The sequence below is a fragment of the Anser anser genome (genome assembly GCF_964211835.1).
Source record: "Anser anser genome assembly, contig: HAP1_SCAFFOLD_51, whole genome shotgun sequence".
Classification (NCBI taxonomy): domain Eukaryota; kingdom Metazoa; phylum Chordata; class Aves; order Anseriformes; family Anatidae; genus Anser; species Anser anser.
In genome coordinates, this window is record NW_028154169.1 from 965,470 (window position 1) to 1,035,308 (window position 69,839).

The 69,839-nt window shown below is 52.1% G+C and overlaps 5 protein-coding genes and 1 pseudogene across 6 annotated transcripts; 4 read left to right on the forward strand and 2 right to left on the reverse strand.

Annotated features, from left to right (window-relative positions):
- The first annotated feature begins 5,712 nt into the window (after window positions 1-5,712).
- LOC310890438 (olfactory receptor 14A16-like) lies at window positions 5,713-6,856 on the forward strand. The gene has a single exon (XM_083852796.1). It carries the CDS (start codon window positions 5,792-5,794, stop codon window positions 6,776-6,778), a length of 987 nt encoding a protein of 328 aa, XP_083708922.1. The 5' UTR covers window positions 5,713-5,791; the 3' UTR covers window positions 6,779-6,856.
- A 4,928-nt stretch (window positions 6,857-11,784) lies between these two features.
- On the reverse strand, window positions 11,785-12,847 carry LOC310890460 (olfactory receptor 14C36-like; the record flags this gene model as incomplete). Its single annotated transcript, XM_083852816.1, has 1 exon — window positions 11,785-12,847. The coding sequence occupies exon 1, from the start codon at window positions 12,697-12,699 to the stop codon at window positions 11,785-11,787; it is 915 nt and encodes a 304-aa protein (XP_083708942.1). The 5' UTR covers window positions 12,700-12,847.
- Window positions 12,848-20,654: 7,807 nt separating this feature from the next.
- LOC310890443 (olfactory receptor 14C36-like) lies at window positions 20,655-23,649 on the forward strand. The gene has a single exon (XM_083852801.1). It carries the CDS (start codon window positions 21,275-21,277, stop codon window positions 22,205-22,207), a length of 933 nt encoding a protein of 310 aa, XP_083708927.1. The 5' UTR covers window positions 20,655-21,274; the 3' UTR covers window positions 22,208-23,649.
- Window positions 23,650-29,621: 5,972 nt separating this feature from the next.
- LOC310890444 (olfactory receptor 14C36-like) lies at window positions 29,622-56,568 on the reverse strand (annotated as a pseudogene). The gene is made up of 2 exons: window positions 54,904-56,568; window positions 29,622-31,421 (listed from the first exon to the last, which is right to left on the reverse strand). The product of its transcript is annotated as an olfactory receptor 14C36-like (transcript).
- LOC310890445 (olfactory receptor 14C36-like) lies at window positions 34,714-35,757 on the forward strand (the record flags this gene model as incomplete). The annotated part of the gene is made up of 1 exon (XM_083852802.1): window positions 34,714-35,757. Exon 1 carries the CDS (start codon window positions 34,831-34,833, stop codon window positions 35,755-35,757), a length of 927 nt encoding a protein of 308 aa, XP_083708928.1. The 5' UTR covers window positions 34,714-34,830.
- Window positions 56,569-66,135: 9,567 nt separating the features above from the next.
- Window positions 66,136-68,319, forward strand: LOC310890448 (olfactory receptor 14C36-like). Its single transcript, XM_083852804.1, has one exon. The coding sequence runs from the start codon at window positions 67,294-67,296 to the stop codon at window positions 68,218-68,220; it is 927 nt and encodes a 308-aa protein (XP_083708930.1). The 5' UTR covers window positions 66,136-67,293; the 3' UTR covers window positions 68,221-68,319.
- The last annotated feature ends 1,520 nt before the right edge of the window (window positions 68,320-69,839 follow it).

Here is a 69,839-nt window from a genome sequence, read left to right on the forward strand (position 1 = left end):
TCCCAAATGGCTTCTGTAGATCCAGGGTTACATTTCCCAGGCCCTCACACGTGTTTCAGTTTTGGAAGTGCAGGGATGGGAGAAGGAAAGCAATGTAGGGATGGAACTGAGCTTGGCAAGGGATGCAAAGAATAACAGGAAGGGATTCTATAGATACATTGCTCAGAAAAGAAAGGCCAAGGACAGCGTACCCCTCTGATGGATGAGAAGGGTGAACTGGTAATGACAGATATGGAGAAGGATGAAGTACTCAGCAAGTTTTTTGCCTTCCCAAGTCTTTCATTTCCCTGAACCCATAGATGGAGGCTGGGGGGCAAAGTCCCACCAGCTGTAAGTAAAAAGCAGGTTTGAGACCTCCTGATGAAACTAAACGTGTACAAGTCTATGGGGCATAAAGACATGCATCCCAGGGTCCTGAGGGAACTGGCTGATGTAGTTGCCAAGCCTCTCTCCATCATATTTGAAGAGCCCTGGCTATGGTGTGTAGTCCCTAGTGACTGGAAAAAGGAAAACGACACTCCCATTTTTATAAAGGGTAGAAAGGAGGACCTGGGGAGCTACAGACCTGTGAGCCTCACCTTCGTGCCTGTCAAGATCATGGAAAAGATCCTCCTGGGATCAATGTCAAGGCACATGCAAGACAAAGAGGTGATTAGAGAGAGCGAGCATGGCTTCACCAAAGGGTAAATTGTGCCGGCCCAAACTGATGGCTTTCTACAATGAAGTGACCACATCAGACAACAAGGGAAGACTGACCGATGTCATCCACTTGAACTTCTGTTTTACTTTGACATGGCCCCACATGACATCCTGGTCTCCAAATTGGAGAGATATCCTTTTGATAGGTGGACCATTGAGAGGATAAGGAGTTCGCTTGAAGATCACACCCAGAGAGCAGTGGTCAATGGCTCTATGTCCAAGTGGAGGCCAGTGATGAGTGGTGTACCTCAGGGCTCTGTCCTGGGACTGGTGCTGTTTAATATCTTTATCAATGACATAGACAGTGGGATCAAATGCACCCTCAGGAAGACTGCAGATGACACCAAGCTAAGTGGTGTAGTTGATACAACAGAGGAAGGGATGCCATCCAAAGGGTCCTGGACAAGTTTGAAATTTGGGCCCCTGTGAACCTAAGGAGGTCCAACAAGTCCAAGTGCAAGGTGCTGCACCTGTGCTGGGGAAATCCCAGACAGGAGGATAGGCTGGGAGAAGAACTCATTGAGAGCAGCCCTGCAGAGAAGGACTTGGGGGTTCTGCTGGACAAAAATCTCAACATGAACCAGCACTGCGAGCTTGTAGGCCAGAAGGCCAATTGCATCCTGGGTTGCATCAAAAGAGGAGTGGCCAGCAGGTGGAGGCAGGTGACTGTCCTCCTCTGCTCTGCCTTTGTGAGGCTCCACTTGGAGTCCTGTGTCCAGGTCTGGAGCCCCCAGCACAAGAAGGATGTGGATCTGTTAAAACGGGTCCAGAGGAAGGCCAAGAAGATGATCAAGGGGCTGGAGCGCGTCCCCTATGAAGAAAGGCTGAGAGAGATGGGACTGTTCAGCCTGGAGAAGAGAAAGCCCCTGGGTAACCTCTTTGTGGCCTTTCAGTACTTAAAGGGGGCTTCTAAAAAAGATAGAGAGTGACTCTTTGTTCAGTCAGATAATGACAGGACAAGGGAGAATGGTTTTAAGCTAAAAGAGGTGAGATTTAAATTAGAGGTTAGGAGAAAATTCTTCACTTAAAGGGAGGTGAGGCACCGGAACATGTTGCCAAGAGACCTTAGAGATTCCCCATCCCTGGAGTTGATCAAGAGCAGGTTAGATGAGGCCCTGGGCAACCTGATCTCATGGGGGGCATCCCTGCTTATGGCCGGGGGGTTGGAACTAGATGACCTTTAAGGTCCTTTCCTACATGAGCCATTCTATGATTCTATGGTCTCACAATATTTACCTCAAGCATGACTCCCATCCCATCAGCCTTCCTGTGGTCTGTCACCTGACCAGAACAGAAGTTGTCTCGCCATCATCTTCAATGTCATGTGCATGTTTCTGCCCTTTACGGTCCCTCTCTGTGCCACATTCCTCCTGCTGCTCCATCAGCTCCAGAGACAGAAGTGGCCTCCCAGCCTCCTTCACAGCCATGTGCCTCCTGCAGGCCCAGCAGATCCTGAGGCACACCTGACCTCATCAGAGCATTCCCAGCCAGCTCGTCCATGTGGCCTTTGATCAGATCACATACCTGTCACCTCACGTGCCTCTTCCAATGCCATGTGACTGCTCCAGGACCTCACAATCCCTTGCCTGCTCCAAGGGGACAAACAGCTGAAGTTAGGGGTAGGAGTGGGGTTGAAGATCAGATGTGCTGTGTGCATGGTGGAGGTCTGGGGAGTGGATAATGAGGTTAATGTTTAGGAATTAGAGGTCACCCTCCGGGGTTAAGGGAATGGCAAGGGCTTCAAGGGAGGGATTGGTGTTCTGCTCAAGGTGCCTGCTCAAGGTTTAGGATAGGTTTTGAGGCTTGTAGTTTTGGTTTGGTTAGAGGGCTAGGTTTAAGGCTGGCATTTTAATCCTTGGTTAGGCTTAATCATCCTTCTGTTTACCCTTCTTGTAGAAGATGCCTTTCACATCTGCCTTTTCGAAATCCTGAGGAACATCTCTCAGTTATCTGGCCTTTCCAAGATCTTTGAGAGAGGTCTTATGGTGACATCTGCAGCTCCACCAGCACCTCTCTCACCATTTCCGCACCACCTCTAAGCAACCTGAGGACTGACTGGGAAGATGATGATGGTGTGGGAAAGGGCTTGGTTAAAATATCTGAGGAGGAAGACCAAAAGTTCTCTCTACAAGAGAAACTTTGAAGCATGCTTATGAGTATGTCCTGTTCCTGACTGGAAAGACTAATGTTATGATTGCTGCAAACACAATGCTGTACCAAAAGCCTAAAGGGAATAAGATACTGATTTCTTTTTTTGACTCGATGATTGTATTAGTAGCTTCTGTTATGCGCTGTTATGCACTTCACAGGGAGAGTGATGATGGTGTCACAGAAAAGTGACGCTCATGAGGACAGAAGAGCAGGTGGGTAAGGCCTTGGGCAACAACACAGGACATATACACATGAATACTGCATGAGAAGGAAGAGGAAGATTGGATCCAAAATGTAGATTATGAAAGCAAAGACCATGAGTATCACTGTGCCACTGCAGGAGAGCTCCAGCAACGGGGCAAAACCACAGAAGAGGTTCATGACACTGGGGCCACAGCACTGTAGCTGGGAGGAGAAGAAATAATTACTATACGTGAGAGAAATTCCTCTGATTCAGGTACAGCCGCCTTCTGGAGTCAGACCTTCCACTTCTCGAGCCTTGCAGAGAACAGGGATGGCATACAGCCCAGGACTGACCGTAGGATATGGCCCCCAGCAAGAAGCACTCCGGTCATGCAGAAGGTGCAGCTGATAGTGCTCCCACCTCTGTGAGCAAAGGGGGTGTTTTCCCCAGTCAGGAAGCTGGCCAGCATCTGGCGCAGTGTGGTGGAGCTGTACAAGGTGTGCAAGCGGGACAAATCCCCAAGGAAGAAGCCCACGGGCATCTGCAGGTGTTTGTTTGCAGCCACCATCACAATGATGAGGGTGTTCCACATCCCAGTCACCGTGCTGGTCATGTGAAAGGGAAGGAAGGGATTTGTCTATGGGTAGAGGACCTTCCAGATGGACAGCTGGGGAAACTCAGAGAATGGTGTCTTAGTGTCCCATTCCCTTCATGGAAACCATTTTAGAGCATCCTTGGTCCACCCCCCCCCCCCCCCCCCCCTTCCCATTTTGTTAGGACACCAATGAGCAAGATGTTTCTTTCTCAGTTCCTAAAAGAAATGGAGAAGGGTATTCAGTGGGGTGAAATGATCCCAAGCAGTCATGGCTGAGGTGTCCTGCTAGACAGTGGGAACACAATAGGGGTTAAGGGTGGGCATCATTTCTTCTCATGTTTGATAACCAAACTTTAATAGCACAAATCACTCTTCTAAAATCAGTCTCTCCCACATTAAGCGAGGATTAGTTGGTGACGAATTCAGTCTGCTTCAAACACCACACCCAGGAGAAACCCTGGTGCCTTCAGGAGCTGTCAGCCCTGAGGCCTTGGGGACACCTCAAGGGAGCCCAGTGGCACAGAGCAAGTGATGCCATGGTCGGGTGCTGTGCTGCTGAGCTGGGCCAGGCTTCAGGGCCCAAGGGGAGCTCCTGGCAAGTGGGCAGCACTGCAGAGAAACAGTTCTGCCCAGGAGCAGCTCCTCTGCACAGCACATCAGGGCTGGGGGCTCTGACCGCAGGTGGCATGGGGAGAGGAGAGAAGGAGAGAGGACTTGGAGGCAGTGAGGAGTGCAACAAGAGAGGGCAGTGTGTGGCAGGACAGATCTGCAGACTGTTGACACCGTGAGTCTCTGGCAGCAGGGCAGTGCAGATGGGATTGCCAATGGGGTCTTTTACAGATGTCTCAACCGATGGCTGATAGCATCTGTCAGGATGTGTCTCTCTGTTTCTCCAGCAAAGTGTATAAGATATGTTAGAGAATGGCATTTATACAAGGGCATTTCCAGAGGAAGACTGAGGCTTGGTTTACCTGAAGAGGAAGGCTTTTTTTGGATTCTGTGCTTTCAGACTCTAGCAGTGGAGGGGAATCTCAGTGAGTCTGAGTACACAGCTTGTAGGATGGGGTCTGTGAGTATGGACAGGGAGGAGAGGTGGGGACAGAGAACCAGCTCCCAGCAGAGACATGGGCAGGCAGCAGGGACACGGACAAGCGGTGGGAGGGATCTGCTGCCACAAATGCTGTGCGAGGGAGGGCTCAGCACCTCCCTGCCATCCCCTGCAGGGCAGGTGCCTTCCCTCTTCTCCCACCAGCACAGCCTCTGCCCTCAAGCCCCCGGTGTCCCCAGCAGGAGCTGCCTCCTCTGCAGGCAGAGCAGCAGCAGAGGAGGGTCTGCTGAGTGTCCATCTGTCCCTCCCTGGCCTTGCCTCCCCTGGCAGCAGCACGCTGCCATTCCTGCTGGCTTCTCCAGCTGGCCGTGCTGCTGCTGTTCTTGTTTCCAGGCTGGCTGGGGATGGGGGTTTCACATACACATGGAGTGAGTCCTCAGTGTGCTTGGATGGAAGTGGGGTAGGGGGACAGGGCGAGCGGTCTGGAGATGTGCACTTTGAGACCAGATTCTTCTGCTCCCAGCGGTGTCCTGATTCTTTTCGGGTAAACCTCTTAGTGCAATTGACCTGCAGCTCAAATTGACACCAGCACAGGGCAGCTGAGACCCATATTGATGGACAGATTGGCTGTGCACTCTAAAGGGCATTCAGCGTTAAAAGGACCATCCCTTTGCCTCTGAGAATCATCAAGGTTTCACTTGGAATGCACCAGAAATGCCCAGGATTTATGCCTTTAAAAATTCCTCAGGAGAGTGATAGGCAGAAGACAAATATTACAGAAATTAATCCCCACAGTCCTGCTCTGCTGTTGGGTGAAGTGTGAGCAACACTATGGAAAAGCTCTTTATTATCAGGTGATTGAATCGGAGATTACCCCATGTTCTTCTTTACCTCTAGCTGTAGTGCAGGACTGACTCTTCCGTTGCTCATAGCAAAGTCCACTCGTCCCAGGGACACCCTCAGGCACTGTCAAGCAGAAGCATTAAAGGGACCTGCCAAGTCTCTGCTTGAAACGGGAGAATCATTTTGGGGGGTTAAGAGAGAAATGGAAGAGAGAAGTCTATTTTTAATTCTTTAGCAGATCGGTTTTTCTCAGATAAGTCGTCTGTAACTTATGAATGTTTTTTCATCCTTTGGCAGAACCCGTGCCCAAAAATTGCAAATGCCGAACAGCAGCTCTGTGAGCGTGTTCTTCCTGCTGGGATTTGCAGACACACGGGAGCTGCAGCTCTTGCACTTCGGGCTCTTCCTAGGCATCTACCTGGCTGCCCTCCTGGGCAACGGCCTCATCCTCACCGCCGTAGCCTGCGACCACCGCCTCCACACCCCCATGTACTTCTTCCTCCTCAACCTCGCCCTCCTCGACCTTGGATCCATCTCCACCACTCTCCCCAAAGCCATGGCCAATTCCCTGTGGGACACAAGGGCCATCACTTATGAAGGGTGTGCTGCCCAGGTCTTTCTGTTTGTTTCCTTGTCTGGAGCAGAGTTTTCTCTTCTTACAGTCATGGCCTACGACCGCTACGTTGCCATCTGCAAGCCTCTGCACTACGGGAGCCTCCTGGGCAGAAGAGCTTGTGCCAAGATGGCAGCAGCTGCCTGGGGCAGTGGGGTTCTTGATGCTGTCCTGCACACTGCCAATACATTTTCCCTGCCCCTCTGCCAAGGCAATGCTCTGGATCAGTTCTTCTGTGAAATCCCCCAGATTCTCAAGCTCTCCTGCTCAGATTCCTACCTCAGGGAAGTTGGGGCTCTTGTGTTTAGTATTTCTTTAGTGTTTTCTTGTTTTGTTTTCATTGTGGTGTCCTACATGCAGATCTTCAGGGTGGTCCTGAGGATGCCCTCTGAGCAGGGCCGGCACAAAGCCTTTGCAACTTGTCTCCCTCACCTGACCGTGGTCTCCCTTTTTGTCAGCACTGGTATGTTTGCCTACCTGAAGCCACCCTCCATCTCCTCCCTGTCCCTGGACCTGGTGGTGGCAGTTCTCTACTCGGTGGTGCCTCCAGCAGTTAACCCCCTCATCTACAGCATGAGGAACCAGGAGCTCAAGGATGCAGTGAAGAAGCTGTTTTTATTTTTGCTTCTTAAGCATGAATATTGATAACATTATTGTGATTCATATCATATTGTTTTTATCGTCATCATTATCATAATGAATTTATTAATAATAACCCTATCAAGACTACCAGGCTATTTGAGAAACTGACGTGACAATTTTTCCTATTATTTTTCTTTATTATTTTCATAAACTTTGATACTGATTTAAATAGTATTATTCTTTACTGGTATACTTCCTGTTCATTAATATACTTACTTTGACTAAATCTTCTAATCTACTTGTAGAATTAGGCTTCCAGTGTAGATATCAACATTAAAGAAGCCATCAGAAATTCACTGGTCTCAGCTGCCATCTCTTCCCATCTCCTCTGGTGCTGGGGGAGCAGCCCCAGTACGCAGGAGGGTCTTAAAGCTAGGAGCCCAGCTGCCACATGAAGGAGCAACCCTGGTGGCCTTTGGGGTTACCCCTCACTGCTGGCTGGTCTCTACCTCTCTTCTGTGTGGGACAGTGGGCTGGACTTGGAGCTGCCTTCTTGATTGCCTATGTAAACAATAACTGGCCTTTGACTTATCTGTCTGGCAGTGTCCCACTGGTGCTGGGGCTGATGGCAAATGGCATCCTGGAGCGGAATCTGGAGCTGCTCTGTGCCAGGCCTCTTGTGCTGGCCTGGGAAACAAGGCTGGCCATGCGGGCACACACACTCTGTGCTGGGGATCTCCCAGACAAGAGATCAGGGCTCCTGCAGCTTCACGGAACTCCATTTCCTGAGCCGTGGCTGGCCCCAGCCCAGGGTCAGCTGGGGAGGCCCAGAGCCACCTTTGTCCCAGCAGCTGCGGTGCCTTGCGAGGGGCTGGGGCGGTGGTGGCTGTGCCCACAGCCCTGCAGTAGCCTGCGGTGGGCACTGCCCTGGGGCCAGTCCAGCCTGGAGAGGGCAGGGAGATGGGGAGAGGTGGGCAGGGGCTGGGCTGGGCTGGGCAGTGCCCGGCAGAGGGCAACAGCAGCATCAGGGAGCGGTGGGAGCATGCAGGGGAGGGCTCCCAGCAGGGCTTGGTGCTGCAGGGCCAGGGCTGCGTGAAGGGAGCCCAGAGCTGCAGGGGCAGGGGAGAGGAGGCCTGGTCTCCTGCAGGTCCTTTCTGATAGCGGCAAATCCAGGGAAGTACCTCAAATACAACAGGGTCTCTGGTGGTTTTCCCTGATTGCTTATGGTCAGAGAGCAAAACTCTGCCACAATACCCAGTCATTTCATTAGTACTTAACTAATAAAGCAACTACTCATCATTTCAAATGATTCAATCCCTTCCATAAAATGTCACACAATGTAGTTTCTACCATGAAGAAGTATGAACTTTCAGGATGTATGTTCATTGCAGGAGAAGAAATACTGATCTTCACCTGTACTTGCATTGTCATCACTATTCTATCATGGTGTGCTCCCTCATCTTCCAGGCACAAAACCCATCTTGATTACACAGAACATGCTGAATCTCCCTTTTCCAGCTGCCTGTCTGGACCTATGCACTTCCCATGGTTCTCCTGGTTTGCCCTCCCCTTACTCTTTGATCATTCAGACCACTCTCACCGACCCAGTTGCTGCTTTGAGCTTCAGGTAGAAGCAGCCCAGCTTGCCCATCTATCAGCAGTCTGTCTAATTGTTTCCTTAGCAAGAACCTCATTATTTATTATTGAATTCATATGATGTGGATTAATACTTACACTATAATTTTGTAAGTGGAAACCTGTTGGTTTCCCTTCTGCTTAGGGTTTCAGGTCTCTAGTTAGGGTATGGGAAAGCTTCGTGGTTTAGGGTTGCATTTAGGTCTGCCAATAAGTCTAGGATTAAATATAGCATTTAAATGCTAGTGTTAAGGGCAGGGATTAGGGTGAGCAAGAGAGTAAAGGTAAGGGAAAGGGGCTATGGGCTGAGTTTTCCTTCAAGGGATACTTTGAGTTCTGCATTACAGTAGTGGATTCCTATCAGGGTGTTGGACTAATGTTTATGTTGAGGGATTAATGTTACTGTTGAAAATAGTGTAAAGGCCATACATAACTTTTTAAAGTCAGTGTTACAGCAGCATCAACATCACATGAACCCTCTTACCTCTACAAATGTAAGCTTCCAAGCTCCTCTTCCCTTCCTCTTCCCTACCCCAAATCTCACATCTCTCCTGGCCAGGCTACTCCTGACCTCCCCATAGCAGTCATCTAACTGGCATCAGCTTTCTGATGGCTTTCGTTATATCAGAGTACCTGTCTCACCTCTGTTGGCTACTCTATTCCATAGTATTAGAGTATATACTCTGTTGGCTATTCTATTCTTTTACTATGAAAGCCTCCCACAGGAATTGTTAGGGCAGATAATTGGAGGCCATGATTACAGACAGGCAAAGGTACTGTGCTGAGAAAATCTCGTTTTGTTTTGGCGAAGCAGAAGGTCCAAGGCCTGATCCCAGCCACTGGAGGAGAGATCCTGCACCCCCATGTCTCACTCAGAGATCTTCCTGGGGTCTGTGGAGTAGGGGGCGATGCCCACAATACCATGTGAAGGACAATGGTATGACACCTCCCAGCATTTGCACAGGTTGAAAGGAGAATACATGGTCCCAGTGCCATGAGTATAACATATCTCCTCATAAGCCATGGCTGTGGGGACATAGATGTTGGTGCTGCTGAAGCCTTCCATTCTTGTCAGAGCCCTCTGCCTTCTCCTCTGCAGGCTTTCCTATACTGTCCCACACTTCTCTGAAGGCTGCAGACAGCCACTTCTCTTCCCCACCTTGCTCTCACTCTGGTATTCCCATGATTTCACTGAAGCCTCTCCACTCTCGCCAGCTGTTCCTTCAAACACAAGGGCATGGGCTGATCCAAACTCCCTCTGGGTGACCTCTGGACCCACAGCACCAGTTCCAGTGCCTCACCTCGAAATCTAGAATTTCATCTGAATTTCTAATCTAAATGTACCCTCTCTAAGTTTAAAACTATTCCCTTTGTCCTATCACTGCACACCCTGAGAAAAAGTCTCTCCCCAGCTTTCCTGTTGGCCCCCTTTAAGTAGCGGATGGACGCTATAAGGTCTCTTCAGAGCCTTCTCCAGGCTGAACAACCCCAACTCCCTCAGCCTGTTTTAATAGGAGAGGTGCTCCAGCCCCTTGATCATCCTTGTAGTCCTTGTCTGGACTCGCTCTTACAGCTTCATGTCATTCTTATATTGGGAGCCCCAGAGCTAAATGCAGTACTCCAGGTGGGGACTCAGGAGAGCAGAGAAGAGGGGGAGAATCACCTCATCCATTCTCCACCCAGCCTGTATCTGTGCTTGGGATTGCCCTGACCCAGGTGCAGGACCAGATGGTGGTTGGACCAGATCTTGAAGGTCTTTCCCAACCTTAATGATTCTCTGATTCCGTGACCTTGCGCTTGCCCATGTTGAACTTCATGAGATTCCTACAAGCAACCTCTCAAGTCTGTCTGGGTCCTTACCTCCAAGAAGGAACATAACAAACTGTATACAGGCCTTGTTCGTGTAAGGGTCTTACTGGGAATGTAGGCAGAGGGGGATCTCACAATCAGCATGCCAACCAGGTGTCTGCTTGTACTGGGTCTGTTTGGGATGGAGTTAACTTTCCCTGCAGTGGCCCACATTGTGTTGTGCTCTGCGCAAGGTGAAGTTGGTCAAGGACTCAACCTAGTTGGCATCAGCCACAAATGAGCTGAAAATGTGCTCCACGCCGTCATAAAGGGAGATAGTAAACAGGATCAAGAGTGTTGGCCCAAGTGCCCATCACTAAGGGATGCTGCTGGTAACTGGCTGCCAAGAGGACTTTCTACCATTAATGTCCAGCCACCTTCCCCTCCCCATCATCATCCCCTTCTTTGGTCCAAATATCACCAGTCTGGCTAAAGGAAGACTCCAGGAGACCATTTAAAGACTTTGATAATGTCCAGGTTCACCACATTCCTTTCTTTCCCCTCCCCAACTGCTTCAGCAATCCCTTGGTTTTCCTCCATGTACCTGAAGATGGCTGTGGCAAGACTTTCCCCATTATGTCCGCTAGGGCAGAGGTGACAATTGCAATTATCCTCACCTTTTTTTTTATTTTTTTATTTTTTGTCATTCCTTAAGATGCGTTTGATGCCTGCCTTTTCTAAGTCCCCAAAAATCTTGCTGATCCAAACGCCTGATGGACCAGTCCAGAAAGGCAGGGTAGTGTGACATAGCAGAGAGGGGCATCTGCAATGAACCTGTGCAAGGGGGGTGACAGGAATCTCACCAGGACAGTGGTTTTTTTTGTTTTTTTTTGGTTTTTTTGTTTTTTTCTGGAGCCACAGAGGGCAATGCCAGGCTCTGTGAGGTGTCCACATCTCAGCTGGCCTCCTGTGCTCCTCAGACACACGGGACTGTTGAGAGACATGAGTCCCTGCCTTGCACACACAGAGGCAGTGCACTGAAGTGCCTGCAGTGTCCCTCTGGCTCCTGCAGCCACTGCCAGAGGCTGGGAGACACCTCAGACCTGCAGTGCCTCACCCTGCTCTGCCCTCCTCTGAGACACCCCAGGGCATGAGAAAGGGGCACAGGGATCTTGGTTCAAGGAAGCACATCCCAGAGCTGCCTTCAGGTGGCTTCCCAGGGGATGTTACTTGGCCTCGTGACACTGTCTGCTGTCTGGACTTCATGAGACTTGTAGGAATAGATGATGGCCTTTGTGCTCGTGTTCATCTCTCCATGTGCATATGATGTTGCTGCTGGCACCAGCAGCAAAGGGTTTCTCTTCCCATGTCTCCCCTGCACACACAGGGGGCTCTGCTCTTCTCCTGTAACATCCCATCTCCCATGGAGCATTTCCCAGGTAAGCACGTCTGCGCTGGCCTGGACAGCCGCTGTGGAACCCCTTCCCCATGCAACCCACTTTCTACACAGCCTCAAGCTGCTGGCACTACCCTGCAGAGTATTTAAAATGACCACAAAACCAAAAGAATAACTCTTGTGTCTGTAATGTGTTCCATTATCAGTCATATGCAGAAGATGACGGGCAATTTCTTGATTTTGAAAAACATCAAGGCATCAGTTTCCTTAAAGCATCCTTCAGCTCCTGATTCCTCATGCTGTAGATGAGGGGGTTCACTGCTGGAGGCACCACCGAGTAGAGAACTGCCACCACCAGGTCCAGGGATGGTGAAGAGATGGAGGGGGGCTTCAAGTGGGCAAACACGACAGTGCTGAGAAACAGGGAGACCACGACCAGGTGAGGGAGGCATGTGGAAAAGGCTTTGTGCCGGCCCTGCACTGAAGGCATCCTCAGAACCACCCTGAAAATCTGCACATAGGACAGCACAATGAAAACAAAACATCCAAAGCCTAAATAAACACTAAACACAAGTGCCCCAACTTCCCTGAGGTAGGAATCTGAGCAGGAGAGCTTGAGGATGTGGGGGATTTCACAGAAGAACTGGTCCACAGCATTGCCTTGGCAGAGGGGCAGGGAAAATGTATTGGCCGTATGCAGGACAGCAGTGAGAAAGCCACTGCCCCAGGCAGATGCTGCCATCTTGGCACAAGCTCTGCTGCCCAGGAGGCTCCCGTAGTGCAGGGGCTTGCAGATGGCAATGTAGCGGTCGTAGGCCATGACGGTGAGAAAAGAGTATTCTGCTCCAAACAAGAAGACAAAAAAGAAGACCTGGGCAGCACATCCTTGATAGGAGATGGCCCTTGTGTCCCACAGGGAATTGGCCATGGGTTTGGGGAGAGTGGTGGAGATGCATCCCAGGTCAATGAGGGCAAGGTTGAGGAGGAAGATGTACATGGGGATGTGGAGGCGGTGGTCGCAGGCTACAGCGGTGAGGATGAGGCCGTTGCCTAGGAGGGCAGCCAGGTAGATGCCCAGGAAGAGTCCAAAGTGCAGGAGCTGCAGTTCCCGCGTGTCTGCAAATCCCAGGAGGAGGAACTCGCTCACAGAGCTGCTGTTGGACATTTCATAAAATTCATCAGGGAGACTGACCAATGAGAAAAAATATAGAATGTTAGGAGAAAATTCTCTGAGCAAAACTCAGTTAAGTCCCTATTACAGCCTTTACATTTCCTTTTTTCCAAGAGGATATTTTTGCACATCCCTGGCTGGAGCCACTGGAGCTTTGCACTGGCTAATTTCCTTCACACAGCAGCTGCCCCTGCCCAGCAGCTCCTGATGGGTCAACTCTGTTCCACAGCAGTGGTACACGGAGGGTCCACCAGGGCCATGGGCTCCCTTTGTGGAGTGAGGGGTGTTTGGTTGTGTGATTCCATGTGTGTCTTCCATGTTCACCACCCTGAGAGATGAAATGAGTACGTGGACCACTTGTGTCTGGCAGGAGAGAACAGGGAGTTTTATTTAAACATTCTGCTTTAACCTCCTTGCACAGCACTCCCTGTCAGAATCAGACACCACCAGCTGCCATGCTGGGCAAGGGAGAGAAGCAGGCATGTGCAGGCAGGGCGGACCCAAGCCAGTGCAGAGGCTGAGCTGTCGGTGAGGTAGAGCATGTCCTTACACCCCTGTGCCACCTGCCCTGCAGAGACAGCAGAGGGTAAAGAGCTCTGGAGGATGTCTTCTGCCACAGAGGAAGGTGGCAGGAGTGGGTGCAGCAAATGTGTCTCCTTACACAGAGTTTAAGGATTCAGACACCCCATCCCATTTGGAAGATGTTGGCAATGTTAATTGGCAATTATCCTCTGCAGGAGCTCTGGCTGCACAAGATGTAGCTCCTGCCCTGGACAATACGGCCTTAAAGGAAGAGGAGAGGGAGATTCTCCATGCCATGACAGAAGTTGTGCTGGGTAGGAGAGGAGACCAGCAGCTGCTGCAAGGAAGGCGCCTGCAGTGCAGGAATGGAAGGGAGGGATCAACTCCCTCTCACTGCCTGCCCATGTCCCTGCTGCCTGCAGCTGTCCCTGCCAACAGCTGCTTCTCTGTCCCCACCTCTCCTCCTGTCCATGCTCACAGACCCCATCCCAGCCGCTGTGTGCCCAGCTCTGCCCTGCAGATAAATCCCGGGGACAGGGACAGGTATAGAGACCTCTCCCTGTCTACCGGTCCTGAAGAACAGCTCAGAAGAAGCCTGGTGCGGTCTATAAGAAGAGAGAAGGGAAGGGATATTCTCAGGTTCATAACTAATTTGTTTACTTCTCAGTTCAGTGCAATAGGAAGCTCAGTCACCTGTGCAAATTCCGCCACTCTGTTAACATAGAACCTGCCCAAAAATCAGAGCAGGAAAATGCAGGCAGAGACTGCAGAAAGTGCCTTCTCTTTGCAGGCAGCCCCTGCCATGCCCTTTCTCTGTCAAAACTTTCTGGGCAATGCCCCAGGAGTGCTGTGGGGCTGTGAGCAGCCTGCCCCAGGCAGCAGGCTCTGGGCAGCAGCAGGACCCTGCCCTGCCCTGCTGTGCCATGCCGTGCCATGTCGGGGGGGCTCCTTCCAGCCGCAGCTTCTCCCCGCAGCCCCTGGGCAGCTCCCCGGGCAGGCTGAGTGCTGAGCCTGGCAGGCGGCAGAGGCCCTGCCCCGCCACACAGACCCTGGGGCACAGCAGGGACCCTGCTCTGCACCACAGCCCTGGGCACCCCTGCAGGTGCCCTGCAGCACCTTCTCCTCCACACTGCACAAGCCATGAGAGACATCCTGGCAGGTCGTGGCCAGGCAGAGACATCTTGGATCCAGGAGCCCTTTCCAGGAACCTCCCCTGCACTGTCCTTCAGCCGGAGACTTACCATGTGCAGAGCTGTGAAGATTTCTCCTGCACTGAGCTCTCCTCTGCCCGCACCCTCCACGCTGCCCGAAATCCCTTTCTGCCTGGGTCTGCTGTGGTCAGAGCCCCCAGCCCTACTGTGCTTTGCAGAGGAGCTGCTCCTGGGCAGAGCTGTCTCTCTGCACCAGGGCCCTCTTGCCAGGAGCTCTCTCTGTCCCACGAGCCCAGCCTAGCTCAGCAGCAGAGGCCCAGCCCAAGGCATTGTAATCACCCCTCCGGTGGCTTTGGTGATGAGCCCAAAAAATCTCAGGCACTGAGAGACAATTGAAGACATCTCTCAAGAAGTCCAAGTGTGATGCAAGTTTCCTGCAGTGTCCCCCCCAAGGGCCAGCACTGACACAGCCTCCCTTGGAGCTTGTTAGAGCAGAACACTGGAGGAAGTGAGGACAAGTAGACCAAGGCAGTGCGAACGTGACACTGATGTGTAGGAAAACTGGATGTTTTTCACCAAGCACAAGGGCCAGGCCTTGACCCCCCTGACCCTGGGAAGCGAGATCCTTTCCCTTCACACCTTGCTCAGGGCTCTTCCTGGGGCAGTAGGAGATGGGGATGTGCATTGCCAAATGCAAGAGAATGGTACGACCCCTGCCTGGTTCATGGGTGGTGGCAAGGAGGTAATGAAGCCCTGGTGCTTTAACGATAAGCTGTCTCTTCATAGGCCTCAGTGGCAGAGACAACAGCCAGAGCCATGGACACAAAGCCCTCGGTCCTGTTATGACTTTGAGCCTTGCTATAGCCCTTGCTCCTCTCCAAACCAGGATATCCTAGGGATCGAGTGCACCCTCAGTAAGTTTGCAGACGACACCAAGTTAGGACTGAATGTTGATCTACTCAAGGGTAGGAGGACTCTGCAGAGGGACCCAGATAGGCTGCACCCATGGGCTCAGGCCAACTGTATGAAGTTCAGCAAAGCTAAGTGCAAGGTCCTGCACTTGGGGCACAACAGCCCCATGCAATGCTGGGGGAAGGATGTCTGGACAGCTGCCCATGGGAAAAGGAACTTGGGATATTGGTGGATAGTCTGCTGAATATGAGCCAGCAGTGTGCTCAGGTAGCCAAGAAGGCCAACAGCATCCTGGCTTGTACCAGGAATACTGTGGTCAGCAGGAGTAGGGAAGTGATTGTCTCTCTGTACTCAGCCCTGGTGAGGGCACACCTTGAGTACTGCATTCAAGCGCATGGGCCCCCAGCACAAGAAGGACATGGATCTATTAGAACGAGTCCAGAGGAGGGCCATGAGGATGATCAATGGGCTGGAGCATCTGTCCTATGAAGACAGGCTGAGGGAGTTGGGGTTGTTCAGCCTGGAGATGAGCAGGCTCTGGGGAGAGCTTACAGTGGCCTTCTACTACGCTTTCCTGGGCACTCCCCAGGAAAGCTGGGGAGGGACTCTTCATCAAAGAGTGTAGTGATAGGACTAGGGGTAATGGTTTTAAACTGAAAGAAGGTAGATTGAAATTAGACCTTAGGAAGAAGTTCTCTACTCAGAGGGTGATTAGGCACTGGAACGGGCTGCCCAGAGAAGTTGTGGATGCCCCAGCCCTTAATGCATTCAAGGCCAGGTTGCATGGGGCTTTCAGCGACCTGGTCTAGTTGAAGGTGTCTCTGCGCATGTCAGGGGACTTGGAATTATGTGATCTTTAAGGTCCTTTCATACCCAAACTATTATGTGATTCTGTAAATATGAAGCACAGCACCATACCAGCTACTAGGAAGAAAAAATTACTCTATTGCAGCCAAAACTAGGACAATATCCACCCCTCATTCCATACCATGTTTGTCATGCTCAGGTCTGACACTTTCCAATTAATCACCATCACCTTTTCTGTCTTTTGATAAGCACACAAAAATATCCTAAGTCTATTGGTGTATATAGTAATAATAATAATAATAGTAATAATAATAATAATAATAATAATAATAACAACAACAACAACAATAAAATCTTATTCCGTTTCTCTTTCACCTCCCCCTTCTCCTCCAGGCTAATTACAATAGCTCTTCAAAGCTTTGAATATCCTTGGGTTGGTCAAACCGGCATGCTCCTATTTTTACATCTCCTGAATGTGTTTCAGGTTTTGTATAAGTTTAAAACAACTACTTAAACATGCCCTCCAGGGATCTGCCCCAAGGCAGGAGAGTTAGGAGTGGCAGGGAGTGTGGGAGGATATGGGCAGGCACCTAGAGCAGTGGGCACCTCTAGTGCTTTGGAACTTCACCCCAGAGCAAGTGCAGAATCCTGAAAATCTGGTTAAATGCTTGACAAAGGTGTGTCATCACCCTGGCAATTCCAAAGAGACACAAATCACTGCAATGTGCTGGGCCTTGACCTATGCTTAACAAGCCACAATCAACTCCTCCCCAGTCCCTATGACTTTTCCTGCAGGCACACACCAGTCCCTCTGACAGGCCCAGGAGCCACTACCACCCTTGTGAAGGGCCCAGCAGCCACTCCAAACCCTGCAACAGGCCCTGCAGCTGCTCCAGCTCCTGAGATGGGCCTAAATTTAAACCGACCCCTGTGACAGAACCTATAGCCACTCCAAAAGCTGAGATAGGCCCTGCAGCCACTCCAACTCCTCTGAAAGGCCCTGCAACCAGAGCAACTCCTGTGTTGGGCCCTGCAGCCACTCCAGTCCCTATCATGGGCCCCATGGCTGGGCCAGAGAACCAACCTGTGTCAGTATCGGTTGCCTCTACATGCAAGAGAAAACAATGGGTCTGAAAGTCAGTTTTTCTTTAGAAATGAAAGAAACTTCTACCCGGACAAGAAAGGAGGAAGAAGATGAGGCAGGTTTCTCCAAAGCTGGGCCATCATGGAAGCAGGAGGACAAAGAAGAAGAGATCTTATAAACATCAGAAACCAAGTGATCCCTTTCCCAGTGTAAGCTATGAGATATGGGAAATTATTTCAGCCACCATCTTGGTGAGTATGTTGTCAGCTGGCTGCTCCATTGCTGGGAGAACAGTGCCAATAGCCTGGAATTAGAGGACAGGGAAGCCAAGCAGCCGGAATCACCCTCTACTGAAGGAGTAATTGGCAAAGCCATTGGAAAAGGACACAAGGAACTTAATCCTGTCATGCCTGAAGGAAAGGTATCCCTTCAAGAAAGATCTTGTATGTCAACCAGGAAAGTGGACCAACATGCAGAGGGGTGTCCGGTACCTGAGGGAATTAGCCATGCTGAAGGCGATTAGTAGAAACTTAGACAACAAACAGCTATCCAAAGATCTAGATGAAGTCAAATACACATGACCCATATGGCAGAAGTTTGTACAGAGCACACCATCATCATATGCCAACTCATTGGCAGAAATGAGCTAGAAAGACCAAGAGGAACCCACAGTGGATGAATTGGCTAGGCTACTATGGCATTACAAAGAAAGTCTCTCTTCTTCCCTATGGGCCTGCATCTCATTCAGAGAGAAACTTTCTCACGAGATGCAAGAACTACAAGAGAATACATCTTCCTCCACACCTGCACGAACCAATACCTCAACTATCAGGTGTAAGCATCTCTCTGCTCAAGTTGATATAGTGGGGGCATACTATGTGCCACCCTGTGGTTTGAACTGTGTGACCATGGAAAGGCCATGTGAAAATGGGATGCAAAAATCTACCTCGACCCTAGAGGCATGGATACATGAAACGCAAGGAAAAACATTGGCATAAAGGAGTTCTGAGAAAATTGCTGCTCCAGTTTCTAGTGGGCAGTCCTCCAAACAGAGTAATGAATACTATGAGCAGGACTAGAGGGGCCCAGCCTCCATCCAGGGGGAGGAAGGGGACAATCGGGTGTCTTGGACTTTGAGGATTATTGGCCTGGCACATCAAACCCAAGAGTTAACTGTATTGGAGTCTGAAGTGAGTCTCACTGGGAAGGAGTGGCAAAAGCAACCCATTGAGACTGACCTGGAGGATCTGTGCAACCTTGACATAGACTGCTTCAGGAGAGGGTACTTCAGAGATCCACAAGGATATTGGTGGGCTTTTGGCATAGCTGCCTTGGAGACGGAGGACAGGGAACAGTTGTCTACCTGGCCCACTCTTTCACAGGACCCTTCTGCTGTGGAGGTGCTGATGGCCAATGAACAGCAGGTGCCAATCGCTACCGCAACAGTGCACCTGAGGCAATATTGCATTAACAGAGACTCCCTGATTCCCATGCATGAGCTGGTTCATTGACTGGAGAGCCAAGGAATGATCAGCAACACTTGCTCAACCTTTAATAGTCCCATATGGATAGCGCAAAATTCTGATGGTGAGTGAAAAATAACGGTGGACTTCTGTGGCCTGAATGAAGTCACAACACCGCTGAGCGCTGCTGTGCCGGGCATGCTAGAACTTCATTCAGTACGAACTGGAGTCAAAGGCAGCCAAGTGTTATGCCACAATTAATATTGCTAATGCATTTTTCTACATCCCTTTGGCAGCAATGTGAAGGCCACACTTTGCTTTCACATGGAGGGCCGTCCTGTCCACCTGGAATTGACTGCCACAGGGCTGGATGCACAGCCCTACCATTTGCCGTGGGTTGATCCAGACTGCTCTAGAATAGGGGGAAGCTCCTGAACACCTGCAATACCTTGATGACATCACTACTTGGGGTAGCACAGCAGAAGAAGTATTTGAGAAAGGGAAGCAAATGTTCCAGATCCTTCTGAAAGCTTGTATTGTCCTAAACCAAAGTAAGCTCAAGGGACCTGCACAGGAGATCCTAATGCAGGCTGTCCAGATTCAGGGGGACCCCTGCTTGGGGAAAGGTTGGGCATGGGTCAGTGTGTGATGAGCAATTGCATTGTGCATCACTTGCTTTATACATATAATAATAATAAAAATAAAATTTATTATTTATTATTAGTATTGTTACTGTTATTACTATCTCTTCATTTTCTGTCCTTTTAAACTATCGTTATTTCAACCCATTGTCTTTTGGGACGTGGGTGTGAGCTAAAATCTATGTGGTGCTGAGGTGCCTAACAGGTTAAAGCACAACATGTTTGACAACCACAGTCCAACAGCACAAATCACATTTTAAAAAATAAGTCTCTGACATCTACAGAGAGAAGCAGTCGGTGATGACTTGAGTCTGCTTGAAACACCACACCCCAGGAGAGACTTAAGGAGCTGTCAGCTCTGAGGCCTTGGGGACACCTCGAGGGAGTCTAATGGCACAGAGCAAGTGATCAGCAGTTGGACTCGATGATCCTTATGGGTCCCTTCCAACTGAGGATATTCTATAATTCTATGATGCCAGTGTCGGGTGCTGTGCTGCTGAGATGGCCGGGCTCCTGGGCCCAAGGGGAACTCCTGGCAAGAGGGCCCTGGTGCAGAGAGACAGCTCTGCCCAGGAGCAGCTCCTCTGCACAGCGCAGCAGGGCTGGGGGCTCTGACCGCAGGTGGCACGGGGAGAGGAGAGAAGGAGAGAGAGCTTGGAGGCAGTGAGGAGTGCAAAAAGAGAGGGCAGTGTGTGGCAGGACAGATCTGCAGACTCTAGACACTGTGAGTCTCTGGCAGCAGGGCAACGCAGGTGCAGTTGCCAAAGGGCTCTTCTACAGCTGGCACATCTGATGGCTGACAGCATCTGTCAGGATAGGTCTCTCTGTTTATGCTGTGCTTTAGAGAATGGCATTTATGAGGGGGCATTTGAAGAGGAAGATCGAGGCTTGATTTATCTGAAGGGTAAGGATTTTTCTGCAGTCTGTGCTTTCAGATTCCTGCAGTGGAGGGGAGGCAGGTTTCATGGTAATGTGTTGTCAGGATTGTACAGGAAACTGAGACTCCTGGAGCATTGCACTGAGAAATCAATATGTCAGTGATGAAATTTGTAAAGTACCTTCCCAAACCTCATCTCACAGACTGCACCAACATCATATTGTGGTCCTCTCAGGTTTGATCCAAGCTGATCTTTAGGAGCTACAAATCCCCTGTCTTTGGGAGGTGTCTGCAGGCCAAAGAAGAGCAAAAAGCATTTGCAGTGAGCATAAGCTGTGTTCTCTGCAGGCAGAGCTGCAGCAGAGGAGGGTCTGCTGAGTGTCCGTCTGTCCCTCCCTGGCCTTGCCTCCCCTGACAGCAGCACACTGGCATTCTTCTTGTCTTCTCCAGCTGGCCATGCTGCTGCTATTCTTGTTTCCAGGCTGGCTGGGGATGGGGGTTTCACATGCAAATGGAGTGAGCCCTCGGTGTGCTTGGGTGGAAGTGGGATACGGGGACAGGGTGAGGGGTCTGGAGATGGGCACTTTGAGCCCTGATTCAGCAGTGTCCTGGTTCTTTTCAGGTGAACATGTAGTTATCCTGCAGCTCATACACATGCTAGCAGAAGAGACCAGCCTTTTTTGACAGACTGGCTGTCCCCTCTGAAGGGCACTCTGCACTAAAGGGACAGTCCCTTTGTATCTCAGGGTCCACAAGGTTTCACGTGGAGTGCAGAAGGAATGAAAATATACAAAGATGAATTTCTCACAGCCCTGCTCTGCAGTTGGGTGAATTCGGAACAGCAATGCGGATAATCACAACATATCAGGAGTGAATTTAATCAAGGATTCCCACATGTTCCCCTTTCCTTATTGTTCTAGATGAGGACTGACTACTACATTGACCACCGCAAAGTCCCCTTCTTCCAGGGACACCCTCAGTCAGTGTCTTATAACTCATGAAAGGGACCTGACCAATGTCTGCTTGTGAGGCCGAAAATGAGTTAGTTATAATCAGATAAATCTGTACTACCTTTTACGCCTTGAGCAGGACCCCATGCCCAGAACCAGGAAATGCCCAACAGCAGCTCTGTGAGTGAGTTCCTCTTGCTGGCATTTGCAGACGCGCGCGAGCTGCAGCTCCTGCACTTCGGGCTCTTCCTAGGCATCTACCTGGCTGCCCTCCTGGGCAACGGCCTCATCCTCACCGCCATAGCCTGCGACCACCGTCTCCACACCCCCATGTACTTCTTCCTGCTCAACCTTGCCCTCCTCGACCTTGGATCCATCTCCACCACTCTCCCCAAAGCCATGGCCAATTCCCTGTGGGACACAAGGGCCATCTCCTATCAAGGATGTGCTGCACAAGTCTTATTTTCTGTCTTCTTGGTTGGAGCAGAATACTCTTTTCTCACAGTCATGGCCTACGACCGCTACATTGCCATCTGCAAGCCCCTGCACTACGGGAGCCTCCTGAGCAGCAGAGCTTGTGCCAAGATGGCAGCAGCTGCCTGGGCCAGTGGCTTTCTCACTGCTGTCCTGCACACAGCCAATACATTTTCAGTGCCCCTCTGCCAAGGCAATGCTGTGGACCAATTCTTCTGTGAAATCCCCCAGATCCTCAAGCTCTCCTGCTCAGATGCCTACCTCAGGGAAGTTGGGGCACTCGTGTGTAGCATTTCTTTAGTCCTTGGTTGTTTTGTTTTCATTGTGCTGTCCTATGTGCAGATCTTCAGGGCAGTGCTGACGATGCCCTCTGAGAAAGGCCGGCACAAAGCCTTTTCCACGTGCCTCCCTCACCTGGCCGTCGTCTCCATCTTTGTCAGCACTATCACGTTTGCCTCCCTGAAGCACCCTTCAAACTCACTCCCACCCCTGGACCTGGTGGTGTCATTTCTGTACTCGGTGGTGCCTCCAGCAGTGAACCCCCTCATCTACAGCATGAGGAACCAGGAACTGAAGGATGTTATAAACAAACAATTAACGTGTTTCTTAAAGCATCAGTAAAGTTCTCGTCAATTTATCCATTCTGCTAGCATATCCAAAAAGAGTTCAGGGAATCTTTCATTATTAATATTCTTTACTATTATTTTAGCAAATATGTGATATTTTGAGTTAAATGTTAATCTTAGCAACCTGCCTGTTCATTATTTTATTTACTATTGGGTCATCTAATCTACCTATAGAACTAGGCTTCCTCTGTAGGTATAGACAATAAAAAATCCATGAGAACCTCAATGGTATCAGCTGCCATCTCTTCCCATCTCCTCTGGAGCTTGGAGAGCAGCCCCATGCACGACAGGCTCGGGGCCAAGAGCCCAGCTGCAACATGGGCGGGCAGCCCCGGTGGCCCTCGGGGCTGCCCCTCACTGCCTGCTGGGCTCTGCCTCTCTGCTGCCTTCGGGTCAGGGCTGCTGCATCCCTGAAGCCATGGCCATGGCCAGCAGCAGGACAAGACCTTTTCACTGCTGCTCTCTTTTGGCTTCTACATTGTTCTCTTGTGCTTCTTGTATTTGGGTTATCCCTGAGGTCTCGTGTACCTTGCTGACAGTCCTGTTGTCTCTGCAGTGGCATCCCTGTGGCTGCAGGCAGCAGCAGGCACTGTGCAGCCCTGTGTCACAGCTGGCCTCCCTGATACCACGGCAGTAACAAAAGGGGCTGCTCAGGGCAAACCTAGAACCCTGGATGCCTTTTCCAAAGCTGCTGCCAAGTATAGAGCCAAGGGGTTGCTCCCTGCTCTTCTGTTTTCTGGGATTCTTCATGAAGTGTAGGACACAGAATGAAAGTCCCAGGGTGGTGTGTGAGTAGCCAAGGACTGGACCAAGAGCTCTCTTTATGGCCTCACCTGTCTAATCTGACAACTGGTGTTGGACTCCTCTTCATGGGACTACGCACCCTGCAGTGGGGCGGATTGATGATGCCAGCCTGGAGGGGAATCTGGAGCTGCCAGGAGACATCAGGGAAACCCTAGGACAACGTGCTCATTAGGTAGTGATTAAAACCTCATAAAATTAGTGATCATCCAAAGAAGATTAGCAAAGGAAAAGGCGAATCAGAGGACTCTGTGGGCTAAGGAGGGCTCTGCAATGCCAGGGGAGGTGGTGAAGAGCCAGCAACTGAAGGCACATAAGACTGCACTGTAATTGAGGAGACCCTCTTCGAAGCCTCGTGGGCCAGGTCTGGTGCAGCACTTGTCCAGCACCCTGAGCAGCACGGGCAGTGGGGAGTCCCCACAGTGTCCCAGGGCACCACAGCCCCCTGGCTCTGCACAGCAGCACTGCCAGCTCAGGGCCCTGCAGGGAGCACGGGGAGGGAAGCAGCAATGGCCAGCCAGGCCAGCACAGACACACTGCCCTGGGCAAGGCTCTCTGGGAGCAGGGATGGCCCTGGGAAAGAGCAGGGCAGCATTTCTGGGCCTGCACAGATGGGTAAAGGAGAAGAGAAAGCTCTTTGTGCAGGCACCTGCTCCAGGCAGGCTGCTCTGTGCCTGGGCCAGGCCTCTTGTGCTGGCCTGGGGAGTGGGGCTGGCCCTGCGGGGCACAGGCACTCTGTTCTGGGGATCTCCCAGGCAAGAGACCAGGGCTCCTGCGGCTTCACAGACCTCCATTTCTTTGCACCATAGCCAGCCTCCTCCTTGCTCACCCCAGACAGCAACATGCATTGGCTGCCTCCTTCCTCCTCCTCTAGAGGGCAGAGGGGACAGAACAGCATAAATAAGTAAAACCCACAAATTGAGAGAAAGACACATAAGGAAGGGAAAGGAAAAGAAAAAAGAAAGAAATCAAAATCAAACGCTAAACATGATGAACATTTTGTAACTCATCAGTTCCCACCAGCAGACCGTTGGGCAGGCAGTCTCTGAGAAACTGCCACCTTGTCTTGGAAAGATGACCCCAATATGTATTGCTGAGCACTATGTTATGTGCCATGGAATGTCCATTTGGTCAGGCTGGGTCAGCTGTCACAGCAGGTTCCCCTCCCAGCCTTTTGCCCACCCACAGCCGTGGGTGACCAACACTGCTCTGGTCATATATCAAAAACACAGCACCACAGGGGCTGATCTGCAGAGAGTAACTCTGTCCCATCCAGAGACAATAGAGGGCCCCACGCTGGACAAGAAGGATCCTTCTGAGATCTGGAAGGAGCCAGGAAGTCTTCATAAGGACCAGGACAATTGAGGAAGCCCAAAGGCCCTTCTGAAGGGTCACTGAGTGCCACCTGAGAGGCAGTGCTCTGCACTGGGGAGGGGAAGGAGAAAGACTTGAGTGGAGGCTGTGAGAAACGAGGAAATTCAGGGCTTTAGCAGATCCTTAAAGTACTGCCTGAGTCCCCAGATGGAAACCAGTGTATGTATGTGGGTGGAGGAGGAGGAATTGGTGAGTCATGGGACTGGGGAAGAGCTGAAGGACCCTGCGTGAAGCTGGGCTGATGGGGAACTGTCCACGTTGCATGTGTGCCTCAGCCTGGGACAAGGGGCCTGCCCGTGGTGCGGGATAGTTGGGCTGTGCTCGGCCATGCCCCAGGAGCTGACCTTGCTCTCTTCCTCCCCACCACTCCCCACACGGGGCAGGCCCTCAGGAAACACCCTTGAGCCTGGAGATGCACCAACATGCTGCGGTGAGGGGCCACTACTGCAGGGGAAGACGGGAGGGTTGGAGAGACATGTGGGACCTGCTGGCAAGAGTGGTGTGTGCAGAGCATGCGGGGACATCGTCAGGGGCAGCGTGAGCCTGAGAGAGTGCAGTGAATGGAGCCCGCAGAGTGTGAGCCTGTCCAAGGTGGACTGACCAGAGCTCAAGTGCTCAATCTGGTGTGAGGAGGCAGAGGAGAGCTCTGCAGCCCCAGGCCACGCAGCAGCCCCACCAAAGGAGTCTGGCAAGTGATTTGTTGCAGCCCTGGGGCAATGGCAGTGACCCCATGAGCTGGGTCTGCCTCCCAGCCTGCCCAGCACAGCCCTGACGCGTGCCACCGTGCCCCAGGCACCACAGCCCCCTCTCTCTGCAGAGCAGCACCGCCAGCTGGGGCTGGGGATGGCGATGGGGATGGCGATGGGGATGGGGATGGGAGGGTGCTTCCCCTGTGTGTCTTCTAGGCCAGCTTCAGGCACATGGCTTCTGGACCTGAGCATGATCTTTGCTGTGCACAAGGAGTTTAGAGGCTACCAACAGGCACGGGGTTGGAACATTGCATGCAAGGTCCCTCCTGCCCTAGCACCTCACAAGACTGGTGCATAACTGGCTCCTGTGTGTCAGAGAGGCTGGGAGCCTAGCAGCAGTGCCATGGGCTGGAAGGATCACAACCAGCTCGCTTCTAGCTGGGCAGGTCCTGGGCCAAAAAGGGGGTATTTTGTAGGTGTGGTACTATAAGCTTAGTGATGCCTCAGAAATGCCTAATCCAGTCCTAAGTCAATGTCTATAAAGTGGATTGTGAGTTGAGCTCTTTCTGTAGTGGCTGACAGGTCATCCCTTGACTCCTGGCTGGGAACGGTGCATTTAGGCTCGCATCTGCCAGTGTCCGTGATAGGTCAGCGTATGAGCCTGCTTTGCACATAGTTTGTGAGATCCACTCTTCCTAAGTACGAGGTAGGCCCCATAGGGGAAGAGGTCTTGGACACAGGTTGTCATGTCAGAGGTATCAGCTTTTGCCTAAAGTCATCCTTCAGGACTGCTTTCTGTTTTCTACACAGAGGCAGCTACTGCCTGCAAGATGCCTGGGGGAAACTGAAGCATGCATGAGGACCTGGGAAAAGTTACTCTGGACCCATAGGAGCCATTGTGGAACCAAGACTTGTAGGCAGGACACACACGTTTGTGGTGGTGCAGAGCTGTTGGGCACATTATGCAGGGTGCTCCATGCTGGCTTAGGAGCTGCTTCTTTCTCAGGAACGCAGTGGCCAACAGCAGTGAGACACATACTCTGAGATCATGAGTGTCATGAGAATCCTGCTTCCAAAAAGATGACTGATATTGGAAGGTCAGGTGAAGGCTGGACAGGAGAGATGTGAGATTTGAGGTAGGGAAGAGGAGCTTGGCCAACAGAAATTAACGATTCCGAAAAGGTAAGAGGGTTCAGGTAATGCAGATCCTGCTATAAAACAGTCTTAAAACAGTCATGTGAAGCCTTTCCCCTATTTTAACATGTAATCTTTATCCCTAAACCTAAATGCTACTCCAAACCCTGACAGGAATCCACTACTGTAAAGCCTGACCTCAAAGTATCCCTTGAAGCAAAACTCAGCCCAAACCCCTCTCCCTTACCTTTACTCTCTTGCTCACCCTGATCCCTGCCCTTAACACTACCATTAAAATGCTCTATTTAACCCTAGACTTCATGGCAGAAAAACCCTAAACAAAACCCTAAAGCAAAGAGCTTTCACATAACCACAAAACCACAGACCTTACACCCCAAGCAGAACACCAAACCCTCCCATTACACACATGCTTAATCTCTAACCCAGAAAGGTGAGCCCTAATCCCATACATGAATAATGAACATCCTAAACCCCTGTTCGTGTGCATTAACCTCCTCACCTTCAGCCCCTCTCCTAACCCTCACCTTTATGCCCTTGACCCCTTGGGGCAGGGCAGGAACCGTGAGGTTGCTGTGCAGTCACATGGCATTCAAAGATGAATGTGGGGGGCCATGGATCTGATCAGCTTGTGGGCCACAAGGAGGAGATGGGTGGGAATGATCTGATGAGCTCAGCTCTGCCTCAAGATATCCTACACCAGCAGGAGGAATGTGACTGTGGCAGTGACTGTGAGGTCACTTCTGTCTCTGCAGTTGATAGGGCAGCAGCAGGAACATGCCACAGAAAGGGACTGTGAGGTCACTTCTCTCTGGACTAGCTGACGGGTCACCCTGGACTTAGACCTGGGATCTGTACTTTTTGGCCAGTGTGCCAGTAGCCCTGGTAGGTAAGCAGAAGGCACCTGGTTGGCATGCTGACTGTGGGATCCCCTCTGCGTAGATACCCAGGAACCCATACAGAAAGAAGGCCTGGATATGGATTGTCCTGTCCCTTCTGCTTGAGTACATGACCGGACAGCAGGAGGCACAAGGCTTGGGTGTGTCTACCTAAGAACCTGCAAGGCCAGCAGCAGGCCCATGGCTTGGAAGATGCTGGTTAGGTAACTTGTCTAGTCAGCTGACAGGCTGCAAGAAGGCTGATGGGTTGAAATGGCCTACTTTAGGAGTGGTTTCCACCCTGATGAGGCTTTCTTTGGTAGTAGGAAAGAGCAGGAAAGAAAGAACTGCCACAAAGTGCACCTTGGAAGGTTGGCACTGTCTACGAGGATGAAGAAATGTCCCTCAAGGTGTCATGCTGTGTTGCAAGAGGTCACCCACAGAGTATCTGTGATCAGACCATGGCTTTGTATTTTAAGGAACAGCTGGTGAGGGTTCATGAGACATTGGTGAAATGATGGAAATGCTGGGATGAGAGCAAGGTGGTGAACAGAGATGGGTGTCTGCAGACTTCAAGGAAATAGGGCAAAGTGTGGGACAGCATAGGAGAGCCTGCAGAGGAGAAGGCAGAGGGTGCTGGCAAGAATGGAAGGCCCCAACAGCCCTGAGGTTTTTGTCCCTTTGTCTAGAGCTTATGAGGAGATGAGATGTAGTTATTGCAATGGGGCCTCTTTGTTTCCTTGCAACCCTGTGCAGAGGCTGGGATGTGTCATACCAGTGTTCTTCTCTGGCATCACACTGCCCACCACATCCCACAGACCCTCAGGAAAAGGCCTGTGCCAGACATGGGGGTGCAGGATCTCCCCTCCAGTAGCTGGTGATAGACTTTGGACCTCCTGCTTCATCAAAACAAACCAAGACCTTACTCAGCACACTGCCTTTGCCTGTCTGTAATCATGGCCTCCAATTAGCTGCTCTAACAAGTCCCTGGGGAGGCTGTCTTAGTAATAGCCATCAGTGGGGCCCATTAATACTCCAAGTCACTTCAGCTTTTCCTTCTGACTTTACCGGCTTACACAGTTGCATCACTCTCCTCTCAGTACCTGAGCTTCATAGACTCAGCACCAAAATACACCATGGAACTCATTAAAATGAAGAAACTCCTTACATCTCTTGCTTAGTTTTGTTCAAGACTTCAAGACTTGTAAAGCTAATTGGAGAGCTTTCATGGTATAGTTAAGGAGGAAGATTGCAAAAAACACCTAATAAAAATCCTTTCTCATCTTAAAGGATGCATTTAGTTGAATTTCGGTTTGAAGTACTATTCTTTAATTGATATTGATCCAAGGGACCTGCATAGGGAGGAAAAGCAGACTCTTGACGTCTGACACTGCATGGAGAACCTTGCTCCTCACCATCCTAGCAGTGCCATTTGTCCCATTGCCCACTTGACACTTCCTTCTCCTTTCCTTACACCAGACTTCACTCAAGTCTGCAGCTGGATGTTACAGCTCCTTTGCACCAGCTCCCCCCTGATTTCCTTAGAGACCTGGCTGCACACAAGTGCAGAAGGGTTTTTCCTGTTTCCAAACAAACAACAGGAAAACATGCTGCAATTTAAAAAAAAAAAAAAAAAGCAATCTCCTCAATCTTCTCATCTTGTATGCCTCCTGTGAGGTTTACCTTCCCAAAAGGATGACCATAAAAGAAGTATTTTATACTAATAGATAGGAAATTAAAAATAATAGTGTAAGTATTGATCCATGTCATATGAATTCATTGAGAAATTATGAGGTTCTTGCTAAGGAAACAATTAGGCAGACTACTGACAGATGGGCAAGATGGGCTGCTTCTAACTCAAAGCTCAAAGCAGCAACTGGGTTGGGTGAGAGCCATCTAAATGATCAAAGAGTAAGGGGAGGGCAAACCAGGAGAACCATGGGAAGTGCATAGGTCCAGACAGGCAGCTGGAAAAGGGAGATTCAGCATTTTCTGTGTAATCAAAACTAGTGGATGTACCTGGAAGATGAAGAAGCACATCACGATAGACAAAGCGATGACACTGCAAGTACAGGTGAACACCAGTATTTCTTCTCCTGCACTGAATTTACATCCTGAAAATCCACATTTCTTCATGGTAGAAACTACACTGTGTGACATTTTATGGAAAAGATTGGATATTTTGAAGTGATGAGTAGTTGCTCTATTAGTTAAGTACTCGTGAAATTACTGGGTATTGAGGGAGAGCTTTGCTGTCTGACCATAAGCAATCAGGAAAAACCACCAGAGACCCCACTGTATTTGAGGTACTTCCCTGGATTTGCAGTTGTCAGAAAGGACCTGCAGGAGACCAGAGCCCCTTGGGGGATTCAGGTGGAGGTAGATGGAGTTCCCAGGGCACTTCCACTGCCAGCAGTGCTCTTTATCCCTGCAACTACAGTCCAGCCCAGCACACAAACCCCTTCAAGGACACACCCCTTTTTCAGTGAATTCCTGAGACTGACCCAAAGTTGAAAAGGCCATTGGGAACCCAAGATACTCTCCTTTGTTCCTACTAGACAGCTGAACATCCATTTACCATCCTGGGTCATCTGTGGCAAATTCAGGCTGCAAGACTCAAGAACAGGACAGGTCAAATGGTTGAGACAGAACCCATCAGCTTGTCCCCACTTTGGGAAATCGTCCCCTTCCAGCTAGGGATATGAATGTGAAAAAGAGGTGGGGCTCATGGCCACCTGGCTGGGGAAGAGCCCCGAGCTGGGGGACAAAGCTTTTCCTGCTCTGCAGGCCCAGCACCTCTTGCTTCACACCACACCCCGTGGCTTTGCCCTCTCCTTGCGCACCACAGGGCAGAGCCTGGCCCTGGACTCTCCATGACCGCCTTGCAGGTCCTGGCAGGCTGCGGTGAGGAGACGAATGCCCTGGGTCCCCTTCCTGCTCTGCCCAGGCCAGCAAGGGCCCAGAGCAGCCTCCTCTCCCCTGCCCCTGCAGATCTCGGCTCCCTTTGCACAGCCCTGGCTCTGTAGCACCAAGCCCTGCTGGGAGCCCTCCCCTGCATGCTCCCACCGTTCCCTGATGCTGCTGTTGCCCTCTGCCGGGCACTGCCCAGCCCAGCCCAGCCCTTGCTCACCGCTCCCCACCTCCCTGCCCTCTCCCAAGCCCAGCCTAGCTACACAAGAGATGGGAGGAGATGGGATATGAGACCAGTAAATTTCTGCTCTACTCTTTATTTTCTTTATCTGCATGAGAAGCCCCATTCTATAAGTACATTAGATGACTAGGTCAAAACTAAAAAAAAAAACATTAAATATTGGATGGTAAGAATAACAATAAATCTAATTCACAAGCTTTAGGCAACACTAAGAAAGAAAGAAAATTAAAGAAAATTGTCCTAACAGTTTATTTCAAAAAAAACCTCAGTGTCCTGATAGGATCATAGGCACATGACTAATGTTGAAGATGTATGTGTGCACATACTTGCTTGAAACATGTATCCAAAGAGTTTCCTCACTGCGTCCTTGAGCTCCTGGTTCCTCATGCTGTAAATGAGGTGGTTCACTGCCGGAGGCAACACCGAGTACAGAACTGCCACCACCATGTCCAGGGAGGGGGAAGAGATGGAGGGGGGCTTCAGGTAGGCAAACATGCCAGTGCTGAGAAACAGGGAGACCACGACCAGGTGAGGGAGGCAAGTGGAAAAGCCTTTGTACCAGCCCTGCTCAGAGGGCATCCTCAGCATGGCCCTGAAGATCTGCACATAGGACAGCACAATGAAAACAAAACAACCAAGGACTAAAGAAATTCTACACACAAGTGCCCCAACTTCCCTGAGGTACGCATCTGAGCAGGAGAGCTTGAGGATCTGGGGGATTTCACAGAAGAACTGGTCCACAGCATTGCCTTGGCAGAGGGGCAGGGAAAATGTATTGGCCGTGTGCAGGACAGCATAGAGAAAGCCACTGCCCCAGGCAGCTGCTGCCATCTTGGCACAAGCTCTGCTGCCCACGAGGCTCCCATAGTGCAGGGGCTTGCAGATGGCAACATAGCAGTCGTAGGCCATGACTGTGAGAAAAGAGTATTCTGCTCCAACCAAGAAGACAAAAAAAGAAGACCTGTGCAGCACATCCTTGATAGGAGATGGTCCTTGTGTCCCACAGGGAATTGGCCATGGCTTTGGGGAGAGTGGTGGAGATGGAGCCCAGGTCTAGGAGGGCAAGGTTGAGGAGGAAGAAGTACATGGGGGTGTGGAGACGGTGGTCGCAGGCTACGGCGGTGAGGATGAGGCCGTTGCCCAGGAGGGCAGCCAGGTAGATGCCTAGGAAGAGTCCATCCCCTGTCGTCAGCTCTGGTGAGGCCACACCTGGAATACTGTGTTCAGTTTGAGGCCCCTCACTGCAAGGACATTGAGGTGCTGCAGTGTGTACAAAGAAGGGCAACGGAGCTGGTGAAGGCTCAGCAGAAGTGCTGAGACACAAAGCTGGCCAAGCAAACCCAGACACAAGGACAAGACACAAACCAGGAGGATTCCTCTTAACAGAAGAGTAGAGCAAGCAGCTGGAAATAGAAGATCTCTTTATAAGACAACATTCCAAGGTACAGAACCAGAAAAGCATGTGTGTGGAACTTTATCAAGAAAAGGAAAACTTGCTAAACATGGACAAGAAAAAAAGAAAGAAATAAAAACACCAACACTTTTGATTAAAACTTCAAGAATTATTTGGTATTCAATACCTGTGAGGTTTATGGAAGATGCCAGAAATATTTTTCTTGGAGGTGAATCTGACCCATTTTGTGTCACTGACAAAGCTGTGAGTCCAAAGAAATAAATGCTGAGTGGTGTCCCAGTGGGCAGGGGGCAGCGGTGGCTGTGTCACCCAGTTGTAACAGTGGGCAGGGGGTCAGTGGTAGCTGTGTCACCCAGGTGTCACAGTGGGGCCGTGACACGGCAGCCCAGCTCGGAGAGAGGGCCAGGGGTGCGGGCAGGCCCCAGTCGGGACGGAAGCCCCTGGCAGCAGGCAGCAGAGGGCAGAGCAGGGCAGGACAGGGAGGAGAGTGCGCGATGGAGCAGGGGCTGAAGCACAGTGTGAGCCTGAATGGCCCTGGAAACTTGAAGGATGTGCTGGTGTGTGCAGAGGAGATGCTTGTGTGCTCCCCTGAGATGCCTGGGTGCCTCAGGAGATGCTTTCTTGCTCCATGGAGGTTCTTGGCTATCCCAACAACATTCAGGGTGCTCCCCAGGCTTCTTAGCTGCTCTATCCAGATGCTCCCTGGGTGTGCAGGGAGATGCTTGGTTTCTCCAAGAAGACACCTGGGTGATGCAGGGAGTTTCCTGGATGTCCCAGGAGGATGGACTGATGATCCTGAAAGTTTCTTGGTGGCTGCAGAGAAAGGCTTGAGTGCTATCTGGGGATGCTTGTGTACCCTAGGAGATGTGCTTGTGTGCCCAAGGGAGAGGCTTGTTTGATCCAGGGCAAAGCTTTATTTCTCCAGGGAGGATTTTGGGTGCTCCATGGAGACCGTTGTGTGACTTTGTGAGTAGTTTGCTGTTTGCTTCCAAGGAAGATGCTGGAGGGCGGTGGGGAGATGCTTGGTTCCTGCACGGTGGTGTCTGTATCCCTTTGGGGATGCCTCCATGCCCACGGGGACATACTTGAATGACTGTGGCAGGTGCTTGTGCACCCCACGGAAGCAGTTGGGTGCCTAGGAAGGTGCTTCCCATCTCCAGTGAGATGTTTGTGTGCCCCAGGTGGTGTTTTGGAGCCCTGGGGAGATGGTTGAATTCTCCACTCAGATGTAGGATTGCAGAGGGGAGACCCTTGGGTACTCCAGTGAGGTGCTTGGGTGTTCCAGGGAGGTGTTTGGGTGCCCTGAGGAAATGATTGGGCACAAATAGCTAGGTGCTTGACTTCTCCAGGGAAATGCCCTAGGAGGTTTTAGTATGCCTGAGGAAGATGCTTGGGTACTGCACAGAGATGCTTCCATGCTCCAAGAGACACCAGGGTGGCTTGTTGGGACACTTGGGTGCTCCAGGGTGTTCTTGAGTGCCCCAGGAAGATGCTTGGGTGTCCTGGGGACATGCATGACTGTCCCAGCAAATGGAACCAGCGAGATGCCTGGGTACCCTGGGAACATGCTTGCTTGCCCCACAGAGAGACTTGGGTGAGCTCGGACATGCTATGGGACTTGGGGTGCTGTTGGGTGGTTCCAAGGAGGGGCTTGTTTCCTTGGGGAGAATTTTGGATATTCTTCTGAGATGCTTGGATGACCTTGTGAAATGTTTGAGAGTTTCAGTGCCCTGGGGAGATGCTCGGAGAACTTCCTTGGTAGCTCTGGGGATATATTAGAGTATTTCAGGAGGTTCTTGGGTGCCCTGAGGAGATGCTTTGGTGCTCCAGTGAGATGCCTGAGTGCTGTGAGGAGATCCATGGATCCTGCAGGAAGACATCGAGGTTTTCTCAGCATCAGGGCCACCTTTCCTGGGCCTTGGTCTCCCCGTCATCACTGCCTGCACTTTTCTGCACTAACAAGTCCATGGGGAGGCTTTGTCAGTAATGTCCCTCAGTGGCACCGTTAACACTGGGAGAGGCTTTGCAGTTTGCATCAGACTTGGACTACTTGAGAAGCTGCTTCAGCCACCCACGAGCAGCTCCTGTGCCAGGCACAGCAGGGCTGGAGGCACTGCGTGCAGCTGGCATGGGGAGAGGAGAGGAGGGGGAGAGAGGTTCAGGGCAGCCTGGCATAGAAAGGCAGGGGAGAGCTGGCAGAGGGAGAAATCCTCACAGCCACCTCCCCTCGGTAAGTGTCTGGGTGCAGGGCAATGCCGCTGCGCACCCTGCCAGGCTCTCCTGGAGCTGGCACAGCCCTCAGGCGATGGCAGCTGTCAGGAGGACGCTCGGTGTTGGAGTTGAAGGGCACGCAGGGCTTGTGTGCTGCAGGGTGAGCGTGCAGGGCCCGAGGGCTCCTTGTCTTGGGGCCGGCTGCAGGCTGTACAGCCGGGGGTGCAGGCAGGGGTGCCCAGGGCTGTGGTGCAGAGCAGGGTCCCTGCTGTGCCCCAGGGGCTGTGTGGCGGGGCAGGGCCTCTGCCGCCTGCCAGGCTCAGCACTCAGCCTGCCCGGGGAGCTGCCCAGGGGCTGCGGGGAGAAGCTGCGGCTGGAAGGAGCCCCCCCGGATAGCACAGCACGGCACGGCAGGGCAGGGTCCTGCTGCTGCCCAAAGCCTGCTGCCTGGGGCAGGCTGCTCACAGCCCCACACCTCCCCAGGGCACTGCACAGCAGAACTGCCCGCCAAGAGCGACCTGAAGGCAGTGCACTTTTAGAATCTGCTTCATTTGCCTGCCCATGTGCTGAGGCAGAAGGATGGCAATGGAGTAGGGACATCTGTACTAGAGACTAAGGCTCCTTGAGCATTGCTGCTGCTCTGAGGTACCTCACACACCTCAGCATACAGACGGTACCAACATCACCTTTGTTGTTTCTTAGGGAAGTATTTGACCTTCTCCTCATGTCCTGCAGCAGGGACATGTCCCTGGCCTGTGGACTTCTCAGATCACTCCCAGTTCCCTTTTACCTGTTGCTGCAGACCAGGACTGGCTGCTGCACAGTGAGGCAGTGTTTTGGTCTGTGTGGTGTTTGTTGAGTCATTCAATGGATTGCAGTCAAAGAAGTCCTTAAATTTTGCACAGTCTTTGCTTCTTTTGGACAGGCTCCCTTGCTCCGAGGCAAGAAATGTGTAACAGCAGCTCCATCACCGAGTTCCTCCTCCTGGCATTCGCAGACACGCGGGAGCTGCAGCTCCTGCACTTCGCGCTCTTCCTGGGCATCTACCTGGCTGCCCTCCTAGGCAATGGGGTCATCATCACAGTCGTAGCCTGCGACCACCGTCTCCACACCCCCATGTACTTCTTCCTCCTCAACCTCGCCCTCCTCGACCTGGGCTGCATCTCTACTTCTGTCCCCAAAGCCATGGCCAATTTCCTCTGGAACACCAGGGACATTTCCTACCCAGGATGTGCTGCACAGTTCTTTTTGCTAGTCTTTTTGATTTCAGCAGAATCATCTCTTCTCACCATCATGGCCTACGACCGCTACATTGCCATCTGCAAGCCCCTGCACTACGGGAGCCTCCTGGGCACCAGAGCCTGTGCCACCATGGCAGCAGCTGCCTGGGGCAGTGGCTTTCTCCACGCTGTGCTGCACACTGCCAATACATTTTCACTGCCTCTCTGCTGTGGCAATTCCCTCAACCAGTTCTTCTGTGAAATCCCCCAGATCCTCAAGCTCTCCTGCTCAGACTCCTACCTAAGGGAAGTTCAAGTTCTTGTGGTTACTGCTTTTCTGTTTGGGAGTTGTTTTGTTTTCATTGCTCTGTCCTATGTGCAGATCTTCAGGGCCGTGCTGAGGATTCCCTCCCAGCAGGGACGGCACAAAGCCTTTTCCACGTGCCTCCCTCACCTGGCTGTGGTCTCCCTCTTTATGAGCACCATCATGTTTGCCCACCTGAAGCCCCCCTCCATATCCTCCCCTTCCCTGGACCTGGTGCTGGCAGTCCTGTATGCAGTGGTGCCTCCAGCAGTGAACCCCCTCATCTACAGCATGAGGAACCAGGAGCTCAAGAATGCCATATGGAAACTGATGACCACGTGTGTTTCATAACCAATAAACATTCTTGCCTCTCTTCTTCTGAGAACACCTGAAAACGTTACTCACGATAGGCCATGCCTGCCCTTTTTTCTTGTGTTGCTGGTACTTTCCACTAATATTCTGAGTAATTTTGTTCACTTAGAAATAATATTCTTCATTTTGGTTTTCCATTTAAACCAAATAAAGTGACATTGTTTCTTATATCCTTCCTCTGAGGCCTTTTGTGTAGCTGCAGGGACAGTGCCTGTGTGCAGAGGTGGAGGGGAAAAGAGTCGTGGCCCAGCAGTCCAGCCTGGGAGTGCCAGCTCTGGGTCCATGCAGAGCTGCTCTCCTGCCACTGCCACCCTCTCCTGCTGAGCCCTGCTGGCGGTGTAAGGCCTGGCTGCTCCTGTAGCTTGGTGCCAGTGCTGCTGTGTGGCCGTGCTGGGACCACAGGCAGGGACAGGCAGTGGGCACTTGAGTGACACAGCTGGCCTCCAGAACAGCATTTCCCTCCTAAAAGGACCATGCCAGAAGGCACACGTCATCTTTTGGAGTTGCCGTCACATCAGAATGTGCTCAGAGTCCCAAATGCTCCCTGGGACACAGGATGTGCTGGGAGAAGAGCAGGGCCTGTCCAGGTGCAGGGGAGACATGGGAACAGAAACCCTTTGGTTCTGCTGCTATCTGCAGGCACATCGTACGCACATGGAGAGAGGAACAAGAGCAAGCACAAAGGCCATCAGCTATCCCTAGGGGTGTCATGAAGACCAGTGGGGCAGAGTGTCTTCAGGTCCCTTCATCCTGAGAGTAACAACCATGGGGCATCTGCCTGAATAGCACAGAACAGTCCAGGTGGAATGCACCTTCAGAGATCATCTAGTCCAAAGTGCAAGACCTGAATGCAGCTCTGAGATGTGCTTCCTTGCACCTCCGAGGTCCCTGTGCCCATTGCTCGTGCCTTGGGGCATCTCAGAGGAGGGCAGAGCAGGGCGATGCACCGCAGGGCTGAGGTGCCTCCCAGCCTCTGGCAGTGGCTGCAGGAGCCAGAGGGACCCTGCAAGTGTGCAGTGCACTGCCTGTGTGTGTGCAAGGCAGGGACCCGTGTCTCTGAAGAGCCCAGTGTGTATGAGCAGTACGTGAGGCCAGCTCAGATATGGGCACCTCACAGAGCCCTGACATTTCTCTGTGCAGAACTCCAGTAATTACCCCCAGAACTCCAGTAATTACCCCCAGTGTTCCCAAGAGATTTCTGTCACCCTCCTTGCACACGTTCATTGCAAATGCCTCTCTCTGACATATCACGCTACCCTGCCTTCTGGACTGGTGGCGACAGCAAACTGGTAGCTCTTGGTGACAGCCAACATGGCTTCACTAGATCGTGTCTGACAAATCTGGTGGCCTTCTACGATGGGCTTACAGCATTGGTGGAGAGGGGAAGAGCAACTCACGTCATGAACCTTGACTTGTGCAAATCATTTGACGCTGTCCCACACCATATCCTTGTCTCTCAATTGGAGAGACATGCATGTGATGGATGGATCACCTGGTGGGTAAGGAAGTGGCTGGATGGTCACCCTCAAGGAGCTGGAGTCTACAGCTCAATGTCCAAGTGGAGGTCAGTAAAGAGTGGTGTTCCTCAGGGGCCAGTATTGGGACCAGCACTGTTTTAACACTTTGTCAGTGACACGGACAGTGTGATTGAGTGCAATCTCAGCGAGTATGCTGATGACACCAAGCTGGGTGGTGCAGTCGATACACTGGAGGGAAGGGATGATATGCAGGTGGACCTGGACAGGCTTGAGAGATTTTCCTGTGAGAACCTCATGAGGTTCCCAAAGGCCAAGTGCAAGGTCCTGCAACTGGATTTGGGCAATCGCAAGCACAACTACCGGCTGGGTGGAGAATGGCTAGAGAGCAGCTCTGAGGAGAAGGACCTGGGGTGTTGGTGGATGAGAAGCTCAACCTGTGCCGGCAATGTGAGTTTGCAGCCCAGAAAGCCAGCTGTATTCTGGGCTGCATCAAAGAAGTTTGGCCCAAAGCTTGAGAGAGGTGATTCTGTCCTTCCACTCCGCTCTTGGGAGACACCTCCTGGATTACTGCATTCAGCTCTGGGGCCCCGAACTCAAGAAGGACATGGAAGTATTCGAAGGAGTCTAGAAGAGGCCAAAAACATGACAGAGGGGCTGGGGCACCTTTTCAATGAAGACTGGCTGAGAAAGCTGGTTCTCTTCAGCCTGGAGAGACCCTATAGCAGCCTTCCAGTACCTAAAGGGGCCTTTAGGTAATGTTTTAAAGCCAAAAGAGGGTACTTTAAAATAAGGTATAAGGAAGATATTCTTTCCTTTGGGTGTGGTGATAAAAGGAACAGGTTGCCCAGAGAAGTTGTGGCTGACCCATCCATTGCCCCTTTGTGGCCAGAAGCCTCCCGTGCCAAACCAAGCTGGAGACCCCCCCTGCAAAGTTGCTGTTTAACCTCATCTTTTCTGCATGGGGCCTCCTCTGCACCACAGAGCCCAATCTCAGCTCCCACTTTGCCACAAGCGTTCAGCATGGGCGCTACAGGGCCTAACTCTCCCATGTCCTGCCCTGGCACTGCCATCCTGCTGGGCAGGGGAAAGGGCTGCCTCCTGCAGCTGGCAGGAGGCGAGGGTGATACTGTAAAAGCCAGTCAAAGGAACTCTCTAAGACTCAGTTTTGAGTTATAGATAGCAGGCGTTCTTTTACTGAGGTGCTGGACTTAGTGGGGATCAGTCCACCTAGTGTGCTTACAGAACTGTTTGAGCTATAGGGGTTATATACAATCAAAACATACATGTTAATCAGATTTCCCCAAAACATATTCATGCTATTTCCTGTAACTCATTAAAATCAGTAAATGTCTCTGACCCATGCACATTTGTTTCCACTGGTGCTCTTTCAGGGGTCTCTGGTGGTCATCGGTAATCTTCCTCACTATGTTCGTTAGTTGAATCCAGTTCTTGTCCATGCTCAAGCCATCTAAATCTTTCTTCTCTTCTTCTTTCATCTTAGGCATGCATACAAAGCTTAGTTGCTTACACATCCAAGGATATACGCATAGCATGAATTCCTCACCTAATCTTCTGACACATCCTCTAGGCCTGGGTCAGCTTGCCCTCATTCTGAGATACAAGTCTGGAGGCTCTTATAGATAAAGCTGACTAATTAGTGAGTAAGCTAACATCAGGGATGAAAGTTTCTAAACTTCCTTCTGTCTAACAAAACCTAGTAAAGGTTTCACCTACCTGCTAATGAAGCTTTTCAAATTTGATGCCATTGTTCTGTCAAGGAAGAGACCATTTTTCCTTTCAGCTCGCTAGGGAGGGGAGGCCAGGAAGCGCCTCCCAAGGCCGCTCCTGCCAGCAGAGACAAGGCCGTGGCCGAGGGGAGGGGAGGAGGCTGGAAGGGCGGTGGTGAGGTCCCTGCCGCTGTGCGGCCTGGTTGCCCCGCAGGAGATGTGCTGGCCGGCAGGCCTTGTGAGGTCACCCAGCGTGTCACAGAGCACCCCAAGGCAGCAGGGATGGCACTGGAGACGCGGGTGGCAGAGCGCAGCCAGGGGCTGGCTGTGGGTCCCCTCTGCTGCAGCCGCCTGACGGAGCGTGGCAGGAGGAGGGCAGGCAGGGCTCGTGGCAACCACGCTCACGGTTGCCTTGCCACAGGGTGCTGCAGAGCTCGGGCATGGCCACCACAGCCCCAGCCCCTTGCAAGGCACCGCAGCTGCTGGTGAGAGAGGGAGTTAGGGGAATCTTATCAAGTAGAGATAGAGTGCTGACGGCATGAAACTAGGATCCTACTTAGTGTCTTTACTAACTATGGTGCTTGTGCAAATTAATTAAAGCAAGAAGCCTTGGGCCCCTTTACCAAGGTCAGAGTCTTAGACCAGAGGTCTAAGAGTGTGAGCCTATCTTAAGAAACTGGTAGAAACTGGTCCTGTGGATGGACAAGATCCAAGAAGCAACTGAGTCTGTGCAGAGACAAGAGGTCAACTAGCGGTGATGAGGAAGAGTCATCAATCTTCATCCCCACAACCCCCGACGACCACCACCAGAATGCACTGCGCAAGCGCAGATGGGAGGAGTTTATGGAAATGACTCCTTGGAACTAATTTTAATACGAAGCGGGGACAGGTTATGAATATGTATAGGCATATTGTGAAACTTCATGCATAGGTAACTCTTTACTGCATATAACCAAGGCAAGTTGCTGCGTCAGGCGCACACGACTTTGGCGGGACTACCCCCCGTGCTGCCCAGCGCTGAATAAACATACCTACTTTACAATCTTACTGATTGTGGTGTCCGTTTTCCGCAAGTCACTGGGACAAAAGCAGATCCTGATATAGAGCCAAAAGAAAAGGAGGTCATTGGTGAATAAGCTGAACAAGACTGGACCCAGTACTGACCCCTGGGGGTCACCGGTAGCTACAGGCTTCCAACTAGTCTTCACACCACTGAGCACAACCCTCCGAGCTCTGCCATCCACCCAATTATCAGTCCACCTCACTCTCTGCTCATGTAGGCCATGCTTCCTGAGCTTGTCTATGAGGATGTTATGGGAAACAGTGTCAAAAGCCTTTCTGAAGTCAAGGTAGACCACATTCACCGCTCTCCCCTCATCTACCCAGCTAGTCATCTCATCACAGAAGGCTATCAGGTTGGTTAAGCATGATTTTCCATTCCCATTCCTAGTATGGTCTGGGGACCAGCTTGCTCCTGACAAATAGAGCCTGCGGAACAGACCCCCACCTGGAGCAGCTTCCAAAGAGCCCGTTTTTCGCTGCCCGTGGAGAATCCCACACAGGACCAGCCCAGGAAGGTCGGCACCCCACGAGAGGGACCCCACACCAGAGCAGGGGGGAGAGCGACAGTGAAGGAACAGAGGAAACAAAGCACCATGGACTGATTGCAGCCCCTGCTCCCAGCCCCCCTGCGCCACTCAGGGCAGGGAAGAGGTGGAAGAGAGTGGATGGGGGAAGGTGCCCCCAGCTTGTTTTTCTGTTCCTCTCTGTTCCCATCAATAGGTAATCAATTTTATTCATCTTCCTATGCCAAGTCTGTTTTGCCCGTAACGATAATTGTAGAGTGATCCCCATTGAGGTACACTGTCCTGGTTCCAGTTAGGACAGAGTTAAGTAGCTCATAGTAGCTGGTAGGGTGCTATGTTTTGGATTAGGATGAGAAGAGCGCTGATAACATGCTGATGTTTTAATTGTTGCAGAGCAGTGTTTACACCAGGCCAAGGACTTTTCGGCTTCTCGCTCTGTCCTGCCAGCGAGCAGGCTGGGGGTGCAGCAGGAGCTGGGAGGGGACAGACCCAGGACAGCTGACCCAAACTGGCCAAAGGGGTATTCCATACCATCTGACGTCATGCTAAACAATATATAGGGGTGGCTGGCCAGGGTGGGGGGCCGGCTGCTCGGGGATAGGCTGGGCATCGGTCAGCGTGTGGTGAGCAATTGCATTGTGCATCACTTGTTTTCTTACACATTATTATTGTTAATACTATTATCATTATCACTATTATTATTATTATTGTTATTAGTATATTCCTGTCTTAATAAACTGTCTTTATCTCAACTCACCGGCTTCACTTTCCCGTTTCTCTCCCCCATCCCAGAGAGGGAGGGGGGAGGGTGAGTGAACGGCTGTGTGGTGTTTAGCTGCCAGCCGGGTTAAACCACAACAGTCCTTTTGGCACCCAACGTGGGGCGCGAAGTGTTGAGATATCGACAAATCTGACCAGAGTGTGTTAAACTAAAACTGGTATAAGTATTGGACCTGCTTAATAGTTGCTAGTCACGATGTTGATTGCCTTAATCTCCAGTCTGCTGTACCTGTATTCCAAATTGAGTTTTATGGTGCGTTACTTTCTGTATGTGCTCCCTGTTGCACTGTTTATCCTTTCCGGGCCCTGGTTTAAGATTGTTATGGTACTGTGCGGTGTAACAATGGCTTATGAAATGATGAAATATCTGGTCACGACTTTAACGTGGTATTTGTACTCAGCACTGACGTCGACTCTATACTTTGGAATCCATATCTCGGAAACTATTAGCAATTACACCTATTGCCTGTTTTCGTTAGGGAGCCAATCTGTGAAGGGGACAGGGGAAGACATGTTTCCCTACCTGTTCACTCTCCCTTTCTCCTTCACCACCACCCTCTTATCCCCCGAGCTAGTTACGGTGGTTCTCCGAGATGTTGAATATCCTTGGGATACTCAGACCAGCCTGCTCTTGTTGTTATGTCTCCTGAATGCGCTTCAGGTTTTGTGGAGGGTTAAACACAGATTCACAGATTCACAGATTCACAGATTTTTCTAGGTTGGAAGAGACCTCAAGATCATCGAGTCCAACCTCCGACCTAACACTAAGTACTCCACTAAACCATATCCCCAAGCTCTACATCTAAACGTCTTTTAAAGACCTCCAGGGATGGTGACTCCACCACCTCCCTGGGCAGCCCGTTCCAATGCTTAATAACCCTTTCGGTAAAGAAGTACTTCCTAACATCCAACCTAAAACTCCCCTGTCGCAACTTTAGCCCATTCCCCCTCGTCCTGTCACCAGGCACGTGGGAGAATAGACCAACCCCCACCTCTCTACAGCCTCCTTTCAGGTAACTGTAGAGAGCGATGAGGTCGCCCCTGAGCCTCCTCTTCTCCAGGCTGAACAAGCCCAGCTCCCTCAGCCGCTCCTCGTAAGACTTGTTTTCCAGACCCCTCACCAGCTTGGTCGCCCTTCTCTGGACTCGCTCGAGCACGTCCATGTCCTTCCTGTAGCGAGGGGCCCAAAACTGAACACAGTACTCGAGGTGCGGCCTCACCAGAGCCGAGTACAGGGGCACAATCACTTCCCTCGACCTGCTGGCCACACTGCTTCTTATACAGGCCAGGATGCCGTTGGCCTTCTTGGCCACCTGGGCACACTGCTGGCTCATATTCAGCCGACTATCCACCAATACTCCCAGGTCCTTCTCGGCCAGGCAGCTTTCCAGCCACTCATCTCCCAGCCTGTAGCTCTGCTTGGGGTTGTTGCAGCCCAGGTGCAGGACCCGGCACTTGGCCTTGTTGAACTTCATGCAGTTGACCTCAGCCCATCGCTCCAGCCTATGCAGATCCTCCTGCAGAGCCTTCCTGCCCTCGAGCAGATCGACACACGCACTTAGCTTGGTGTCATCTGCAAACTTACTGAGGGTGCACTGGACGCCCTCATCCAGATCATCAATAAAGATATTAAAGAGGACCGGCCCCAGTACCGAGCCCTGGGGGACTCCACTAGTGACCGGCCTCCAGCCAGATTTGACTCCATTCACCACAACTCTCTGGGCCCGGCCATCCAGCCAGTTTCTAACCCAGCAAAGCGTACGCCAGTCCAAGCCCCGAGCAGCCAGTTTCTCGAGGAGAATGTTGTGGGGAACGGTGTCAAAAGCCTTACTGAGGTCAAGGTAGACCACGTCCACAGCCTTTCCCTCATCCACCAAGCGCGTCACTTGGTCATAGAAGGAGATCAGGTTCGTCAAGCAGGACCTGCCTTTCATAAACCCATGCTGACTGGGCCTGATCGCCTGCTTGCCCTGCAAGTGCCGCGTGATGACCCTCAAGATAATCTGCTCCATGAGCTTCCCTGGCACTGAGGTCAAACTGACAGGCCTATAGTTCCCCGGGTCTGCCCTGCGGCCCTTCTTATAGATAGGCGTCACATTGGCTAGCCGCCAGTCAACCGGGACCTCCCCCGATAGCCAGGACTGCCGATAAATGATGGAAAGCGGCTCGGCCAGCTCCTCCGCCAGTTCTCTCAGTACCCTCGGGTGGATCCCATCCGGCCCCATCGACTTGCGCACATCCAAGCTCCGTAGCAGGTCGCCAACCATTTCCTCATGGATAGCGAAGGCCACATCCAGCTCCCCATCCCCTTCCACCAGCTCAGGGCACTGGGTGTCCGGAGAACAACCGGTATTGCCGCTAAAGACTGAGGCAAAGGCGGCATTAAGCACCTCAGCCTTTTCCTCATCCTTAGTAACTAGGTTTCCCCTCGCATCCAGTAAAGGATGGAGATTCTCCCTAGTCCTCCGTTTCGCGTTGATGTATTTGTAAAAGGATTTTTTGTTGTCTTTAACGGCAGTAGCCAGGTTGAGCTCCAGATGAGCTTTGGCCTTTCTAATTTTCTCCCTGCACAGCCTCGCTACATCCTTGTAGTCCTCCTCAGTGGCCCGCCCTTTTTTCCAAAGATTATAAACCCTCTTTTTTCTGCTAAGCTCCAGCCGCAACTCTCTGTTGAGCCAGGCCGGTCTTCTTCCACGCCGGCTCATCTTTGGGCACGTGGGGACGGACCGCTCCTGTGCCATCACGATTTCCTTCTTGAGGAGCGCCCAGCCTTCCTGGACTCCTCTGCCCTTCAGAACCGCCTCCCAAGGGACTCGGCCAACCAGCGTCCTGAGCAGCTCAAAGTCAGCCCTCCGGAAGTCCAAGACAGCAGTTTTACTGGTCCCCTTCCTGGCCTCGCCAAGAATAGAGAACTCTACCATTTCGTGGTCACTCTGCCCCAGACAGCTTCCGACCACCACATCTCCCACCAGTCCTTCTCTGTTTGTGAAGAGAAGGTCTAGCGGGGCACCACCCCTGGTAGGTTCACTGACCAGCTGCGTCAGGAAGCTATCTCCCACGCTCTCCAGAAACCTCCTAGACTGCTTTCTCTGTGCCGTGTTGTGTTTCCAGGATATGTCCGGGAAGTTGAAGTCCCCCACGAGGACAAGCGCCGACGATTTTGCAACTTCTGTCAGTTGCCTATAAAACTCCTCATCCGTCTCCTCATCCTGGTTCGGCGGTCTATAACAGACCCCCACCAGGATGCTAGCCTTGCCGGCCTTCCCGCGGATCCTAACCCACAGGGATTCAACCTTATCATTCCCAGCCTGGAGTTCTACAACATCGAAAGATTCTCTAATGTAGAGAGCCACGCCACCTCCCCTTCTGTGCTGCCTGTCCCTCCTGAAGAGCCGATAGCCAGGCATTGCAGCACTCCAGTCGTGGGAGCGGTCCCACCACGTCTCCGTGATGGCAACCAAGTCGTAGCCTGCCTGCTGCACAATGGCTTCCAGCTCCTCCTGTTTGTTACCCATGCTGCGTGCATTAGTGTAGATGCACTTCAGCTGGGCCATCGCCTTCTTCCCCGGCCTAGCCATTGTTTCCCCCGGCACAGCTCCGACAAGCCTTGTTTGAGCCCCGTCCCCCTTCCTACCTAGTTTAAAGCTCTCTCTATGAGCCCCGCCAGCTCCTGGCCTAGGATCCGTTTTCCCCTTGGAGATAGAGACCCATCTGGGGCCATCAGGCCGGGTGCCGAGTAAAGCTCCCCATGGTGAAAAAACCCAAAATTTCTATGCTGGCACCAGCCTCTGAGCCACCTATTAACCACATGAGCTTTCCATGTCCTCTCCGTGCCTCTCCCTTCCCCCGTAGGGATGGACGAGAACACCACCTGCACTCCCGCTCCCTCCACCAATCGTCCCAGCCCCCTATAGTCCTGTTTGATGGCCCTGAGGCTTCTCTTTTCAACATCATCGCTGCCAGCCTGGACTATCAAAAGCGGGTAATAGTCAGAGGGGCGAACCAGGTTTGGAAGCTTCCTGGTAACGTCTCTGACCCTGGCCCCAGGGAGGCAGCAGACTTCCCTATGTGTGGGGTCAGGCCGACAAATAGGGCCCTCCGTTCCCCTGAGGAGGGAGTCGCCCACAACAATCACCCTTCTTTCTTTCTTGGTGGAGGCAGTCCTGAGGCGTGGAGTCAACTTCCTCACCTCAGGCATCCTCCCGGGTAGGCTTCCTACCTCATCCTCACCCACCGGTCCCTCCAGCTCCAGGGCCTCAAACCTATTGTTCAAGGGCACCTGGGAAGGCGGCGCCGGAAGGGGAGGGCATCTCCTGCGAGGTCGAGCAGGGACCTGCCTCCATTCCTCCTCAACTCGCAGGTCCCCTCCCTCTGCCCGATGGCAACAGGGCAGGGGGTCCACCCCCCTTTGGGGCGTCTCACCCTGGTCCCTCTCCCTCCGGTCCTGCAGGGAGTCGCTCCACCAGTCTATCTCCCGCTCGCACTCCCTGATATCCCTCAGCCTCTGCACCTCCTCCTTGAGCTCTGCCACCATGCGGACCAGGTCGTCCACCTGCTCGCACCTCACGCAAGCAGTCTCTCTGCCCCCCGCCGATGGCAGCAAGAGGCTCAGACACTCCCCGCATCCGGAGACCTGAACTGCCGCATGTTTGGACGGGCAGTCGGTCTGGGTGTGCACTGACTTCCTAGAGAAAGCACCGTGCCTGGTGGAGACCATCGCAACCCAGCTGACGGGAGAGTGTCGTTAGAGGAGTTGTCCCTATGGGCGGGTGTGAGCGCTCCGCCCTGCCTGCCCGCGCCAACTGCCTCGCTAACTGCCGCGTCACTCCCACCGCGTCACTCCCTGTTTGCCGGCCCTGGTCGCCGCGCTCCTGGTCGCTCGCGCTCCCTAAGGGCTGCCTTTGAACGGCCGGGGGGAGGAGCTGACGCTGACGCTGCTGGCCCCGCCTACGCCTCGTCAGCCTCCCTCACGAGGGCTGCCGGTGCCTGTCGGCTCCCTCACGTAGGCTCGATGCCCGAAAAATAGCCCTGCCTGTCCCGATCCCGCGCTCCGCTGCAGCACGCGTCTGCCCCGGAGCCGGTCGCCTCGGCAAGGCGACAACTACTTAGGAATCTCATCCGGAGATCTGTCTTGAGGCGGGATAGTTGCGAGTGGCAGGGAGTGTGGGAGGATATGGGCAGGTTTCTAGAGCAGTGGTCACCTCCAGTGTTTTGGACATTCACCCCTGAACAACTGCAAAATCCTAAAAAGCTGGCAGAATGCTTGAAAAAAAGGTGTCATGACTCTGGCAGTTCCAAAGTGACACAAATCACTGTAGCGTGCTGGGGTCTGGCTTGTGCCTATCGAGCTGCAATTGATGCTACTAGCAACCTAGCTCCAGCTCCTGCAGCCGCTCCAGCTCCTGCAGCCGCTCCAGTTCCAGTTCCAGCAGCCGCTGCAGCTCCAGCTCCTGCAGCCGCTCCAGCTCCTGCAGCCGCTCCAGCTCCAGCTCCGCAGCCACTCCAGCCCCTGCAGCTGCTCCCACTCCTGTGTCTGGGTCAGAGAAACGAGCTGTAGCAGTGCAAGTTGACCCCGCAGAGGGTATTCCAACCCCTGTGGCAGACCCTGTGTCTGGATTAGAGAAACGAGCTGTAGCAGTGCAAGTTGCCCCTGTAGACAAGGTGAAGAAATGGTATAGAGGCTCAGGTCGTTTACAACGCAAACAGTCTTCTGCTAAGTCTGGGCATAGTGAAGACGAGGCTGGGCCATCAAAGGTGCAGGAGACTGAAGATGAGGATGAGGATGTCGAAAAATCAACAGTAACTACCCGGACTCTACACCAGCCATCAAAGGTGCAGGAGACTGAAGATGAGGATGAGGGTGTCGAAAAATCAACAGTAACTACCCGGACTCTATACCAGCGTGAGCTACGAGATGTGCGAAAAGATTTTGGTCGCTGTATAGGTGAGCAGCTTGTCACCTGGCTGCTCCGGTGCTGGGACACTGGAGCCAATTATGTGGAATTAGAGGGCAAGGAAGCCAGGCGGCTGGGATCCCTTGCTAGGGACGCATGCATTGACAAAGCAATTGGAGATGGAGCACGATCTCGCAGTCTCTGGAGGCGTCTCCTGTCAGCTGTGAAGGAAAGGTATCCCTTCAAGGAAGAACTTGTATGTCTACCAGGCAAATGGACCACCATGGAGAAGGGAATTCAGTACCTGAGGGAATTGGCCGTACGGGAAGTAATTTATAAGGACCTAGACGACGCACAAACATCCGCAGATCCAGATGCAGTCCAGTGTACACCACCTATGTGGCGGAAGTTTGTACGGAGTGCACCATCATCATATGCCAGCTCATTGGCAATAATAGCCTGGAAAGCGGAGGAGAATCCCCCAGTGAATGAAGTGGCTAAATTACTCCGGCAGTATGAAGGAAATCTCTCCTCTTCCCTACAGGCCTGTGTCTCAGCTGTGGAGAAACTCTCTGAAGAGGTCCACCAACTTAAAGAGAATTTATCTTCCCCTCCACCTGAACGAACCAGTGTCCACCAGCTAAAAGAGAATGCTTTGGAGAAACTTTCTGAAAAGATCCACCAACTTGAAGAAAGATTATCTTCCCCTCCACCTGAACGAAAGTGTCCACCAGCTAAAAGAGAATACCTTGGAGAAACTTTCTGAAAAGATCCACCAACTTGAAGAGAGATTATTTTCCTCCCCACCTGTACAAACCAGTGTCTCAGCTATTAGGGGTAAACGTTCATCTATGCAAGGAAGACAATATGGTGGGCACACACCCCGCGCCACCCTGTGGTTTTACCTACGTGACCATGGAGAGGACATGAGAAAATGGGATGGAAAATCTACTGCGACCCTAGAGGCACGGGTACGTGAATTGCAAAGGAAAACAAGTGGGAAAAAGGAATTCTCTGAAAAGTTTGCTGCTCCAACTTCCAGCAGGCAGTCCTTTAGACACAGAAACGAAGATTCTGACCAGGACTAGAGGGGCCCTGCCTCCAGCCAGGGGGAGGAAAGGGACAATCGAGTTTATTGGACTGTGTGGATTCGATGGCCTGGCACCTCAGACGCACAGAAGTATAAGGCTTTGGTAGACACCGGTGCACAATGTACTCTAATGCCATCAAGCTATAAAGGGCCAGAGCCCATCTGTATTTATGGTGTGACGGGGGGATCCCAGCAGTTAACTGTATTGGAGGCTGAAGTGAGTCTAACTGGGAATGAGTGGCAAAAGCACCGTATTGTGACTGGCCCAGATGCTCCGTGCATCCTTGGCATAGACTATCTTAGAAGAGGATATTTCAAGGACCCAAAAGGGTTCCGCTGGGCTTTTGGCATAGCTGCCTTGGAGACAGAGGACATTAAACAGTTGTCTACCTTGCCTGGTCTCTCAGAGGACCCTTCTGTTTTGGGGTTGCTGAGGGTTGAAGAACAGCAAGTGCCGATCGCTACCACAACTGTGCACCGGCGGCAATATCACACCAACCGAGACTCCCTGAGTCCCATCCATAAGCTAATTCGTCAACTGGAGAGCCAAGGAGTGATCAGCAAGACTCATTCACCTTTTAATAGTCCCATATGGCCAGTGCGAAAGTCTAATGGTGAGTGGAGACTAACAGTGGACTATCGTGGCCTGAACGAAGTCACGCCACCACTGAGTGCTGCAGTGCCGGACATGCTAGAACTCCAGTATGAACTGGAATCAAAGGCAGCCAAGTGGTATGCCACAATTGATATCGCTAATGCATTTTTCTCCATCCCTCTAGCAGCACAGTGCAGGCCACAGTTTGCTTTCACTTGGAGGGGAGTCCAATATACTTGGAATCGGCTGCCCCAGGGGTGGAAACACAGCCCTACCATTTGCCATGGACTGATCCAGTCTGCGCTGGAGCAGGGGGAAGCTCCTGAACACCTGCAGTACATCGATGACATCATTGTGTGGGGTGACACTGCAGAAGAAGTTTTCGAGAAAGGGAAGAAAATAGTCCAAATCCTTCTGAAGGCCGGTTTTGCCATAAAACAGAATAAAGTTAAAGGACCTGCACGAGAGATCCAGTTTTTAGGAATAAAATGGCGAGATGGACGTCGTCAAATCCCAATGGATGTGATCAACAAAATAACAGCTATGTCTCCACCAACTAGCAAAAAAGAAACACAAACTTTCCTAGGTGTCATGGGGTTTTGGAGAATGCATATTCCAAATTACAGTCTGATTGTAAACCCGCTCTACCAAGTAACCCGTAAGAAGAATGCTTTTGAATGGGGCCCTGAGCAACGACAAGCCTTTGAACAAATTAAGCAGGAAATAGTTCATGCAGTAGCCCTCGGGCCAGTCCGAACAGGACCAGATGTAAAGAATGTGCTCTACACCGCAGCCGGGGAGAATGGTCCCACCTGGAGCCTCTGGCAGAAAGAACCTGGGGAAACTCGAGGTCGACCCCTGGGGTTTTGGAGTCGGGGATACAGAGGATCTGAAGCCCACTATACTCCAACTGAAAAGGAGATATTGGCAGCATATGAAGGAGTTCGATCTGCTTCGGAAGTGGTCGGTACTGAAGCGCAGCTCCTCCTGGCACCCCGACTGCCGGTACTAGGCTGGATGTTCAAAGGAAGGGTCCCCTCTACACATCATGCAACTGATGCTACATGGAGCAAGTGGGTTGCACTGATTACTCAGCGGGCTCGAATAGGAAACCCCAGTCGCCCAGGAATCTTGGAGGTGATTATGGACTGGCCAGAAGGCAAATACTTTGGGATATCATCAGAGGAGGAGGTGGTTCGTGCTGAAGAAGCCCCACTGTACAACAAGCTACCGGAAAATGAGAAGAAATATGCCTTGTTCACTGACGGGTCCTGTCGTATTGTGGGAAAGCATCGGAGATGGAAAGCTGCTGTATGGAGTCCTACACGACAAGTTGCAGAAGCTGCTGAGGGAGAAGGTGAATCGAGTCAGTTTGCAGAAGTGAAAGCCATTCAGCTGGCTTTAGATATTGCTGAACGAGAAAAGTGGCCAGTTCTCTATCTCTATACTGATTCATGGATGGTAGCAAATGCCCTGTGGGGGTGGTTACAGCAATGGAAGCAGAACAACTGGCAGCGCAGGGGCAAGCCCATCTGGGCTGCGGCATTGTGGCAAGATATTGCTGCCCGGGTAGAGAACCTGGTTGTAAAGGTACGCCATGTAGATGCTCATGTGCCCAAGAATCGGGCTACTGAAGAACATCAAAACAACCAGCAGGTGGATCAGGCTGCTAAGATTGAAGTGGCTCAGGTGGACCTGGACTGGCAACAGAAAGGTGAATTATTTATAGCCCGATGGGCCCATGACACCTCAGGCCATCAAGGTAGAGATGCAACCTACAGATGGGCTTGTGATCGAGGGGTGGACCTGACCATGGACACTATAGCACAGGTTATTCATGACTGTGAAACATGTGCTGCAATCAAGCAAGCCAAACGGTCAAAACCTCTTTGGTATGGAGGACGATGGCTGAAATATAAATATGGAGAGGCCTGGCAGATTGATTACATCACACTCTCTCAAACCCGCAACGGCAAGCGCCACGTACTTACAATGGTGGAAGCAACCACCGGATGGCTGGAAACATATCCTGTGCCCCATGCCACCGCCCGGAACACTATCCTGGGCCTTGAAAAGCAAGTCCTATGGCGACATGGCACCCCAGAGAGAATTGAGTCAGACAACGGGACTCATTTCCGAAACAACCTTATAGACACTTGGGCCAAAGAACATGGTATTGAGTGGGTGTATCACATCCCCTATCATGCACCAGCCTCTGGAAAAGTTGAACGATACAATGGACTGTTGAAGACTACACTGAAAGCAATGGGTGCTGGGACATTCAAAAATTGGGATACACATTTGGCAAAGGCCACCTGGTTAGTCAATACCAGGGGATCTGCCAACCGAGCTGGACCTGCCCAATCAAACCTGTTACGCACTGTAGAAGGGGATAAAGTTCCTGTAGTGCACGTAAGAAACATGCTGGGTAAAACAGTCTGGGCTACTCCTGCCTCAGGAAAAGGCAAACCCATTCGTGGAATTGCTTTTGCTCAGGGACCTGGATGCACTTGGTGGGTAATGCAAAAGAATGGGGAAGTCCGGTGTGTACCTCAAGGGGATTTGATACTGGGTGAGAATAGCCCATGAGTTGAATTGTAGTATGTTAATTATTATATAATAATGTATGTCATCACTACCATGATCGCTATATATCATAGATGAAAATGGTGATTAATTAGAATGTATTGGACAGAGTGTAACCTGAGCATGACATAAATGGTATGGAATAAGGGGTGGATATCTGTCCTGGTTCCAGTTAGGACAGAGTTAAGTAGCTCATAGTAGCTGGTAGGGTGCTATGTTTTGGATTAGGATGAGAAGAGCGCTGATAACATGCTGATGTTTTAATTGTTGCAGAGCAGTGTTTACACCAGGCCAAGGACTTTTCGGCTTCTCGCTCTGTCCTGCCAGCGAGCAGGCTGGGGGTGCAGCAGGAGCTGGGAGGGGACAGACCCAGGACAGCTGACCCAAACTGGCCAAAGGGGTATTCCATACCATCTGACGTCATGCTAAACAATATATAGGGGTGGCTGGCCGGGGGGGGGCGGCCAGCTGCTCGGGAATAGGCTGGGCATCGGTCAGCGGGTGGTGAGCAATTGCATTGTGCATCACTTGTTTTCTTACACATTATTATTGTTAATACTATTATCATTATCACTATTATTATTATTATTGTTATTAGTATATTCCTGTCTTAATAAACTGTCTTTATCTCAACTCACCGACTTCACTTTCCCGTTTCTCTCCCCCATCCCAGAGAGGGAGGGGGGAGGGTGAGCGAACGGCTGTGTGGTGTTTAGCTGCCAGCCGGGTTAAACCACAACAGGAGGAACCCTTGAGGTACACTTCTTCATTTATCAGGGAACTGGCTTTCTGAGAAGCCCCGACTCCCCTATTCTGAATTTATATCAGCAATCTCTCCTCCTTCTTCCACTCTGCATACTCCTATTTGAAGTGACTGGGCTGGCCACACTTAAAATATCTTCTCAAAGCCTGTCCCTGCCAGGATTTAGGCTGCAACACAGGTAGCTTTCCTTGTCTGCCATTCCTTCATCTCTCTTCCTCTCCTTGCCATCCTAGGCCCAACTCTTCCCCAAAGTCCACTCTATCTCCAACCCTCTGCCTCACTACCCAGTATGCTGTGAATACCATTAATTTTGCTCTCTGCTTTTCCGTCTCATCTCCCATCTTGGCGTACACCTTCATACTACATACACTGTTCACTCCATCCTCCCTACTTCTGGAGCTTTTTCTGCATATCTGGCCAGGCTTTAATCACAAAATGGACTTTAAAGAGTCCTTGGGCTACTGGGTCCTCAGGATTCATCCCTGAGTACTTTCTAATTCTGACCCTGAGTCTCTCATAGGATTTCTGTGTTGTGGGTTGTTATTATTGTAGTTAGCTAAATGGATATTTCTGCTCTATCGGAATTACTCTTGGTCCGGGGGGGGTGTTAGTTCTTAGCCATTCTTGCACAGCTGCCTGCTGAATCATTCCCCCCCTCAACATTCTTCTCCAGTGAATAACATACTCAAGATTGATGTTTCCCGCCCAGGAATACAAGTTCAGGCTTTTGAAACAGATTTGACTGTTCTGCTAGTCCTATAGGGTCCTCAGTTAAAGACTTTGTTTCTTAAAAAAAACACACACACAAAAAAAAGTCTTAAATCTCCTAATCTCTCTGTTGGTAAGGGTGGAGTTCACATAAGGTATTTGTCCTAGTCCCACTGGAACGTCCCTAAGAGGATACACACTTAGTTTTAGTACTGTTAGTACTACAGTGAGGACTGTAGGTTCACAAGCTACTTGACACTCCTCTACACCACATATGTAAAATTTTTCTTTTTTCCAACCCTTTAATTTCTCCCTTTTGCCTTTTTTTTTCTTCTTCTTTTTTTTTTTTCCATCTCTTATGTTTTGAAAACCTGTGATCTTTGTTTTACTGTTCCCACACTGCTCATCCTGTTTTTCTCAAGCTTCCACCTTATTTTGGAACAGTGAGGCCCCCTACTGCCAATTAATTAATAACATAACATTTCTCCTTATTATGACTACACAACTACCTTGGAATACAGAAAATTAGTTCTCAACTGCAAAAACATCTCACATCTTTGAGCAAATTCTGATGGGACGGCAACTCCGAGAGATGACGTGAGCGTTCAGGCACGGCTCTTCTAGGAGGGAAATGCTGTTCTGGAGGCCAGCTGTGTCACTCAAGTGCCCACTGCCTGTCCCTGCCCGTGGTCCCAGCATGGCCACACAGCAGCACTGGCACCAAGCTACAAGAGCAGCCAGGCCTTACACCGCCAGCAGGGCTCAGCAGGAAAGGGTGGCAGTGGCAGGAGAGCAGCTCTGCATGGACCCAGTGCTGGTGCTCCTGGGCTGGACTGCTGGGCCACGACTTTCTCCTCCACCTCTGCACACAGGCACTGTCCCTGCAGCCACAGAAAAGGCCTCAGAGGAAGGACATAAGACAAAGAGTCACTTGAATTGGTTTAAATACATAACCAAAATAAAGAATTATATTTCTTTGTGGACAACATTTGAGAAAATAAAATTGGAAAAGACCAGCAACAACACAAGAGCATAAGACTCATTGACTTCGTCTATCATGAGTAATATTAGGAGTGATTTACAAAAGGAGGCGGGCAATCTATTGATCAAGAAAAACACCCAGACATCACTTTCCACATGGCAACCTTGATCTCCTGGTTCCTCATGCTGTAGATGAAGGGGTTCACTACTGGAGGCACCACCAAGTACAGAAGTGCCAGAAAAAGATCCAGGGAAGGGGAGGAAATGGAGGGGGGCTTCAGGTGGGCAAAAATGACTGTGCTCATAAAGAGGGAGACCACAGCCAGGTGAGGGAGGCACGTGGAAAAGGCTTTGTGCCGTCCCTGCTGCGAGGGAATCATCAGCACAGCCCTGAAGATCTGCACATAGGACAGTAAAACGAAGACAAAGCACCCCCCAAACACAGAAGCAGTAACCACAAGAACTTGAACTTCCCTTAGGTAGGAGTCTGAGCAGGAGAGCTTGAGGATCTGGGGGATTTCACAGAAGAACTGGTTGAGGGAATTGCCACAGCAGAGAGGCAGTGAAAATGTATTGGCAGTGTGCAGCACAGCGTGGAGAAAGCCACTGCCCCAGGCAGCTGCTGCCATGGTGGCACAGGCTCTGGTGCCCAGGAGGGTCCCGTAGTGCAGGGGCTGGCAGATGGCAACGTAGCGGTCATAAGACATGACAGTGAGAAGAGAAAGTTCTGCTAAATTGAAAAAGATTAGCAGAAAGATCTGTGCAACACATCCCACATAGGAAATGTCCCTGGTGTTCCAGAGGAAATTGGCAATGGCTTTGGGGAGAGTGGTGGAGATGGAGCCCAGGTCGAGTATGGCAAGGTTGAGGAGGAAGAAGTACATGGGGATGTGGAGGCGGTGGTCGCAAGCTATGGCAGTGATGATGACCCCGTTGCCCAGGAGTGCAGCCAGGTAGATGCCCAGGAAGAGCACGAAGTGCAGGAGCTGCAGCTCGCGTGTGTCTGCAAATGCCAGCAGGAGGAACTCGGTGATGGAGCTGCTGTTACACATTTCTTGCCTCAAAGCAAGGGAGCCTGTCCAAAAGAAGCAAAGACTGTGTAAAATTTAAGGACTTTTCTGATGAAAATTCATTGCATGTCTCAACATACACCACACAGACAACATACTGCCTCATGCATTTCAGGACGATCTTTCTGCCGCTCCTTGTCTTTTCTCTGGTTGGTGCTCTGACAATGCCACAAGAAGCAGGGGGCTGTGCTGTGGGCTGTGCAGCAGTCAGTCCTAGTCTAGAGCAACAGGTAAAAGGGAACCCGGAGTGATCTGAGAAGTCCACAGGCCAGGGACATGTCCCTGCTGCAGGACGTGAGGAGAAGGTCAAATACTTCCCTAAGAAACAACGAAGGTGATGTCGGTACCGTCTGTATGCTGAGGTGTGTGAGGTGCCCCAGAGCAGCAGCAATGCTCAAGGCGCCTTAGTCTTTAGTACAGATGTTCCTACTCCATTACCATCCTTCTGCCTCAGCACATGGGCAGGAAAACGAAGCAGATTCTAAAAGTGCACTGCCTTCAGGTCGCTCTTGGTGGGCAGTTCTGCTGTGCATTGCCCTGGGGAGGTGTGGGGCTGTGAGCAGCCTGCCCCAGGCAGCAGGCTCTGGGCAGCAGCAGGACCCTGCCGTGCCGTGCTGTGCCGTGCCAGGGGGGCTCCTTCCAGCAGCAGCTTCTCCCCGCAGCCCCTGGGCAGCTCCCCGGGCAGGCTGAGTGCTGAGCCTGGCAGGCGGCAGAGGCCCTGCCCCGCCACACAGCCCCTGGGGCACAGCAGGGACCCTGCTCTGCACCACAGCCCTGGGCACCCCTGCCTGCACCCCCGGCTGCACAGCCTGCAGCCGGCCCCAAGAGAACAGAGCCCTCGGGCCCTGCACGCTCACCCTGCAGCACACAAGCCCTGCGTGCCCTTCAACTCCAACACCGAGCGTCCTCCTGACAGCTGCCATCGCCTGAGGGCTGTGCCAGCTCCAGGAGAGCCTGGCAGGGTGCGCAGCGGCATTGCCCTGCACCCAGACACTTACCGAGGGGAGGTGGCTGTGAGGATTTCTCCCTCTGCCAGCTCTCCCCTGCCTTTCTATGCCAGGCTGCCCTGAACCTCTCTCCCCCTCCTCTCCTCTCCCCATGCCAGCTGCACGCAGTGCCCCCAGCCCTGCTGCGCCTGGCACAGGAGCTGCTCGTGGGTGGCTGAAGCAGCTTCTCAAGTAGTCCAAGTCTGATGCAAACTCCAAAGCCTCTCGCAGTGTTAACAGTCCCACTGAGGGACATTACTGACAAAGCCTCCCCATGGACTTGTTAGAGCAGAAAAGTGCAGGCAGTGATGGCGGGGAGACCAAGGCCCAGGAAAAGTGGCCCTGGTGCTGAGGAAACCATGATTTGTCCCATGAAGTACAGAATTCCGGCCCTGACTCCAGACCCTGGAAAGGGAGATCCTGTCCCTCCAGCAGGGCTCAGGGCTCTTCCTGGGTCAGGGCACAGTGGGTAAGGGTCTGGGCGCCCCCCCTTGCCCCTGGTGTAGCCCCGCTCCCTGTCAGCATGTCCCACTGGCTCCTATGGTGTCCTCGTAGCACCCACGCCTTCTCCTCAGGGTCCCCCCTCAGCTGCTCACGTCCAGCCCTGCCCTGATGGATGCAGGTATTCTGCCCCACGTGCAGCACTGGCCACGTCTCCTTGCCACCTCCAGGGGGTTTCTGTTGTCTGAAGGCTGGACATTCCCAAGGTCCCCCTGCCCTGAAGCTCCCTTTTGTCTCCTGTTCATGGTTGGGTGCCGATGGCTCACCCTGATGGTGGTGACTCTCACACGATAACAGCGTGAGGAGTGTCAGGACTCTACAGGCACTAAGCGAGGCCCTTGTTCAGTGGAATTTCTGACTGGTCTGGTTGAAGGTGTCCCTGTACATGGGAGGAGGGGTGGAATTAGATGACCTTGAAAGTCCCTTCCAAGCCAGTCCATTCTATCAGTCGATGCTCAAACATCAACCATCTCCCTGCACCCCTCCTCTCTGCAGGGCCATATCCCAAAGGAATCCTCCAAGCAGGTCCCTCTGCAGGCCCAAGGCTGCTCACCTCAAGTCCTCTGCTTTGCCTTGTGCTAAAGAAGGGCAATGGAGCTGGTGAAGGCTCAGCAGAAGTGCTGAGACACAAAGCTGGCCAAGCAAACCCAGACACAAGGACAAGACACAAACCAGGAGGATTCCTCTTAACAGAAGAGTAGAGAAAGCAGCTGGAAATGGAAGATCTCTTTATAAGAGAATTTTGAGCAAGCAGCTGGAAATGGAATATCTCTTTATATGAGAACTTTCCAAACTAGAGAAGGAGAAAAGCGTATGTGTGGACCTTTAACAAAAAAGGAAAACTTGCTAAACGTGGACAGGAAGCAAAGAAAGAAATAAGAACAACAACACTTTTAATTACAACTTCAAGAATTATTTGGTATTCATTACCTGTGAAGTTTATGGAAGATGCCAGAAATATTTTTCTTGGAGGTGAATCTGACACATTTTGTGTCACTGACAAAGCTGTGAGTCCAAAGAAATAAATATTGAGTGGTGCCCAGTGGGCAGGGGGGCAGCGGTGGCTGTGTCACCCAGGTGTCACAATGGGCAGGGGGCAGCGGTGGCTGTGTCACCCAGGTGTCACAGTGGGGCCGTGACACGGCAGCCCAGCTGGGATAAAGGGCCAGGGATGCAGGCAGGCCCCAGTCGGGATGGAAGCCCCTGGCAGCAGGCAGCAGAGGGTGGAGCAGGGCAGGACAGGGAGGTGAGTGCGCGATGGAGCAGGGGCTGAAGCGGTGTGCGAGGCTGAGCAGGGCCAGAGTCCCGCTGCAGCCTGAGCAGGGCCTGGAGCTCAGCAGCTGCTCAAGCAGGGGCTGGCTTTGAGCAGTCCCACAGCACAACGGGAACCAAGTGTCTGCTGCACAAACGGTGTTGCAGACGTTCAGCCCCAGCGGTGACAGGAAGGATTTTGGGTGTCCTGGGAAGATGCTTGGATGTCTTGGGGAGATCCTTGGGTGCTCCGCGATGAGGCACGGGTGCTCCAGGGCTATGTTTTGGTGTCAAGGAAGGTGCTTGTTTGTACCAAGGATGTGATGGGTGACACAGGGTGATGCTTGGGTGTCCTGAGGATCTACGTGGTGCCCCAGGGAGAAGATAGGGTACTCCAGAGAGGTGTTGGCATGCTTCAGAGAGGTGCTTTTTGAACCATTAAGATGCAGAAAGATCTTAAAGATTGAGTGCTCCAGAGAGATCCTTGTGTGTCCAGGGAGAAAGTCAGGTGCTGCAGGGAGCTGCTTGGGTGCTCCCGGTTGGTGCCTCCTTTTCTCTGGAGGTGCTGGGGTGCCCTGGACAGATACCGGAGAGCTCCAGCGAGTGCTGTGTGCTCCGTAAAGCTGCTTGCTTTCTCTGGGGAGATGCCTGAGTGCCCCAGGAAGTTGCTTGGGTTCTCCAGAATGGTACTTGGATGTCGTGGGGCATTCTTGGAGGTACTTGGCTTCCCTGGGAATAGGGTAGTGTGTGCTGTGGAGAGAGTTGGGTGCTCCCAGGATGTTTTTGGGTGTCCCCAGGGGATGAGGGAGTAGCCCTGTAGATTCTTTGGTGTCCCACAGAGGTGGTTGGGTATTGAAAGGAGAAACCTTGGTGAGCAGGAGGGCAGCGGTGGCTGTGTGATCGAGGTGTCCCAGTGGGCAGAGGGCAGCGGTGGCTGTGTCACCCAGGTGTCACAGTGGGGCTGTGACATAGCAGCCCAGCTAGGATAAAGGGCCAGGGGTGCGGGCAGGCCCCAGTCGGATTCCTGGGTACTGCCATGAGGTGCTTGAGTGTTCCAGGGAGGTGCTTGGCTTCCCTGGGGGGATTTTTGGATAATACAAAGAGAGGCTTTGGTGTTCCTGTGAGGTGTTTAGGTGCCCTAAGGATATGCTTGAGAGCATCTCCTTCATATACCAAAAACCTCCCTGGGCAACCAGATCAACACCTGTAGGTGCCCAAGGATCTGCAAAGGCCACCCAAGAATATCTTTCAAGCAGCCAAGAATCTCCCTCCAGCAATGAAGCACCTCTCTGGAGAAACCACACATCGCCCTGGGTAAGCCAAACATCTCCCTGGGTACACAAGCATCTCCCTGGAGAATCCAAGCACCTTCCTGGAGCACCCAAGGAGTTCCTCGGGGTCTGTAAGCTTTTTCTCATGGTACACAAGCACCTCCTGGGACAACCAAGCACCTTGCTGGGGACCGGAATCACCTGCTTGTGAGTCAGAATTTCATCCAGAGTCACCCTAGAATCTCACAGGGGCAACCAAGCAGCTCTCTAAGGGACTCAGCAGCACAAGTGGAGCACTCCAGCACCTCCCTGCACCACACAAACTGCTCTCTGCAGTACCCAACCACCTCCTGGGGCTTCCAAGTGTCCTCTCAGAGGAACTGAACAGCTTCCTAGAGAGCCCAAGAATACTCCCAGGTCAAACAAGCTTCTCCCCAGAGCACATAAACATATCCCTGAGGCACACAAACACCTCTCTGGAGCATCCAAATTCTCCCCAGGTCACCCAAGCATCTCCCTGCAGCACACAAGCACCTCCCTGGAACACTCAAGCACCTCATGGCAGTACCCAAGGGTCTCCCCACCGCACTCCCACATCTGAGTGGAGAACCCAAGCATCTCCCCAGGGCTCCATACCACCACCTGGGGCACACAAACATTTCACTGGAGATGGGAAGCACCTCCCTTGGCACCCAAGAGCTTCCATGTGGTACACAAGCACCTAGAAGTGTCATAATATGTCCCCGTGGGCACCCACGCATCGTGACAGGGCACATAAGCACCTCCTTGGAGATATCAGGCACCTACCTAGAGCATTCAAGAATCTACCCTAAATAAGAAGAATATCCTTCAAGCACCCAAGCATCTCCATACTTCTATCTAATACCTTCTTGGAAGACCCAAGCACCTCTCTGTGGAAGAGTAGCATCAACCGTGGGCACCCAAGCATCTCCATGGGGCACCCAAGAAAATCCTTGCAGGACCCAAGCATCTCCACACAGCAGTGAAGTACCTCCTTGGAGAAACCTGACACACTGCCCAGCCTCCACCTGCAGCTCCTGAGGGCCTCCGGTCTCCCACAGGTCCTCTTGACAGCTCCCAGCCCCAGTCCAGAGGGGCCTCTGAACCTAGCAAGGTCTGCCTGGAAGGGTGAACAAACTATTCCAACATAGGAAAGAAAATAAAAATAAATACATAAAATTTAAAAAAGAGCGCATGTTCATCACCTCAAACACTCTGTCTGAAACAGTTCTTGTATGGCCATCCCTTGTGGAAGGTGACCGTCATTAGCTGCAGCTTGCACTGGGCACACAGCTGAGGAGAGTGTTTTACTGAACTGCATCACACTTAACTTTGGTTGGTTTTCAATGGGGAGCAATCCTTCTGTGCCTGCGTGCAGGCAGTTCTGTGGGGAAAAGGTCTGGGAGTTGGTGCAAAGGAGCTGTAACATGCAGCTGCAGCCCCGACTGGAGAAGTCTGATGGGAGGAGAAGTGCTGCAAGTCCCAGGTGGCTCCTGAGAGAAATGGTGGGGCTGGGGAGGTGAGGAGCAAGGTTGCCCACAGACTGTCTGGCCTCAAGGGACTGCTTTTCCAAGCTGACCAGGCCTCCTTAGGAGACCCTCTGGGTCAATAGCAAAGGGAGAGGGCAGGGAATTGAAATACATCAAGAAAGAATCCAACCTGAAGGGAAAACTCTCTTGTTATCAACTGTTCATTGAAATCTGCCTCATTCGCTACCCTCCCGAAATCTCCCCACTTAGATGTACAAGCCCTGAAGCCTTGAAGGAACTGCTGGGCAGAAGGAGGGCACAGGAGGGCTCTCTGCATTGTACTGAGCCCCAGGGTGTATTTGGTGCTGAGTCCGTGGACCTCTGGTCCTGAGAGGAGATAGCGCCGGGCGCACAAGAAGGGAAGGCCAGAAGAAATGCTGAAGTTTGTGGGAGTGTTAATTGGTCCCACTGGGGGCCATTACCACCACAGCTCCCCCACGGACCTGTTAGAGAAGGAAATGGGAGGCAGTGACGACAGGCAGGCAAAGGCAAAGTAAAGGTGGCCCTGATGCCGAGCAAAACCTTCATGTGTTTTATCAAAGCAAACACCAAGGCCTGACACCCAGCTCTGGGAAGAGAGCTTCTGTCCCTCATGCTGCTCTTCAAGGGGCAGTGGGATCTGGGCTGTGTGATGGCAGCTAAAGGACAACAGTACAACACCAGTGCACAGGGCTGCAGGGAGGCCACATGGTTTCAGTACCAGGAGCACAGTGTGTCGTCTCCTGGGTCCCAGTGGCAGAGACAACAGTCAGAGCCAAGGGGACAAAGACCTCTGCTCTGTCAGGGCCTTCCAGCCCTGTCAGTGCCCTTGGACGTCTCCCCACAGGTTGTCGTATCCTGCCCCATGCCTGAACCATTTTCCCTGCAGCCTGGGGACATCCAACCTGCTTCCCCACCGCAGCATCTCCCTACCCATACTAGGAACTGCTTGTGCTCACTGTCTTTGACTTGAAACACAAAGCCATGGGCTGATCCAGACTCCCTGGCAGTCACCACAGCACTGCCCTTGGAGTGCCATTTCTTTCTGCTCATCACCATGCTGGACCTCCAAAACAGCAGATTGTGGTGGCTTTCCTTTCTCACGTTCTTTCTCCCTACCCAAAATGGGCCATCATCTCTGAAAGCAGATTTCCAGCTCTCAGGAGCTCCTACAAGAGTGCCCTGAGCCTGAGCTTCAGCAGGCCTAGGAAGCGCAGGGCTCTCAGCCTCCACACGCATGACCCCTATCCCTGTCTTGGCACACCTCCTGTGAACCCTCTCCATTCCTCACTATTCCTTCAGAAAAGGAGCCTCATACTGGGAAAGACTCTTCCAGTTAGGGCCACACCAGTGTGGAGTCATGGAAGATGAGAAGTGCCTTGCCTGGGTGGACACACTCCTCCTAGTGCAGCCCAGTGTGGACATGACCATATCCGTGTTTAGCACTGCCGGCTCATATGGCATCCCTGGTTGTGCCCAGGCTCTTTTCCTCCTGGTTGCTCTTCCTGCAGTCCGGTCCAAGCCTGCTGTCATGTATGGAGCTGTTCTGCCCCTGATGCAGAGCATCACAAGGTGGGAAAGAGAGGCTCTCTTCTCCTTGGAAAATGCAATGACATTTATTCACCAAATCCAAGAGTTTCACAAGAAACTGCACATTCTGAAATGTACCGCAACGGAACCTGGTCATGGAAGTCATCTTCAAGCATGTAGAGGATATGTTGATCAGGAGTAGTCAGCATGGATTCCCCAAGGAGAAATCACGCTTAACCAACCTGATAGCCTTCTATGATGAGTCGACTAGCTGGGCAGATGAGGGGGGAGCAGTGAATGTGGTCTACCTTGACTTCAGAAAGGCTTTTGACACTGTTTCCCATAACATCCTCATAGACAAGCTCAGGAAGCATGGCCTACCTGAGTGGACAGTGAGGTGGATTGATAATTGGGTGGATGGCAGAGCTCGGAGGGTTGTGCTCAGTGGTGTGGAGTCTAGTTGGAGGCCTGTAGCTGCTGGTGTCCCCCAGGGGTCAGTACTGGGTCCAGTCTTGTTCAGCTTATTCACCAATGACCTCCTTTTCTTTTGGCTCTATATCAGGATCTGCCTTTGTCCCAGCAGCTGCAGTGCCTTGCAAGGGGCTGGGGCTGTGGTGGCCATGCCCAAGCTCTGCAGCAGCCTGTGGCAAGGCAACCGTGAGCGTGGTTGCCACGAGCCCTGCCTGCCCTCCTCCTGCCACGCTCCGTCAGGCGGCTGCAGCAGAGGGGACCCACAGCCAGCCCCTGGCTGCGCTCTGCCACCCGCCTCTCCAGTGCCATCCCTGCTGCCTTGGGGTGCTCTGTGACGCGCTGGGTGACCTCACAAGGCCTGCCGGCCAGCACATCTCCTGCGGGGCAACCAGGCCGCACAGCGGCAGGGACCTCACCACCGCCCTTCCAGCCTCCTCCCCTCCCCTCGGCCCCGGCCTTGTCTCTGCTGGCAGGAGCGGCCTTGGGAGGCGCTTCCTGGCCTCCTCTCGATAGCGAGCTGAAAGGAAAAATGGTCTCTTCCTTGACAGAACAATGGCATCAAATTTGAAAAGCTTCATTAGCAGGTAGGTGAAACCTTTACTAGGTTTTGTTAGATAGAAGGAAGTTTAGAAACTTTCATGCCTGATGTTAGCTTACTCACTAATTAGTCAGCTTTATCTATAAGAGCCTCCAGACTTGTATCTCAGAATGAGGGCAAGCTGACCCAGGCCTAGAGGATGTGTCAGAAGATTAGGCGAGGAACTCATGCTATGCGTATATCCTTGGATGTGTAAGCAACTAAGCTTTGTATGCATGCCTAAGATGAAAGAAGAAGAGAAGAAAGATTTAGATGGCTTGAGCATGGACAAGAACTGGATTGAACTAACGAACATAGTGAGGAAGATTACCGATGACCACCAGAGACCCCTGAAAGACCACCAGTGGAAACAAATGTGCATGGGTCAGAGACATTTACTGATTTTAATGAGTTACAGGAAATAGTATGAATATGTTTTGGGGAAATCTGATTAACATGTATGTTTTGATTGTATATAACCCCTATAGCTCAAACAGTTCTGTAAGCACACTAGGTGGAGTGATGCCCACTAAGTCCAGCACCTCAGTAAAAGAGCGCCTGCTTTCTAAAACTCCAAATTGAGTCTTAGAGAGTTCCTTTGACTGGCTTTTACAGTATCACCCTCGCCTCCTGCCACCTGATGCCCACTCACGCTCCTGGCACAAACATGGCCCCGCACCAACACCACCGCTCGTGCTGCCTTTGCCTCCTTACCCTGTCCTCTCCCTCGACTCCTTGTCTCTGCCAGGCCCCATGTTCCACACCCAAATGCATCCCTTTGCTCTCACCACCCTTTCCCCTGCCCAGCAGGATGGCAGTGCCAGGGCAGGACATGGGAGAGTTAGGCCCTGTAGCGCCCATGCAGAACGCTTGTGGCAAAGCGGAAGCTGAGATTGGGCTCTGTGGTGCAGAGGAGGCCAATTTTAAAGTACCCTCTTTTACTTTTAAAACATTACCTAAAGGCCCCCTTTAGGTACTGGAAGGCTGCTATAGGATCTCTCCAGGCTGAAGAGAACCAGCTTTCTCAGCCAGTCTTCATTGAAAAGGTGCCCCAGCCCCTCTGTCATGTTTTTGGCCTCTTCTAGACTCCTTTGAATACTTCCATGTCCTTCTTGATTTCGGGGCCCCAGAGCTGAATACATGTTGTGGTTTAACCCGGCTGGCAGCTAAACACCACACAGCCGTTCGCTCACCCTCCCCCCTCCCTCTCTGGGATGGGGGAGAGAAATGGGAAAGTGAAGCCTGTGAGTTGAGATAAAGACAGTTTATTAAGACAGGAATATAATAATAACAATAATAGTAATAATAGTGATAATGATAATAGTATTAATAATAATAATGTGTAAGAAACAAGTGATGCACAATGCAATTGCTCACCACCCGCTGACCGATGCCCAGCCTATCCCCGAGCAGCCGGCCCCCCACCCCGGCCAGCCACCCCTATATATTGTTTAGCATGACGTCAGATGGTATGGAATACCCCTTTGGCCAGTTTGGGTCAGCTGTCCTGGGTCTGTCCCCTCCCAGCTCCTGCTGCACCCCCAGCCTGCTCGCTGGCAGGACAGAGCGAGAAGCCGAAAAGTCCTTGGCCTGGTGTAAACACTGCTCTGCAACAATTAAAACATCAGCATGTTATCAGCGCTCTTCTCATCCTAATCCAAAACATAGCACCCTACCAGCTACTATGAGGAAAATTAACTCTGTCTTAACTGGAACCAGGACAGGGATGCAGGGAGATGGTTGATGTTTGAGCATTGACTGATAGAATGGACTGGCTTGGAAGGGACCTTCAAGGTCATCTAATTCCGCCCCTCCTGCCACGGGCAGGGACACCTTCCACCAGACCAGCTTGCTCAAAGCCCCATCCAACCTGCCCTTGAACACTTTCTGGGATGGGGCATCCACAGTTTCCCTGGGCAACCTCTTCCTAGGACTCACCACCCAGATAAGAAAAGAATTTCTTCCTCATATCTAATCTAAATCTACCCTTCTTTGGAATTCAAACCATTGCTCCATCCTTGGTCTATCATCTCCTCATCAAGCTCATGAACGGTCCAACCTGACACACGGGAAGTAAGCCAAGTGGCAGGAGGCTGGCACGAATTGAGAAAGGAACTGCTGACCAAAACGAGCAGGAGAAGGAGGCAGATAAACGGCGGGAGCTTGCTGCCTCCCAGCATCAAAGGCTCAGTAATTCTGTACAGGAGAGACTCGTTATAGTTTCGGAGTTTACGGAATTGGGGGGGATTGTGGTGCAAGCTCCTGGTTAGACAGAGGGTCCAAGTCCAGCTGCTGGAGGGATCCATTTTGTCCGTGTGTCTGTACAGGTATATGTTTTCCCAGAATATACCCTAGCAGAGAACAAGCCCAGCATTCATTCAGTTTGGTCCTGGCTTTGCTTGCTTTGTAGTGTCATTGGGTGATTTAGACATGGTTTTCATGGTAATTCTTCCGTGGGTCGGAAATTCCACTGAACAAGGGCCTCCCTTAGTGCCTGTAGAGTCCTGACACTCCTCACGTTGTTATCTTGTGAGAGTCACCACCATCACGGTGAGCCATCAGCACCCAACTATGACCAGGAGACAAAAGGGAGCTTCAGGGCAGGGGGACCTTGGGAATGTCCAGCCTTCAGCCAGCAGAAACCCCCTGGAGGTGGCAAGGAGAAGTGGCCAGTGCTGCACGTGGGGCAGAATACCTGCATCCATCAGGGCAGGGCTGGACGTGAGCAGCTGAGGGGGGACCCTGAGGAGAAGGCGTGGGTGCTACGAGGACACCATAAGAGCCAGTGGGACATGCTGACAGGGAGCAAGGCTAGCTCTTTACGGGGCTGCACTAGAGGCAGCGGGGGCCACCCAGACTCTTACCCACTGTGCACTGGGCATCAGGGCCACCTTTCCTGGGCCTTGGTCTCCCCGTCATCACTGCCTACACTTTTCTGCACTAACAAGTCCATGGGGAGGCTTTGTCAGTAATGTCCCTCAGTGGCACCGTTAACACTGGGAGAGGCTTTGGAGTTTGCATCAGACTTGGACTACTTGAGAAGCTGCTTCAGCCACCCACGAGCAGCTCCTGTGCCAGGCGCAGCAGGGCTGGGGGCACTGCGTGCAGCTGGCATGGGGAGAGGAGAGGAGGGGGAGAGAGGTTCAGGGCAGCCTGGCATAGAAAAGCAGGGGAGAGCTGGCAGAGGGAGAAATCCTCACAGCCACCTCCCCACGGTAAGTGTCTGGGTGCAGGGCAATGCCGCTGCGCACCCTGCCAGGCTTTCCTGGAGCTGGCACAGCCCTCAGGCGATGGCAGCTGTCAGGAGGACGCTCGGTGTTGGAGTTGAAGGGCACGCAGGGCTTGTGTGCTGCAGGGTGAGCGTGCAGGGCCCGAAGGCTCCTTGTCTTGGGGCCGGCTGCAGGCTGTGCAGCCGGGGGTGCAGGCAGGGGTGCCCAGGGCTGTGGTGCAGAGCAGGGTCCCTGCTGTGCCCCAGGGGCTGTGTGGCGGGGCAGGGCCTCTGCCGCCTGCCAGGCTCAGCACTCAGCCTGCCCGGGGAGCTGCCCAGGGGCTGCGGGGAGCAGCTGCGGCTGGAAGGAGCCCCCCTGGCACGGCACGGCACGGCACGGCAGGGTCCTGCTGCTGCCCAGAGCCTGCTGCCTGGGGCAGGCTGCTCACAGCCCCACACCTCCCCAGGGCACTGCACAGCAGAAATGCCCACTAAGAGCTACCTGAAGGCAGTGCACTTTTTAGAATCTGCTTCGTTTTCCTGCCCATGTGCTGAGGCAGAAGGATGGCAATGGAGTAGGAACATCTGTACTAGAGACTAAGGCTCCTTGAGCATTGCTGCTGCTCTGAGGCACCTCACAAACCTCTGCATACAGACGGTACCGACATCACCTTTGTTGTTTCTTAGGGAAGTATTTGACCTTCTCCTCACGTCCTGCAGCAGGGACATGTCCCTGGCCTGTGGACTTCTCAGATCACTCCTGGTTCCCTTTTACCTGTTGCTGCAGACCAGGAATTGCTGCTGCACAGTGAGGCAGTGTTTTGGTTTGTGTGGTGTTTGTTGAGTCATTCAATGGATTGCAGTCAAAGAAGTCCTTAAATTTTGCACAGTCTCTGCTTCTTTTGGACAGGCTCCCTTGCTCCGAGGCAAGAAATGTGTAACAGCAGCTCCATCACCGAGTTCCTCCTACTACCATTCGTAGACTCGCGGGAGCTGCAGCTCCTGCACTTCGCGCTCTTCCTGGGCATCTACCTGGCTGCCCTCCTAGGCAATGGGGTCATCATCACAGTCGTAGCCTGCGACCACCGCCTCCACACCCCCATGTACTTCTTCCTCCTCAACCTCGCCCTCCTCGACCTGGGCTCCATCTCCGCTTCTGTCCCCAAAGCCATGGCCAATTTCCTCTGGGACACCAGGGACATTTCCTACCCAGGATGTGCTGTACAGCTCTTTTTGCTAGTCTTTTTGATTTCAGCAGAGTTATCTCTTCTCACCATCATGGCCTACGACCGCTACATCGCCATCTGCCAGCCCCTGCACTACGGGACCCTCCTGGGCACCAGAGCCTGTGCCACCATGGCAGCAGCTGCCTGGGGCAGTGGCTTTCTCCACGCTGTGCTGCACACTGCCAATACATTTTCACTGCCTCTCTGCAATGGCAATTCCCTCAACCAGTTCTTCTGTGAAATCCCCCAGATCCTCAAGCTCTCCTGCTCAGACTCCTACCTAAGGGAAGTTCATGTTCTTGTGGTTACTGCTTTTCTATTTGGGAGTTGTTTTATTTTCATTGCTCTGTCATATGTGCAGATCTTCAGGGCCGTGCTGAAGATCCCGTCCCAGCAGGGACGGCACAAAGCCTTTTCCACGTGCCTCCCTCACCTGGCTGTGGTCTCCCTCTTTATGAGCACCATCATGTTTGCCCAACTGAAGCCCCCCTCCATATCCTCCCCATCCCTGGACCTGGTGCTGGCAGTCCTGTATGCAGTGGTGCCTCCAGCAGTGAACCCCCTCATCTACAGCATGAGGAACCAGGAGCTCAAGAATGCCATACGGACACTGATGACCAGGTGCTTTTCATAACCAATAAACATTCTTGCCTCTCTTCTTCTGAGAACACCTGAAAACGTTACTCACGATAGGCCATGCCTGCCCTTTTTTCTTGTGTTGCTGGTACTTTCCACTAATATTCTGAGTAATTTTGTTCACTTAGAAATAATATTCTTCATTTTGGTTTTCCATTTAAACCAAATAAAGTAACATTTTTTTCTTATATCGTTCCTCCAGGGCCTTTACTGTAGCTGCACGGACAGTTCCTGTGTGCAGAGGTGGAGGGAAAAAGAGTCGTGGCCCAGCAGTCCAGCCCGGGAGCACCAGCACTGGGTCCATGCAGAGCTGCTCTCCTGCCACTGCCACCCTCTCCTGCTGAGCCCTGCTGGCGGTGTAAGGCCTGGCTGCTCCTGCAGCTTGGTGCCAGTGCTGCTGTGTGGCCATGCTGGGACCGCAGGCAGGGACAGGCAGTGGGCACTTGAGTGACACAGCTGGCCTCCCCCAAGGGAGACATGGGAACAGAAACCCTTTGGTGCTGCTGCTACCTGCAGGCACATCGTATGCACATGGAGAGAGGAACAAGAGCGAGCACAAAGGCCATCAGCTATCCCTAGGGGTGTCATGAAGACCAGTGGGGCAGAGTGTCTTCAGGTTCCTTCATCCTGAGAGTAACAACCATGGGGCATCTGCCTGAATAGCACAGAACAGGCCCGGTGGAATGCACCTTCAGAGATCATCTAGTCCAAAGTGCAAGACCTGAACGCAGCTCTGAGATGTGCTTCCTTGCACCTCCGAGGTCCCTGTGCCCATTCCTCATGCCTTGGGGCATCTCAGCGGAGGGCAGAGCAGGGCGATGCACCGCAGGGCTGAGGTGCCTTCCAGCCTCTGGCAGTGGCTGCAGGAGCCAGAGGGACCCTGCAAGTGTGCAGTGCACTGCCCCTGTGTGTGCAAGGCAGGGACCCGTGTCTCTGAAGAGCCCAGTGTGTATGAGCAGTCCGTGAGGCCAGCTCAGATGTGGGCACCTCACAGAGCCCTGACATTTCTCTGTGCAGAACTCCAGTAATTACCCCCAGAACTCCAATAATTACCCCCAGTGTTCCCAAGAGATTTCTGTCACCCTCCTTGCACACGTTCATTGCAAATGCCTCTCTCTGACATATCACGCTACCCTGCCTTCTGGACTGGTGGCGACAGCAAACTGGAGGCTCTTGGTGACAGCCAACATGGCTTCACTAGATCGTGCCTGACAAATCTGGTGGCTTTCTACGATGGGCTTACAGCATTGGTGGAGAGGGGAAGAGCAACTCACGTCATGAACCTTGACTTGTGCAAATCATTTGACACTGTCCCACACCATATCCTTGTCTCTCAATTGGAGAGACATGCATGTGATGGATGGATCACCTGGTGGGTAAGGAAGTGGCTGGATGGTCACCCTCAAGGAGCTGGAGTCTACAGCTCAATGTCCAAGTGGAGGTCAGTAAAGAGTGGTGTTCCTCAGGGGCCAGTATTGGGACCAGCACTGTTTTAACACTTTGTCAGTGACACGGACAGTGTGATTGAGTGCAATCTGAGCGAATATGCTGATGACACCAAGCTGGGTGGTGCAGTCGATACACTGGAGGGAAGGGATGATATGCAGGTGGACCTGG

Excerpts from the sequence above, each read along its gene's own strand:
- LOC310890438 (XM_083852796.1), top strand. The coding sequence starts at position 5,792 with ATGAATGTTTTTTCATCCTTTGGCAGAACCCGTGCCCAAAAATTGCAA.
- LOC310890443 (XM_083852801.1), top strand. The coding sequence starts at position 21,275 with ATGCCCAACAGCAGCTCTGTGAGTGAGTTCCTCTTGCTGGCATTTGCA.
- LOC310890448 (XM_083852804.1), top strand. The coding sequence starts at position 67,294 with ATGTGTAACAGCAGCTCCATCACCGAGTTCCTCCTACTACCATTCGTA.